Source organism: Lissotriton helveticus, chromosome 3_1 (genome assembly GCF_964261635.1).
Source record: "Lissotriton helveticus chromosome 3_1, aLisHel1.1, whole genome shotgun sequence".
NCBI classification, from domain to species: domain Eukaryota; kingdom Metazoa; phylum Chordata; class Amphibia; order Caudata; family Salamandridae; genus Lissotriton; species Lissotriton helveticus.
In genome coordinates, this window is record NC_136061.1 from 1,967,455,151 (window position 1) to 1,967,527,239 (window position 72,089).

Here is a 72,089-nt window from a genome sequence, read left to right on the forward strand (position 1 = left end):
GCTCAACACAGAGAAGACAGAGGTCCTCTTCCTCTGATCCTGCATCTCCGCCTGGAACAACACCTGGTGGCCCCCCGCCCTCGGGAACCCACCCACCCCTACGGACCACGCACAAAACCTTGGCATCATCCTTGACTTCGCCCTCTCTATGAACCGCCAGATCAATGCTGTGGCCTCCACTAGCTTCAACTGCCTGCACATCCTCTGCAAGACCTTCAAATGGATCCCCCCTGACTGCAGAAGGACTATCACCAATGCGCTCATAACCAGCATATTGGACTACGGCACGCCCTCTATGCCAGAATCAACAAGACTTTTCTACACAAACTCCAAACCATCCAGAACGCCGGAGTCAGACTCGTCCTCGGGACCCTGCGTCACCAACACCTACGAGGCCTCCACTGGCTCCCCGTCGAGAAGAGGGTCACCTTCAAGCTCCTCACCCAAGCCTACAAATCCCTCTACAACATCGGACTCAAATACCTCAACAAGAGAGTATCCTTCCACGTTCCCAAGAGGAACCTCCGCTTCGCCGACCTCGCCCTGGCGGAGGTCCCCCGCATCCGCAGTAGCAAAACGGGCGGGAGAGCCTTCTCCTACATCGCAGCCAAGACCTGGAACGAGCTCCCTGTGAACATCAGACGCTCCCTGACCCTGCACGCATTAAAAAAGGACCTCAAGACCTGGCTCGTGGACTGATCTGGAGCCCCTCCCCCCCCATAGCGCCTTGAGACCCTCACGGTTGAGTAGCATGCTATATAAAACCCTGATTGATTTCCTATGGAATGCTTTACACTGCAATGCAGGAGGGACTATTTTATCATTCTAAAAGTACTCTGAATCTTCATACATTAAATTCATTATCTCGGAGATGCACTGTATGCAGAAAGCAACTGTTCCTGTTTTGTTTTGACATTGCAGCACACTTTTCCAAATAATTTACTGAGGACTCCAAATGTAAGGCAGACCTATCGGGTTTGCCAATGTTTTTTCCTTTGTGTGCTCTTAACATCAGCAGGACCTGCTGACTTAAAACGCTGGAGGTGAGGCGCCTGTTGCAGAGATCTATGTTTAGCATGTGAGTTTTAGGCTATTGGGTTTGCCAATGTGTTTTCCTTTGTGTGCTCCTAACATCAGCAGGACCTAGTGACTTAAAACTATGGGGTTAAGGCACCTGTTGCAGAGATCTATATTTAGCATGTGAGTTTTAGGCTATAGCAAAGACAAGTTAACTCTAGTGGTTTATGCACCTGCTGGAGAAATGTGTGAATTATCTGGAGACAAGTAGAAGCATCTTAAAATAGCACAGATGGTTAATATGTTTACTTCACAGTATGACATGTAGGTCAAATCTTTCTGTTTTATGACAGCCAGCTCAGCTGGTTAATGCTTTTGTTACAGCGATCCTTGTGTTATTTGAAAGTCACAAGGATAAATCTAGTATATAACTCAGCGTATTTTATTTTTATCATTTACAATCTGTTTTTATTCTAAGAGAGTTAAATATATTTTACTTGGGTAGTTGTAAGTGCTAAATAAATGGTTATCCGAACTACGGACAGATGCACCGTACATTGTTACATAGCTTGCAAAGATGTGCACTTTGTCCACACGGAACTTGAGTTGAGTGACAAATACCGCTTATGAATCTTACTTTATCTTTTTACAACTTGTGAGGTGGTGTCTGCTCTTGTGGTGATGGACGGCGGCCTGGGTTTTGAATCAAGGTGCTAGATTCTAGATGTTGAGCCTTTGACATGTACCTGCTCCCTGCCTTGTCAGTGCTCCTTAAGTGCGCCATGCCCAGCCGTAAAGCTGGAGAGCTGTCCCTCATCCCCTGCAGGCCTCGCAGCATGTGACTCGGTGTTTTCACACAACCCCGGGCCCTAGCACAGTAAGGCTCCAGAAAAAGAAGTAAGATTTGCTACGACCCTGCCCCTGGGTCTGACTCAATATTAACTTAAGGGGTAGGATCCCCCTATAGTCCACCCCTGCCTGTTAAACTTGCATTGGAGCGGAGGACGTTGAAAATCACAACTTTCCCATGAGAATACCGTGATTTTCCCGCCTCCATAAGCAGTCTAGGCGTGTGCTCTGGCGTGGCGCCAGAGCCTTCAAGGCTACGAGGCTGGACGGGCACTCCCACGCCCTCTGAAGTCTCGGCTCACTGAGTTTTTATCACCTTAATTACAAGCATATAGTATCAGGAAACCCTCTTTCTCGTGAGATCTGGCACCAGGTCAACCACAAGTATGTCACTGCTTCTTGCAAGAGGTCAAAGTCTCTCTGCTCCTCCTCTGCGGAAGGTTCAGTCACCTCGACGCCAACAAAGCGGAGCCGAGGCCCATGGATGGCGCTGCAGCGGGGATCGATGGGCGCTCTGGGCCAGTGACCTCGGAGGGCGAGGACTTCCCGAGGCCAAAACTACGTCCGGCCTTTACATGAACAGACAGCGACCCGGGAGGACTCGCGAGAGAGGCACCAGAGGGCTCTGGTCACGAGGCGGCGGCGCCCTCCCATTACCCCCTGCATCTCCCGGACGCGTCCATTCTGCTGGGTACCTGGGGTGAGTTCATCTACAAATTCTCGTGTAGTGTGAGGGTAGGCGCGCTAACATCGACAATAGATCTATCTCCCTTAGCAGGAATCAGAGAGAGTGGCCAGAGAGTCTGGAGCCTGGAGTCAGGGTGGTAGAGTCACTAAGCAGGAGTGTTGGGAGAGATGGAGAGTCATGGAACATTGGAAGCAGGAATCAGGGGAGAACGAGAAGAGGAGAACAACGTAGTTAATTGAGAGATTGTGTATAGCTTAATTAAGGAAGAGTTTAGTCAGGGGAGAAAAACAGTCAGAGGAGGTAGGAAACAATAAAGTCTGATTGTGGAATCATGGAATGAAGCAGTCCGGGCCCAGAAGGCTATAGCCAGGAGAGTAGAACCAAGAAACTCTGATTTCTGGAGAATGGAGGCAGGGTGGTAGAGTGATGGAAGTGTGTAGACCGGAATCAGGAGTCAGCAGAGTTTGGAAAGCGAGTCAGAAAGCGAGTCAATAATGGAGGCAGAAGAGAGAAGTTAGGAATCATTGGAGTCAAGAGGCAGTATAGCCAGGAGAATGGGGTCAGGGGAGTGTGAGAGAATGTGGCATTATGCACAGATATGTCGACTTTTGAACAGGGTTTGCATCTCAGCGTCTGCTCAACATCCTGAGATTCTGGACAAATCACTTAATCTCCCCATGCCAAAAAAACTAAAGCAGAAACATGCCTAAAAACAAAACAACAAAGTGACCTTGTGTAATGTATCTGGTGCTCATGTCATGCGCTCCAATACCCCAGGGTCGAGTTTGCACTATGTAAACCAGCAGTCATTTATGCAAGGACCTAGAGGAGTCAGGGGTAAGTAGCTCAGAAAAGAGGGGTAAGTTATCACTGGAGTATGAACTCAATGGAGCCAAGAAAACAGCATCCGATGACGAGCCAGAGAGTGGCCTTAATGGAGTGAAGTCAGTAGAACAAGGGGTAAGAGGAATTGACAAACAGTGGAGGCATGCGAGAAGAGTCAAGATTCATTGGAGTCTGAAAGGCAAGAGAGTGGAGCCAGATAATTGGACTAAGAGGATTTTACTTAGGAAAGCAGGTCCATGATACAGTGGACTCGTGAGAACATAATGGTAGGGAATAGAGGAGTCAGGAAAGAAAAGTCAGGAATCAGTGGAGTCATTCGTGCACAGTGCCAGTGAACTGGCTTGTCAGAACATTTTGTGGAACTCTGAGCACTAACATGAAATGGAGCCCTTTCAGCAGGGCCCTGACTAGAAGGGGGCCTCAGGCAAACAGCCATGGCGGTTCCCCCTTGCGAGGCCCTGCATTGGATGTAGGATGTAGTAGAGTCAAGATTTTGGAATCAGCTGGCAGATACTAAGACAGCACCCTCCCTTTGTGATGCAACCCTCCTGCCTTCTCAAAGTCATTAAAGTGCTGTGTAAAAGTGCAATATTATTACAGCCATTACCAAAAAAGTATCATGTTTGAAAAGATACTGAGAAGGGAGCACGTTAGAGAATCAATTAATTATGAAATTGATTTGGAAGATTGTATAGTAAACATTGCGAATATATTTTTCATCTGTTGTTTTATGTCTGAGTCTCTAGGGAGATGTGGAGGTGGATTAGAACAATTGAGTTTTGGAAAGCTTTCCCAGCCACAGGTAGTTATTTCTTGACTTTAAGTGGTGTGGTGTTGAATTCCGTTCCCTAGGGCTAGCTACTGGCAACCACCACCGCAGTTATACGAGATCAGACTACTTCTATCTTATCTTTCTTCTTTTCAACAGAAGCCCTGACAAGAGCATCTTTCCTGTGGACCGTCACATATCTTTTTCTGCTGTAAAAAACACAGCCTTGAGTTTTACAACTGACTTACATTCTTCTCAAGCGGTGGCCTTTAGAACCTTTTCGTAAACCATCATATTACTGCAGGACAAGTGCTCTGGAGGTATTCTATAGTCTATTATGACCATTCTTTTCCACATGGAAGAGTCTCATCTAATCAATGTCACTGTATCATAGGGAAAATTCTACAAGGATTATTGGGTCGAGCCTGCCTTGCGAAATACATATTGTGGGCTTATTAAGTACATTGAGGGGCTTGCAGCCTACCCATTGAACACCATTGGTTGGCTTTACCGTCACTCTCATTGACCTGTTTCTTATTTAATGGCTTGCCTTGTGCGTTTGTGTATGCACCTCTGCTAGATCATTTCCAATTTACTTGTACCATTCCATTACTCACTTTTAGGGAACACATTTCTTTTTTGGTCTTAAGTGATAGAGGGTCGCATTCTACCATTTAAACAGAGAAAGGGCATTTTTATCGACCTTGGTAGGATGAAGGTCCAATGTGAGCCCTACTTGACAAAATCTGAAAATATGCTAAAATGACCAATTTTCACCATATAAAATCAGCAAATGAAATCCCACGGATCCCCTGAATCCTGGGTTTGTAGGCCCAAGCCAAAGGCCAAAGGCCACCACCTTCTGTTAACAAAATCCACTGGGCCTAAATAGTTTTAAACGTACATTTCTGATGTACTGAACACAGCGAGGCAATTGAGCAAACCTGGAAAGTACAGTAGCCTTTCACAAGCCCCATTGCAAGACACCCCACACACACACACGTACACAGACCCAGCAACTACAAAGTTGGCACATCTTGGACTCTTGCAGAAATATTGTTTTGAAAGATAGCTTTCATGAAATAAAAGCCACAGCACCTCAGCACCTGTCGTAGGTTCCGCTCTCACATATATTTTTGGAAATGTACGTAACAAAATGTTCTTTTGTCAGAAATGTACAAAATGTTCTTTAAAGATGTCCTTCCGGTGTCCTAGAACACATGTGGTTAGACCGCCTGCACTGAATGGGCGTAGGCCAGTGTGTCACCATAGAACCTGGTTCCGCATTTTCAGGTATATTAGATTCAGCCCATTAAATCTGAAGCCAGAGTTCTGCTAATGCGACTTTTGCATGCAAGCTCTCCGGCTAGTCGATTGTCTGACTTGGGATGTCAATTCCTCTCTCTCATGTGGTGGACTTCCTAAGCCAGATAATACTTTTGTCTTTTTAAATGTCTGTCCATGCTCTGTATTCTCCATTCACAACCAATTCCTTGCATTCTTAGGTTCCCTTAAGCTATTAGGGCCTGCTGGGATAGTCTCCATAGCTGAGGTGCTTCTAGGCACTAGACTTTATAGAGTGTTCTGCTTTCCCTAACTAACTTCAATTATGCCTTTTTAAAAGATCCCAGTCCTTTTGCACCTTGGATCTCTTTGGAATGTTAAACTTGCATGGGTAATAAATGCATTTTCTGATGTACTTAAGACTTAACGAATAAAGTGCCACTTCAAATGTGATCTTAGTCATCTCATATCATTGTTCCTTGTTCCTCAGTGAAGTGTTGCGTCGATGACCTGTGACCACGGCTCATGACCACGGCAGAGTGGTTTGTGACTCGTGACCACACCCTAGAGGGCTTTCGTTCTCCCCTCATCATAAGCACGAGAGTAGATGTGTTCGCTAGCTGTCTCCCTAGTGTGCTTTTTTCCCCGCCCATGTTCTGTATTGCTCTCTCTTGCCTGTGTGTTTCTCCCATCCCCTCTGTGATGCATTCTCGCTCCACGTTGCATTCTCACTTGTGTACTTTCCCCTCTACTTTTCTCTACCCCAACCGGTGCGTCTGTGTTGCTTCCGCTCACATATATGTTAAAAATATACTTTCACACATTTTTTCTTTTTACCAATCTAACTCAGATCGGTAAAGAAAAAGAAAATGCCTGTTTCTTTTTATCCGTGTGTACCTGCTGTGTGCACACATCTACAAAATAATGTGGGCAGCCGCGTGCTAGGCTTTTTTTCTTCTTCTTTAGCCACGCTGGCGAATGCTCAACATCATCGCTAAAAACCATTGGCAAAGCCAATATGACACAAACAAGAGACCTATTGGTTTTGCCAATGCTTGTTTTCTATTGAGGCCGGGTTACAGCCTATACAGCAAAAATTGCCCTGGGGCCCAGAGTTTAGGGGGCCTCAGGGTAGTGTCTCCTCCTCTGTCTATCTGAGTCTCATTGGTCCTACTGCTATTCCTATTTGATAATCTCAAATGGTGCGTCAATTATTTTATTGAAATGTCATTTTCATTTTCTCTTTTGTCTGGAACTTAGGAGTGCTGCCGGGTTATTAAAACAAGGCAAGATCAAGAAAATGTATTGTTAACTAGAAATAAGCGATGGCCTGGTGGGCACTGTAATAGAAGTAATATCGGTAGGGCTCCCGGTTTTATGGTATTTAATTTTTTTACCATTTCGGTCGGTATTTATCCATATTTATGTTTTGCTAATTTTATCTGTATTTATCCATATTTATTTTGGATTTTGTGGAAAAATTAAGCTGAAATTTGTATATTTCCACATTTATTTAACCAATAAATATGCACTCATGCTTGAATGTCTGCCAGGTTTCAATGCAGTGAATATCTGCAGAACATAAATCAGTGCACTTATATGAAGATATGCAAATTTCAGTATCAACCTTGCGCATATCTACTGCTGGTAAAGCCTCTTTACTAAAAATCCTTTCTTTTTTAACTCCCTTTCTATCGATCCACACATCTATTCACCTGGCAGTCATGGCAGACATTATTTAAATTACTCAAAAAGCAACCTAATTTCCGTTTTTATCCACATTTAAAAATAAATGCAGACACCGCAATGAATGTTTACTGTCTGTATTTATCTGTACAAATCAGTAAAAACGTAAAACAGGGAGCCTTATTTATGAGTAAGCGAGGGCTGTGCAGTTTATTCATGACAATGACATCTGCGAGCAACAACTTTATCAATGGATAATGAAAACACAATTGTGGTTGAAGAGGTCAGGGGAAGTATGTTTCATTCAGCGCTTCACAACTCTGAATGTCGGTAAAAACGTGCCATTCCAGAGTGCGCAACTCTGGATGATGTGCTAACACCACACCTGGTAAATACAGCACCATTCGCTATTACCACATCAAACTCCCACAATATTATTAGAGAGCCCCATAAGTGTTCTAAATAGGGGACTCCAAAGATCTCTGGGCCCAGAGCCTCAAACAACCTTAAAATGACAATGTATAATCACAAGGATGTTCTTTATGAATCCAATGGTAAGTTAAGTTTCTTTAAAATCACTGAAACAGCAAGCCCAAACATTCTGCCATTTAAACTAGCCAATAACACTTTCTCTCCACTGAAATCTTTGTAATAGGGTGCGTTGTTAGCATTAGCTATGAGAAATATTTTCTTAACAATTTAGGGAACTTGTGTTATGCGCGGGGCCTGGAATAATGGGATAATCTGCTGTAATATTAGCTTGATTTATTTTTATGATACATACATGCATCCTGGATGCTGTGTCGTTCTGCAGGTGTTGCCCCATGCAGTAGACTAGAGTTTACTGAAAGGTATGTACTGTATTTGTACAAAATACAAAACATTACAAAATCTTATAAGTTATAAAATAAATCGAACATTTCACATTATCGGAAATTTAAAAAGCAGCTCATTACAACAGTTACCATTAAATTCTTGTCCTTTGAAATGAATACATAAATCAAAGGTGATCAAGCCCATACAATAGACTTTGCCCTTTAGGTATCATTCCATATCAATGCCAATCACCCCGAACAAATTGGCATTTTTCCATGTTATTACTGTGAGCTTGATATCAATATTGCCACTGACTATCCTTCAATGTTTACATATGCATTTGCTGTTCGATGAATGTGGGACTGTTAGAGGATTTCCAGTAAATAGTTTTAATTGACTGGGAGATTAGTATTAGGATGAAATGCTATTTTATAAGATCAGACACATTTCTTGATGTAGAAGTCATAAATATACTGTCTTCAGGGACGGATAAAGTGTTTACGCTATTTTGTTACTAATTTTTTTTTGAGTTCAAGAAGGTTTTATTGAGAAAGAAAATTATACAAATAGTAAAACCAGATACAATATAAGTGATACAATCAGTCACAAGCTGAAAAAATTCCTACCGGAGCCCAACTTGATAAGTAAGAACAATATTTGCGAATAAGATACAAAAGAAATCGATGAGAAATAAAGGATCTGATCCAATATAGGGCTTCCGTGAACAAAAACAAACCGTATCACTATCTGATTTAGGAATGGGGACAAGGGAGGGAACAGAAGAAAAGAAAAAGAAGTAGAAAGGCAAAGAAAATAGTAGTAAAAAAGATGAAAGGGAAGAGAGGACAGGAAAGCAGAAACAAGAAAAAGAAGGATTCCCACAGGACTAACACAATCTAGAGCAAAGAACAGAGAAGAATTAGACAGACAGAGCAACAGGGAACTGGGGGACTAACCCTTTCGAGGAAAGTTCCATATAATCATCCAAAGCAGTCCAAACCCCCTTAGAAATGGAAGGCGTAAGGTGTGCTAGATCGACCGAGGTGTGGGCACTACGTAAAAAGGATATCCACGCCCACCACGTATGATAAGATACAGAGGCAAAGGATTTCCATTCCATAAGAATGATTTTAACCGCAACAGTCAAAAGAAGATCTAGTAGCTGCAATTCCAAAGGGTCCAAAGGAAGAGGGGTAGGAGCAGCCAAGGGACCTAATAAAACTAAGGGAAAGGAGAGATGAAGCTCAATGTTAAAAATAAGAGATAAGTGTTTCTGTATGAGGTCCCAAAAAGGTTTAAGTAAGGAGCAGTGATAAAACATATGGGGAAAATCCCCAGCCTCCAAACCGCAGCTCCAGCATAGATCATCCTCTTTAAGGTTGAGCGAGTGAAGACGTACAGGCGTCCAGTGGAGAAGATTGATCGAGAAAAACTTGGATTGCATAAGGGAGGGAGCTATTTTATTACGAAGAGATAGTTTACCAATGGATTGCCAAGCTTCTGATGAGATATGGTCCGTGATATTATGATCAAAATGACGTAACCATTTTTGTTGGACAATCATCTGATCAGGAAGCGAAGTAGCAGACAAAAATTTATATATTTTAGAGGTAACATGCCCAGATTTGATCCAGATGTGGAACAGCGAAATGGTGGAGGAAGAGGGATGCAGACGAACTTTAGAGACGGCAACCTTAATTTTAAGAAAGGTATAAAAGTCGAGATTTGTCAAAGAGTGTGTGTGCGCCAAGGAAGAGAACGGTAAGGGGTCCCCAGAGGCACTATACAGATGCTGAACAAGAGAGATACCCTTTGCTGCCCAATATGCCATGAGGGTGGGAGAAATATTTAGTTTGATTTTGGAGTTTCTCCAAATAGAAGACCATCTAGTTTTATGTAGAGGAATGGCCATCTTCCTATCTAATTTCTTGATCGCAGTAATTGTATCAAGAATAATAGACCGTGAAAATAGAATATGCAAAGACGATGTAGTACATAAAGAGGCAAGAGGTAAAGGTGATGCCAAATCTTGTTCGACGAGCAACCAAGAGGAAACATGATGAGATGGAAGAGCAAACCACAACGCTCCTTGAGAAGCCAAGAAAGCTGTTTGGTACTTCTCCCAATCAGGAAAATTACAACCTCCCATATCACAGGGTCGACGCAAATATTTGTATGCTAAACGAGCACGTTTTCCATTCCATAGGAATTTAGATGTTATAGCATCAATGTCCCGAAAGAAGGAAACAGACAATTTAAGCGGGAGCATGGAGGAAACAAAATTAATGATCGGCGTGATCATCATTTTCAGAGTTTGTAGGCGACCCCACCATGAGATATGTTTGGGAGACCATGTATCCAACAGACTACGAACCTTGAGGAGAGTCTGAGATTCATTATAAGCCACAGTGGCCTGAAGAGTGGAGCAGAAATAAATTCCCAGATATTTGAGATGTTTAGATTGCCATTTAAAACCAGCCAAACCCATATGGGCAGGAAAACAATAGGCATTTAAAGGGAACATCTCCGTCTTATCTTTATTTAGGGTGTAGCCCGAGACCTTTGAAAACAAGGAGATGGTGTCAGAGATAGCAGGGATGGCCAAGGCGATATCGTCCGAGAAAATTAGAACATCGTCCGCGTAAGCGGCAGTTTTAAGACAGTGAGGGCCAAAAGAAAAACCTTTTACATCAGGGTGTAAGTCAATGAGCCGGAGAAGAGGATCAATAGATAATAAAAATAAGAGAGGGGACAAGGGACACCCCTGTCTCGTGCCTTGACGAAGATGAAAAAACGAAGACGTAGCACCATTAACTCTAATATTAGCTTTAGGTTGGGAATATAGGGACATTACCATATTAATGAAAGAGTCTCCGAGGTTATGAGCGCATAAAACAGCTCGAAGGAATGGCCAAAACACCTTGTCGAAGGCCTTTTCCGCATCAAGGGCCAAGGCCGCAGCAGGGAGATGCGATCGCTTGGCAGCACCGATAATATGACAAAAAGTGCGTATATTATCCCTTGCCAGACGACCTTTTACAAAACCAGTTTGGGAAGGATGCACCAGATGGGGAATAAAGGATTCTAACCGTTTAGCTAGGATTTTAGCAAAAATCTTTGCTTCCATGTTTAGGAGGGAAATAGGACGAAAGTTTTTAGGATCCGAATGATCTTTCCCCTCTTTTGGGATCACAACAATGGTGGCTTCAGCAGCCGAACCAGAAACAGAACCATTCTGAACAAAAGAATTAAACACCGATTGTAACTTAGGGACAAGCGAAGGAAGGAATGTTTTATAAAATAATATGGGATAACCATCAGGGCCAGGGGCTTTACCAGAACGTGTGGCCTTAATAGCAGACACTATTTCTTCAGGCGAGATAGGGTCATTGAGAATAGAGCGATCTTCCTCAGAGACTGACTGAATCGGAATTGATTTTAAAAAGTCTTGACATTGGGCAAAAGAGGATTGATTAGAAGGAGTATACAATTTATTATAGAAGTCGCGAAAAACTTCAAGTATTTCTTCTGTTTGGAATTTTTTAGAACCGGTGTGGTCCGTAATAGAGGAGATTTGAGAGGACTTAAAGGAATTATCTTGAAATTTTAACGTAGCAGCTAGAAGTTTCCCAGCCCTATTCTTTAATAGCAGTTTCTTGGACTTTTGTGCTTGGACACCAAGATGAGCCCTTTTAGTAACAATTGTATTATATTTGTACTTAAGACATTTTAATTGTTGTAAGCAAGACGGATTCTTAGTATGTCGGAAGGAGGCCTCAAGGGTTTTGATTTGAGAGGATAAGTCTGTAAGTTCATTTTTAATCGACGAGTTACGCTTGGACATACATTTAATAACCTGACCCCGGAACGTACATTTAAAAGAGTCCCATAAAACGATCGGAGAAGAGACAGAACCTTCATTTTCACGGAAAAAAGTATCTATTGCTGTAGAAAATTCAGCAACCTGAGAAGAATCATATAGGACTTCAGTATTTAATCTCCATGAACGAGAACATGGTTTAGGGGCAAAAGATGAAAGCGTAAAACTGACTGCGGCATGATCAGAGACCACAATAGGGTGTATAAGCGGCGCGGAAGAAGATGAGAGAAGAGAAGAATGAACTAGGAGATAATCAATACGAGAGAAGGAAGAGTGAGGCGAAGAGAAGAAAGAAAAATCACTACCAGTGGGATTATGAAGGCGCCAGATATCCTGAAGATGAGAGATGGAACACATGTTAAGCATTTGTTTATGGGATTTTGGAGGCCGAAACTGAAATGAAGAATTCCTATCTAAGAGAGGATCCATTGGTAAATTAAAATCGCCACCAACAATGAGATTACCAGCATGTGGGGTGTTATTCAATGTGGTGGTAATGGATTTCCAAAAAGTGGGGTCATCAGCGTTCGGAGCATAGATATTCATAACATATAAATCGTGCTGGCCATCCGACAATTTAGACAACAACCACCGACCCTTAGAATCATGATTAGAAGAAATTATTGACAAACCAGAGGTCTTCGAGATTAAAGTAACAACCCCATTCCGTTTGCCGGAGGCATCAGAACAAGAAACATCTGAAACCCAATCCTTCTTTAGAAACAAGGCCTCTCTAATAATGATCTTGGACTCTTGAAAAAGAACCAAATCTGCAGAGAGAGACTTACAATAGTCCAAAATTTTTGACCTCTTCACCGGATGATTCAACCCCTTAACATTAAGGGATAACACATTTAAGCCTGGCATGAAGCAAGAGAGGGGTACACAGAAGACGACACTGATATCAGAAAGAGAAAATAAGTCATAAAGACAAGGGACCAATCATGAAACAAACGAAAGACAGTGGGAGCGTGCCTGTGGGAGAACCAGGAGAAACAAAGAGAAAGAAAAGATGAGAAGAGAGTAGAAAGGAGAGCGAAGAGATGTAGAAGGGAAGGTCTAAAAAAGACCCACATCATGCAAGGGAGAACGTGGAAAAAGCGAGCAAAGGCCCCGAACAGGGAGCAATATTGGTTAAAAACAGTAGCCCAATTCTAAAATATAACAGCTGATAGCATGAAAAACAGAGCAGGTAATAAGGAACAAATACTGTCGAAAAAAACATCGTAACAATGTAAAGAATAAAAATTGATAATGAAAAAGTGCTACATTGCAATATAAGGTAAAAGAACCAGCTAGCGAAGGGGCTAGCTAGGGTATGTCACAATAATATATTAATTAGCAACCAAAAACTCATAGGAGAAAAAGCCAAAATAGTATAAACCTTGACGTGAATAAAATACAAATCGTAAAAGCTAACTACATATTGAAAGAGCAAAGTCTAACAACATATGTCATTACTATGAAGTTGAATTATAAAAGAAATAAGAGATGTATGAAAGAGAAACTAGCAAAGACAGTACCGTAATTGAGTAGAGAGAGAAAGAATAGAAATAAAGGAACCAGGGAGAGAAATATCAAACCTAATACTGAAGAGAACTATACCAAATACAATATACTAATATCTTAGCAGTATAAATATGAGTAAAGAATAAGAGTATTAGGAGAAGTAAGAACACAGTAAATATAGAAGATACATCCGAACAATTAGATAAATGCAAGGCATATAATATACTCATATAAAAAAGAAAAAATCACATCATAAATGAGGAAGAGGCATAACTGTATAGGATAAGAGTAAGAACGTCAGATATATAAGGAAGAAAGTAGGACTGTAAGGTAGCAGAGAAGGAAAAAAAAAGAGGAAAAATGATCGATAAAAAGAAAGAGAAAAAAAACACGTACTAGAAAAAGGAAAGAACCGTTAGAGAAGTGGAAAGGAGGGACAGAGAAGGACGACAGCAAGAACCAACCAAGCTAGAATGTGGATATGAGCACAATACAAGATAAGAGAACATTTGAGAGCCAAAAAGTGTTCACATAGAAAAAGAAACATACGACGAAGAGAGAAAATCGAGAATAACATGAAGAAAAAGAAGAACAGAGTAAGCACAAACAAAGCAAGAAGGAGAGACCGACAAAGAAGCCAACTGGAGAGAGATCAGAAGCAGGCTTTCAGACAGAAACAACCAGAAACAAACAAGAAACAGTTCAAGTTCCCGAAGAACCAGGAGACTGCGAGGTTGCTCTTTGGATTTCCATCTCTATCTCCAACTGGTTGTCCAGGAATGTAGCCAAGTCCGCAGGTTCATCGAAGATTCTAGTGCGACCTTTATGAGTGATGCGAAATTTTGAAGGACCAGCAAAAGAAAAAGGAATTCCCATTTCAGACAGACGTTTCCGCAGATTTAGGAAGCCTTTCCTTCTTATAACTGTGTCTCTGGCAAAGTCTTGTGAAATGGAGATGCGATGACCTTCCCAGCTGACTTGTTTGACTTTCCTCATATGAGAGAGAATCAGCTCAGTGTGCTGATGGCGTAGAGGCTTAAAAATAATTGCTCTTGGCTGGGTTGCTGCCTTAGGTCGAAACGTTGGAACACGGTGTGCTCTTTCAATCTCAAACTCTCTGTGGAAGGAGATTTGTAAAGTGTCCGGGATCCACTGAGATAAAAACTCTATCATAGAAGAAGCAGCCTTCTCCGAATCCTCCGGAACACCAAAAATACGCAGATTAGATCTACGATTACGGTCCTCCTGCTCAGTGAGATCTCTGCGCAATGCCGCCATTGAGCGCTCCAAGTGGGTGAGAGATCTGGACTGCTTGTGCATACCATCCTCAGCAGAACTAATTCGTGATTCTGTGGCTGACACACGAAGAGAAAGGGTTTTAAAGTCATTTCTGATAGCAGAGACCTCCACTTGTAACAAGTCTGTGTTAGTTTTAGTTGACTGCGCAATATCATGTACCTCGTTAAGGCGCGCCAAAATGGTATCCAGCGTGGAAGCAGTGTCTGCCTGAGGAGACTCGGGCGACGGAGAGAGTGACTTGAGTCTTTTCAACGACGAGCCCACATCTTTTAAGTCTTTGGCGGTCGTAGACCGATTCATAATTGCAGTTGTGAGGTAAAATACTGCAAGAGTACCACTTGAGAGAAAAAGGTACACAGGAATTGCGCAGAATGACACAGAGAATACTAAATAGGCGCCCACGGTAATGTGTGCCAGGATATGTTAGCAGCGAAGGAATGCGCAAAGCAGGGAAATACAATAATAGAATAGCAGGAAAAAATATCAACACCTTGTATGACAAAATTGCACTGAGAAAAAAAACAGCGCGTCAGCAGCTTAAAAAACCAGCCAAGCAGCAATGAAATAATGAAAAGAAGATACAAATGTTACCAGAAATAAGCCTCATGAAAGGAACACCTTAGGAAGCCAGGCGACACTGCAAAATTGTATCCATAGCGGCGCCTCTGAGGTAAAATGACAGGAACGTCAATAGCGGGAAAATGGCGGCCGCTCGTCAGGAATGCGAGCGCTGTTGAAGAGTGCGGCGGAATTCATATAGCCGGTGATCCAAACCACAGGAAAATAGCCTCAAACAACTCCCCTCATGTTCCGCTGGAGAGGTGTGCCTTTTCCGCGAAGAAGGGCAGCCAGAAGCGGAGAAAAGCTCTCAAAGGGCCGAACTCGCTACGGAGCTCAAGCGCAACCCGCCATGTAGAAGCGGCGCGCAAGCCACGCCCCGCTATTTTGTTACTAATAAAGTCAGATATTGATTGTCAGAATTTTTAAGTTCTACACACAAAACATGTTTCATATTGCCAAGTTGATTACCTATGCAATGGGGAAGAAAGACGCTGCACTCTTGAATATCGAATATAAGAATATCATGGCACACTAATATTGCAGACAAAATATCAAGGGAAACAATATTGAAAGTTAAGTGCATATAGGGAAGTATAGTTTTACTACTGACTCTATATCTATGTACTTTGAAGATACACAGATCATCAAGGTACATGTATCTGGAGCTAGGTATGGAAAATCTATACATACTTACCCATCAATATTTTGCCTCTTGGTATTTCGTCGGTCTGGACTGTTCCCATGAGGCACAGGGTCAAGACTGATTTGCATATGACCATGTCTGAACTGGGGTATCTTGGTGAGCAAAATAACAATGGATTAAACACAGATCTGTGACTGGGGGTGAATGTTTTGCCTTTGTGCAACATTCCGTCCATCATCTTGTGTGTTTTGCTGTTCACCCTATGTGGGAAGGGTATGCCCAGACGTGGGTCCCGTGCTCACTATGCCACTGGAGTCAAGCTATCCTGGCTGATGAAGGCTGATAGCCAGAAACCGGTCCTAGGATGCTTGATTCTGGTCCAGGGAAGACATGGCTTGGCAGTTTGGTCTGGACTGTTACCATGAGGCACAGGGTCAAGACTGATTTGCATATGGCCATGTCTGAACTGGGGTGGCTTGGTGAGCAAAGTAACGATGGATTAAACCCAGATCTGTGACTGGGGTGAATGTTTTGCCATTGTGCAACATTCCGTCGATCATCTTGTGTATTTTGCTTTTCACCCGATGTGGGAAAGGGTATGCCTAGACGTGGGTCCCGTGCTCACTACGCCACTAGAGTCAAGCTATCCTGGCTGATGAAGGCTGATACCCAGAAACCGGTCCTAAGATGCTTGATTCCGGTCCTGGGAAGACATAGCTTGGCAGTTCGGTCTGGACTGTTCCCATGAGGCACAGGGTCAAGACTGATTTGCATATGGCCATGTCTGAACTGGGGTGGCTTGGTGAGCAAAATAACGATGGATTAAACCCAGATCTGTGACTGGGGGTGAATGTTTTGCCATTGTGCAACATTCCGTCCATCATCTTGTGTGTTTTGCTGTTCACCCTATGTGGGAAGGGTATGCCCAGACGTGGGTCCCGTGCTCACTACGCCACTGGAGTCAAGCTATCCTGGCTGATGAAGGCTGATAGCCAGAAACCGGTCCTAGGATGCTTGATTCCGGTCCAGGGAAGACATGGCTTGGCAGTTCGGTCTGCACTGTTCCCATGAGGCATAGGGTCAAGACTGATTTGCATATGGCCATGTCTGAACTGGGGTGGCTTGGTGAGCAAAATAACGATGGATTAAACCCAGATCTGTGACTGGGGGTGAATGTTTTACCATTTTGCAACATTCCGTCCATCATCTTGTGTGTTTTGCGGTTAAATAAAGCTGGCTTCTGTTGAAGAACATAATTTGATGACAATTTCCTGCTCAATGTAGAATACACAAGTCTACTAATTTCACACAACTTGATACTTAACATCCGTCTGATTCTCTAATTTGCTTCTTACTCTACTGACTCATTATGAAATCTTATGCCAAACTCCCAATTTGATATCATATCTCAGTGGAGAAAATAACTTTCTTATCTCTGTATTTGTTCGCACAGTGTCATCTCCTAATGGAGAATTAAATGTATGGCATAACTGCATGAGGGCAAAGTGAATCCTGGCCGCATCACTGCTTTCAAATACCTGAAAACTATCAGCATTTTTATTAGGAGCACTAATGTAGAAATATTCCACTTTCATTACACCTACTTTATTGCATCGTTTAATAAACAGTAAGGTTAAAGAAGGGATATTTGTTTACGATCTTTTACAAAAGTAAAAAAACGTTTCAGCTTAGCTAGACGGGATGTCAAATGTGTAAAAAAGCAACATCCATTATTTATTAGGAGTATATCTCTCACGTCAAGCTGTTTTTGGGGTTCTAGGAAACCTTATCGAATTCAGTAGATCTGATATTTTTAAAGCTTGACACATCTTTCAAAAGAATACTATTATCAAATAGAATCAATTGAGAATTTTCTCGTGTCACAAAGGTGGCAAGATAGTGCAGACGAAAATGGGAGGGCTAGCCTCCCGTCTTCATGTGATAGCTTCCGAAAATTAATATTGCTGGGGAGTTAAACCACACAAATTAAACTGGAAAAATAGAATGCATGTGAAATGTTATTACCATGACAAAAAGAAAGAGAAGTAGTACCCCCATTTTGATTAGTGATATCCACACAACAATTTAAGGAGGCAATGCATTCCATCTTTGAAAAAGTTATTTCACTTTACTAATCAAAGATATTTAATTAATGTTGAATAAAGCATCCAAATAGCCCATAGAATTATGCATTTCAAATAATACTATGTGTTTGTTGCAGCAGTAAAAGCACTGGAGAAGACTTCCTGCCTGGATCCGAATCACCTGCTCAAGCAGAAGTTATTCCTGCAAGATGGAGTCCAGCACCAACCCTGAGTTGGAGGAGCAGATGAAGAACATTCGGTGGTTTTTCCGCACAGAAGATCGTACGTTGGTTTACATTAAAATCTTTGTTGGCCTGTGTAGTAAGGTGTAGCCACAATGTTGATAAACTATGCTTAGCACAGCTGTATAGGAACAGAGCCCGCTGAGCTGTTAAAATAACAACAATGCAGATAGTACCAAATCAGGATATAGTTAAAAGTATCCTGTATGTATTAGTTGTAGACAACATGGAAACCTAGTAGAAGTCGCGGGACAATTAGTTTAACTTATTTATGCCGACTACACAAACATACCATTGAAAGACAGGTGCAGAGTACTTGTGTCACTTGTAATCAGCACCAAGAACATATAGCATAAGTAGAACCATCAAATAACAGTAGAAAGAGCAGAAATGCAATAAAAGATCAAGAACAGATTATGAGTGAACATAAGAAACTACTTGCAAGTCTGGAGGCTGCTACTCCGGTTTGATAACTATATTATTGCAACTCCTCAGCTGCATGCTTATTCACTGATGGTGAGCCTTTTTCAGTTTATATAAAAATTCCTTTGCAGGTGAGATTTAAAGAGCACCTCCATTATCGTCAACCTAACGCGTGCATGGCATTACTCACTGATGATCATCTGACTGCTATTTATGGAAAAGATCGGAATTCATGACTTTCATAATTAGGAGAAGACACTAAGGGCCTTTATAAGTTGGTGCGTAAAGAACAGTGGTCCCATGAACATAGATATCACAATCAATGTACAAAGATATCAAATGATCAATGAATCCAATCATATATAAAAAACATTAAAAACAATGTGACAGCACAGTGGGTGTGTGGTGAGGAACATGCTTGTGCTCTCGTACAAGTGATACACATGTGTGACAATGAGTGATCAAGAGTGTATATCAAGTAAGATGATGTTTTGATCCTTTAGACCGATAGAAGGATCATCATGAGCACTCTAAGTATACATGAGGCCAAGAAAACTAGAGGATGGGCACTAATTAAACATTGCTGAAGGCACCAAATGAAATCAATTCAGCTTTTATAGATCCCCAAAGTCGTCAAAAATTGGCAGTGTAGTACGGATGGGGTCCAGGGGATCCGGTAATGTGGGACAGACTCCTGTTGTCACTCTTGTCCTTAGTCCGCCATCTTGCGAACGTGCTCTGTTCCTCCGTCCCCGCTGGTCTCCAGCTGGGCGACCTATCGATTGTCCTCCTTCTCCACGGAAGTGCTCCCTGTTTGTGACTATTGTTTATACGTCTGGTCCCATCTCCGTTTTCTTTCTCTCTTTTCTGTCCCTATCTGCTTTTCCTACTTGTTACTCGCTGATACTCTTGTAAATGCCATGCTCTGTAAATTTGTAATTTATAATTGTCCAACCCTATTCGTTTATTAAATGTAATCTTGAGTGTTTTGCAACTTGTATATATATATATATATGTAATTCTATCCACTAGAATCTGTAGTAGACGTATTTACTTATTACTGTTCTTATGTAATTTAAGAGTTTCTTTTGTTAGTTTCATCTCCTTGAGTGAATCTTCAATTTGTAGATATGCAACTCTAACCTCTAGTATCTGTAGTAGGCGTATGTACTGACTACTGTTCTTTTGCGATTTTAGAGTTGTTCTGTTTGTATCTTTTATGTAACTCATGTACTCCGAAGTCCTTATGTAATGTAACTGGTCCTTTTGTAAAGTGCTCTAACCACTAGTATATGTAGTAGACCTTTGTACTAACTACCATTCCTATGTGATTTTAGAGTTTATCGGTTTGTATCTCTTCCTTGAGTGACTTTACAACTTGTACGTTTGCAATTTTTCCCTCCTTTTGCTCCACTTGTACATTTTCAATGTTGTTCCTGTTTTATATCTCTTATGTAACTCATTTAATCCAAAGTCCTTATGTAACGCAACTGGTTCTTTTGTAAAGCGCTCTGACACCTTCAGGTAATGTTCGCGCTATATAAAATCGCATTAAATAAAATACTTTTTTTTTTTAAATGTGAGCAGGGGCAGAGCAAGATGCTTCTAGAATGTAAAAGTTTACATGTTTAGGCGTTAATTATCACCTCTAATAAATAACGATACCACAGGGTATGTTATTTGTCAGGTTCTATAAATAACATCTATTATGAGTTTATGGGAAATAACTTGTGGATTTTGGTGTTTAACACACCAAAATCTGCATGATATGGTAAATACCTTATGTTTTCCCCTGTTAACTTTAAGCAGGCTTGAACTGATGAAATTTAACCAATGTTGGATTATTAAACGTGTTAAATATTACCAAACTCGTAATACTGTACCATGCGTAAACAGGAGTTTATGCACGGGACAAAATTAACAGCCTGACTTGGACTCAAGGCCTAAGTGGTGCAGATGGACTCCTGCAGGGATTTCCAAAGATGGAAGGCGTGAAAATGAAAAATTTTCCAGAGCACAAGCACATCAGGAACTACCAGGAAATGTGTTTGCCTTATATATAGGAATCAAATGGAAGACCCTACCAGCTTCATGCACTAGTTAAAGTAATCTGTTGCCCATCCTGAAATGTTTCAAGTCTCTGTCTGAAGTATCGTGTGTATAAGGAACACAATTTTGTGTTTACTATGGCTAAAATTGCACAAACGGGGCTCTAACATTGTCAAAACATCAGACCAGGTTGTTAGTGTGCATTTTATAAATTAGGAGCCAAAAATGCTATGCTCCTGTTATTTTGAAGACAGTGGAAGTTGGGGTAGCTTTAACATTTTTTAGTCACATTCCTCTGTCAAAACACTCACAAACATCACGTTAACTCATGGCAGTTGTGCAAGAAACTGAACACAGAATTAGGAACTGGATGGATAAGAAAACATTTGCCCCATGATTCAAAATCCATAATTCAACCTGGTTTTGAGTGTGAGTCAGATTTAACATGTTTTCTGTTTCTATTTCCTTTGTCAATATTCGTCTATATCTAGGCGTCCGTTTTTTTAGGGGCAATATGAGTTTTAACTATAGTTGAAGTTTCAATCAGAGCACAAAGTGATTTTACCATTATATAAATTAAAGCAACTCTAGAAAACAGACACTCCATACAAGTATGAGCACACAGAAAGGAGAAAATGCACTCATTGCGGTACGCACATAGACACTCCCTTTCCAATTATTTGTCACAGTTCATTTAAAATATACTTATAACGACAAAAAGCTGTATATATACATATATATATATATATATATATATATATATATATATATATATATATATATATATATATATATATATATATATATATATATATATATATATCCAACACAAGAGTCGTCCCTTGCTTAGCAGAGCCCACAAGCAGATAGGTTCGCAGATAGGTTCAAATTTCGGTTTTAATAAGCAGATGTTCATTGCAGGGAATAGAAAACAAAGTCCAGTTTTCATAGTGCAGCCTGACGCGTTTCCTGCTCGACTGAGCACTTCCTCAGAGGCTGTATTCAAGCCTACTTTGCAGATTTCACCTAAAAAGTGTTTGTTACTCAAAGGAATCAAAAGTTGGCACATAAAAAGAGCCGCACATATTTCCTTGTCATCATACAACCTTTGAAAAGTTAACGGGTCGGATTTCAGTTGCTGATCGCTATATCCGGGTGTTAAACTGGTTACTAATGAGGTGTAACTTTGCACAGACAATAATAGTTGTTAAAGTGACAAAATAATACTGTCCTCCAAACGAGAGCCCGCCCAAAGGCTTTAGATGCTATGGCTCCCCTGGAGGAATGAGCACCAAAGATCTCTCCCCACTAAGGACATAACCCATTTAACCCAACGGGCTACTGGTTTATGAGGTCCTCTGGTGGAAATAAGGAGCTGGGTATCTGAGGAACATCTGAGATGGATGGTCTTTTGTTCATACGTTTTTAGACAATTACCTACACACAATTTCAATTGGTTATGGAAATAAGAGTATAAGACACCAGTTAAATTAGTTTTTGTATGTTTCTTATGTTGGAAGACAACACCTGTGGGGTTGAAATGATGTGAGGAAATGTCCAACGCTCTTACATCAGAAAAAACGTTTGATAGAAATTAAACATAACAACATAGTTAACTTGGCAGAGAGCATTTTGAAAGAAAGGGAAATATTTTCTGGCCAAGAAATGAACATTTTTAAAACCACTTTTACATCACTGACTGTACTTTGGAAGTGGTGGATTACAAAATCTTACTCCCTTTAACAGATGACAAGCAAGAGGAAGGTCTCCCACAGGTTTAGCATTGATATGGGGATGATTCGCCAAAATTGCTGACCAGTAAATGTTGACTGTACAGTAGGTCTTTCCTCAACTAGCTTGTGAGGCAAACAAGTTTACTAGGAGGATGACATCTGCTGAAAAGGGATTAATAGAAACCAGCTTGACAAAATGGGCCAGGCTGAGTTATAAGCTTTGGTAGTGCGTGGAGCCCAGGATTTCCTGATATATTCCGCAGCTTCCTTTGAAATGCCTAAATTAGGTTGGTAAGACCTGCTACCTTTTTAGTCGAGAGAGTGAGAGTGTTGTTTAGGAGTAGGCTGTGAAAGAGTCCCTCTGGGACTAAAAGGAGATTGGGAAAGGAAGGTAACAACATGGGATAGTCGACTGGACGTTTTAGGAGAGGGAGATACCATACCTGTGATTGCCAAAAAGGTACTACTATGACCAAAACCACTTTCTGCCGTCTTTCCTGTGCCAGCACTCTGTTGATCATGAGAAAAGGAGGGAATGATTAATTTATTCCCTGAGACCAGTCTTGTAGTAAGCTATCTGTTGTTAAGGCTAACAGGTCCGGACGCCAACTGAAAAACTGAGGAAGATGAGAATTGAATTTGGACGGAAAAAGGTCGATTCAGAAAGGCCCCCATTTGCAACAGAGTGTGTTGAAAACAGAGGGATGGAGTCTCCAGTCGCTGAAATCATTTAGATACCGTGAATGCTAATTGGCTACTGTGTTGAGACTCACCGAAAGGTGTTCTGTTTGAACCGATAACTTGTGAAGAATGCAGAATTCCAAGAAACTTTGTGCCAAATCCATGAGGGGTTTGGATTTTGTACCTCTGAGATGATTGATGTATTTTGCAGCTGTGAGATCGTCCATCAGAAGAAGAATGGAGCATTTGACCCTGTGTTTGGTAAAACTCTGGGCTGCTAAAGGGCCTGCAAGTATCTTTAAACAATTTATATGGAGACCTGACTCCGGAAGAGACCATGTACCCCCAGTCGAGATCAGACCACACCACGCACCCCAACCTGTCAGGCTTGCATTGGATTCTAATACAAGATCCGGGGACAAAGCAAAGATAGTTTGGCATCTAAATGGTCTATCCACCATTGAAGTTCCATCCAGGATTAGTGATCTGGATCTATGATGCCGAAATAAGCGAGCCCGTTGTGAAGATGACACATTTTTAATCTCTCGAGAGCCCAATAATGAAGGGGACCCGGAAAAATGGCATGAATCAATGAGGAAAGAAGACCGAAATACCTTGCACGGGGCCTGAGAGATATGGAAGATATCTGTAGAGTGTGAGCAATTTCTGACTTTTCTGCTTTGAATTTGGATTGGGGTAAATGAAGAGTTGCATTCACTGAATTTATCAGAAATTCCATCTGTTTGGCAGGGGTTAAAATCGATTTCTCTTTGTTTATGAGGAAACCTAGATCTAGTAGGAGAGAACAGGTAATGTGAATCTGAGAACAAAGGGGCTGAATATTTTGACACATTAAAAGAATATCGTCCAAATAGATTATTAATCTGATACCTTGAGACCTGAGATGGCAATTACTGGATTAATGAGCTTTGTAAAGCACCAAGGTGAGGAAGATAGACCGAAAGTGAGAGAGGAAAATGAATATGTTTTCCTTGCCACTGAAATTATAGATATTTCCTATACCTGTAATGAATGGGAATTGTTAGAAATGCATCTTGCAAATCCAAACGCACAATCCAATCATTTTGTAGTAGCGCGTCCTTGAGATGTAGAATAGTTTCCATTTTATAATGTCGCTAAACAACAAATCGATTTATGACAGGTCTCATCTTTTTGTTTTTCTTTTGAACCAAGAAAAGTGTGCTTAAGAAGCCAGTAGGATGGGGACGAGTTTCTTGGATTGCTTGTTTGTGTAGAAGAAAAAGAAGATTAGACCATGGCAGACGTTTTGATTGAAAACTTTAAAGGAGAAGGAAATTTAATCTTTAACGTAATTTCTTAAAGGTCTATACAATAAGCTTGAACTGAGTCCACCACCCAAGGATCTGAGGTGATCACTAGTGGTTTAGGAAAAATCTTAAACAACCCCCTGTAATATATAGGCCTGAAGCATGACTAACCTGGGGGGTTTGCGCCTTTGCAACTTCTTGGACTGTAACCGCGGAAACCTCTGCCTCTTTGTGGATAGAACTGAGGTCTTGGTAGTTGTAGTTGCAGGAGCCTCTGAAACTTTGATTTCTGAAGATGTGGCCAGTAAAGCGGCGCCTGCCTCACGATCCCTGGCAAAAACCTGTTGTCCAAAAACCTATTTGAGAGATTGCTGGGCTTTGTCCAAAGAAGCAAGTGTAGTAACATATTTACTTACTTCCTTGATAGAGGAGTCACCAAACTATGTGCATTCCACTTTACTGCCTGGATCCATTGTTGCTAGATCTGCTAGTTTAGTATCTAACTTTAAAAACAAACTGTTGTGGAGGAAATCACTCACAATACATCAACAGAGTGTATTTCCACATGTGCTTTATTGTAGACACAACCTGGCGTCAGTCCTCACCAAGGTGTCAGCCTCAACTGACCCCAACCATGGCTTCCATTTTACTGAGGAATGCAGTTGTGGCAGTCAGAAATCCATTGTCGCTCTTGAGGGGGTTTGCTGCCATTCCTTCCTCATTCGCTCACTTATCTGCTATTCCACTGAAGGCAAACCAGTCAACTGCTACGTGTTTGCGGCTACCCCATGTCATCTCTCACGTTGCTCCCTGAATGTCTAGGGCACACCATGGCCTACATAGGGTTCCACAGAGGCCTGGACACATCGTGCCTGACTTTAATATGGCGGCTGCCTCTGCCGTCGCTCTCTTGGCAGCCCAAGCTCCCTCTCTGGATTACTCCCCCTCCGCTCCTTTTTACCTCCGCTCCTAGTGGGGACATGTTACTCCGCTACCTGACTATGCAACTGTAGCCCCTGTGTCTACTCTAACCTGCTTTTCCTGAACACTGAGACCTGAGCAACATGGCAAATGCCCGGTGGAGCTGCAAGATAGCTATAGAGGAGATTGGCCCTGGTTTCCCCCTTGACCGTCATCTACCCAGCCGGACATTGGGCACAGTTTCGTCTTTGTCTCCCTGCTCTTGCTCCTTCTCCCCCTCCCTCTTACGAATTCTCACAACTCTGCTTTGGTTTACTGTACCCTACTATGCTTCTGTAACATGTAACTTAACGATCCTGTGGTACAGTGCTATGAATCTGTGAACCTACCTCTGACCGTGGAGACCTAACTTTTTGGCCAATGCCCGGTGGAGCTACTTGATAGCTATAGAGGAGATGGGTTGTGGACTACCCCTTCGGCCGTCACCTACCCAACCAGATATTGGCCAGACCTTACGTCGTCTCTCCATCGTACTCTCCCTCTTACCCCTTTACTCTACCCACTTTCTCCTTTACGCTCCTTTTATTCCTCCTCTTTGCTCTCCAACTTTTTTCTCATTGAGACCTAGCCGCTTGACTGATGCCCGGTGGAGCTACCTGTTAGCTATAGAGGAGATGGGCTGTGGACTTCCCCCTCGGCCGTCACCTACCCAGCCAGACTTTGGGAAGACTCACCTTCATCTCTCCATCCATTCTATCTCCATCCTTTCTCCCTCCTATACCTTTACCCCACCCCCTTACCCTTCCACGGTCCATTTACCTCGTCTTCTGACGCTCTTGAAATGTTTTCTTGGAACTGATGTAACTTGGAACTGATGTAATTTTGTAATTTTGTGGATCCTTATGTAAATTGCTCTGATACCTCCGGGTCTAGCCAGCGCTATATAAAACGCAAATAAATAAAATGTAATTCCCTCCACCATACAATCCAAGGCAGAATCATACAAACAGAACATTTGCAAATATAAGAATGTAACTACATAATAACATATCCCCTTCCCTCCCCGAAGAAGAAAACAAAATAGGAAAAGAAACACAAAAAGGAAACTTAATTAAGAAAGTACAATAAATGCCCCACATATGTATAAAGAACTAACAGAGGTGCCTGACCCCAGACCACTTATCTGGTAAAGTCATCAAGGTAAGCAAGTGTCCTACGAACCCTAGAACTGCTCTTCAAAAGAAGAACCACCATAGTGATTCAATCCACCACCCCTTATTTCCACATCCTTCATAAACATCGCTGCCGAACATCCAGCTTCCTTCACCCTTATACATTCTCCACCTCTTTAATACAATGCAATGTTCCTAAAATTCCACTTCTCACCGTTGTCCAATGTGACAACATATTTTCCCACATCAGCAATGTGGAAAGGACCTTTACATTTAGAATGATCCCTCTCAATTCTTATGGATCTCAGTGCTAAACATTCCATTCCTGCTTCCCACACCACAAGATTTACGTCTCCAACTTCGCCATTCTCAACCCATTCTTTCTACCAAGTAAGAACTAACTTGGCACCTGGCAAAGGGCCACGCATAACCTGGAAGGGAATTTTCTGTGTGGTACTGTGAATGGTTGTGCAGTATGCCAACACCATGCTGGCTTCCATTTCCTCAATGTCACAATGATTCGCAGTGGCAATTTGAATGGTACCTTTTAACCAATTGGTTCTAGAAGCCTAGCCACTAATCTAGCTAGCCTGGCGGATCCTTTGCCTGCCCCCCACCCACCTTCCCCCCAACGACAATATTTTCATCAGAGGTTTGTGATGTGTGCGTATGATAAAACAAGCACCCCACAAACAAACACGAAAGTACTCAGCACCTTATGCAGCTGCTAACGTCTCCTGTTCTATTACCGAATAATTTCTTTCAGCCGTCATGTGAAGCAAAAGCAACAGTTCTCTCCTTTTTCCTATGCACCTGAGAAAAAAAACAACCCATCCTGGTGGCATTTGCATCCACAGTTAGAATAGACTTCAATCTGTTATCATACAGAGCTAATAGTCCAGTATTGCAAATTTTAGCTTTGATATAATCAAAACAGACTCTCTGTTCCTTGCCCCACACAAACTTCTACCCTTTTCGTAGCAGTCTCCTCAAACTCTCCAATTTATCCGCAAACCTGTCAACAAATTTCGCATAATATTCAATGAGTCCAAGAAAAAATCGTAACTGATCCTTCTCTGTAGGAGCAGGTGCCCTCTAAAAGCATCCATTAAGGAGTGTTACGGTCTAACAGCACAACTGGATATGGACTACCCAAGGTATTCTATCTGCTCTGTCAAAACTATACATTTATCCTTATTCAAAGGCAGCCCAAATTCCTCCAGTTTCTTTAGAACCCTCATCAAAGTGACATTATGCTGCTCTATGGTTTCACCCATGACCAAAATGTCATGTTGGAAGTAGATGATGTCCCTTACTCCCGCCAACTCTTTCGTCATCACACGTTGGAGCACGCTAGCAGCTGAGGCTAGGCCGAATGGCATATGAGTGAATTGGTACGTCCCTTCAGTAGTGACAAAGGTTGTGAGTCTCTTAGACTCCTCATGCAATCTGATTTGATGGTAAGCACTCCTCAAATCCAATTTTTAGAAGAACTTACCATCCTTCACCAACACCAACATTTCACTGATATTTGGGAGGGGAAATGTGTTTACAGCAATCTCTTGATTGAGGGATCTCAATTTGACACAGAACCTCAAATGACCAACAGATTTTTGGGTGATAACCACTGGAGAGACTCGTTGCGAACACGTCATAGGTTCAATCACATGTCACTGTCACTGAGCAACTCTTTAGCACCTTCCCTCACAGATAGAGGTACTCTCCGAAGTTTATGTTGCATAGGTACAGCATTTTCTTTTAACTTAATTTTGTACACATATTTTTTCAACCAACCTAGGGATTTCCCAAACATCTTCTCTGCTCCATTCAGTACATCACCCAACTGCACCTCCTGCACAACCGTCATTTTATTTGCTGCTGTGGGATTGATCATTATGTTGATGTCGAATTGATGCATCCTACCCGAAATTGGTGGACCATCCTCCAATACATACACCTTGTCTGTCGTGCATATCGTTCAAAATAGGATATCCCCCTCCATGTACCCCAAGATGTCAATGGGCACCCCTTGGTACCCCGCGTAATCGATATCCTTTGCCAACAATATTAAATCACCCCACACAGTGTTGAACAACTTCTTTGGAACAATGGTGTACATAGATTGCGAATCCACCATCAGTTCCACTACCTTTCCATACTCTGTAAACTTGGCCAAGGGTCTCACTGACCCCCTCTTGTCATCCACACGCGTGCGCTTTTCCGTCTCCGTCACCTTCACACACAACCAATACTCTATCTCCATACACATTGTTTTTCGCTTCCTCCACCACATTAGACTTGCCTTCTTTTCTCCATGCATTGTTGTCCTTACACATTTGCGCATAATGTCCTCTGCGCCCACATTTCCTGCCTTCCTTATTGATTGCAAAACACCTGTTAGAATCCGCAGCATGATAACCACTACCACACTTAGAATATTCCTTGCTTCTACCCATAACCTTAGGCACTGATGTTCCCTTCCCAACTCTTCTCTTTACCGCACATATCACATCTTCCCCATCATCCTGACTGCCTTTATTAACCACAGAAATGTCACCCCTCTCTTTTTTCTGTTGAGTTTCTTCATGCATCTTTGAGAGTTCTCATTGACCTTTGCCATATTGATTGCCTTCTTAAGAGATGGACCCTTCGTTGCCCACAGCCTCTCCTGAATCTTCTTGTCCTTGCACTGTACGATGAGTTGGTCACAAATTATCTCAACAGTCATTGTACCAAATCGACATTTAATTGAGAGCTCCCTTAATCTCGCTACATATTCATCAATAGATTCATGCTCCGCCTGAGGACGTGTGTAAAATGTATACCACGCCATGACTAGATTCAGCTCTTTTGCAAATGTGTTCTCTAGACGTTTAATAGCTTCTTTATACACACTGGTAATGAGTTGACCATTAGGTCCCACAGCCACAAGCAAATACTTTGCCCCTCATTACAGAATCCACTCAAAAGCAATGCTTTTTTCCTTGCAGCTGAAAAATCCTGACCATACAGTGCTATTATGTAGTTTTACATCATCTCTACCCAATCCTCTAAAGGTATTGTTGGAGCCCCTGGTTGACTATAAAAATGGTGGGGTAATGATGTTGTTAGCCATATTCCAATGACAATAACAAACTGCAGACCAAGATGCAAGAAAGATTCCTCCTTACATCTTTCAAAATAAGAAACAATAAGAGAAAGAAACTGAGAAGCTTTTACCCTTGACCAATCCATGAAGTACTCCCCTTAACTGCACAATGGAGAAACTGTGCACTCTACTGTGGTGTTGCCAAATCCACTGCTACCCGGGGTAATCTTTCACCCCCTCACCGCTGCTGCTTGTTCACCACAGGGAAATCTTTTGCTGCTCATTCACCGTCAAATTCACCCACATCGAAATGACTTCCTACAATGCAAACTATGTCGCGTCAGCCTGAAAGGAAGCGTTCCAGCTTCTGCTGAGACGCGGTGGCGCCGATACGTTAATGTGAGGCACAACCTGAAGTTCACTAGCCTTGCATTGCCCTCACACCATGCATAATTCATTGCATTCTAGCTTCCTCTGTGACGTGATTGCTCCAGTGTGTTTGGCGTTCTAGGTGACGTGACTGCTCAATGTGTGTCACTGTTCATGATATAACATGTGCACCAGAGTAGGTCGAGCAGGAATCCAAAGCTCCGGCTTTCAAAATGTCAACAAAACAGTTGTGCTCGTGCGACAACCGTAAGAGGCACGGTAAGAAGTTAAACAAAAAACACAGTACCTTGAACCTTAAGCTTATCGAAACCTCCCGAGCGTCCGAATACAGTAGCCAAAGTTCGTCCCTCTCACCCAGGTTAGTTTTACTGAATGCACCTATTTCAATGAAAACAGGCCCACTCAGGTTTTGCCTAATTCCGCTGCAATCCATCTCCTCCACAGGTCTGAGTCGTCACCAAAATGTTTTGGAGGCAAGCGCTTGCGATACACCAACAGAGTGTATTTCCACATATGGTTTATTGTAGGCACAACTTGGTGTCAGTCTTTACCAAGGTGTCAGCAGCAACTGAACCCAATGGAATTCCTTCTTGCTTACAATCTAAGCCAAAACGATACAAACAGAACATATGCAAATATAAGGATGTAACACAAACCCTTTCTCCTTTCATGAGTAATAGCCGAGTTGGAATTCACCAATAAATAAAAGCCTTTCTGGGTCCACATGGACAAGTCCTCAGCTTCAAAAGAAGTGTTATTCAACCTGGCTGACTCAGCAAGATCTAAAATATGGGAAAGAGGACCTACAATGTCCAATATTCTATCCTGGCACATTAACCAGGCTTTATCTAATCCTTTTCTTAGGTCTTTTCCAAATTTTGGGAAGAACTTAACCATGTTAGGATTGACAAAAGGAGTAGAAGTAGTATTGGATGATTACAAAAGCCTGGGACATTCAGATTTCAGCTTGGCTCTTGTTGGCTTATCTAATGGTAAACAGAGTATATTGGAAAGGTACTTCCCCACACGGTCAGATGGGAATCATTCTGTAGAATTCAGATGGTCGATCAGTATAGGATCAAACATAAGCTTACAATCAACATCTAACACTGATTTAACTGTTTTAAGTTCAAATGGATCATTTTGAGGTGGCACAACTTATCTTTTCTTTTGTTCGGGTCCCAACCAAAATTACGACTCATCCACTGCATCATTTTCGGGTCCCAACCAAAATTACGACTCATCCACTGCATCATTTTCCTCATCATAACCAATGTCATCATCAGTAGCTTGTATATCAAAGATTACAATTTTGGTATTTTTTTAAATTTAAGTTAAAGGTTATTTCCTCCTTACCAGAAAGCATTGGAGGAACATACAGCCTGATTCATATAGCCATTAGCGCTCGCAAAAGGGCCAGATTCTGAGAATCTGGCCCTTTGCGAGTGCGATTTTTGCATTTGGTATTCATGATACCAAATGCAAAAATCGCTATTTAAGAAGTCGCAAGTATGCGAGGAATAGCATTTAAGGAATCTCTATTAGAGATTCCTCAAATGCTATTCATGACACATCAAGAAATTGCGATTTAGCACTTTTGGGGCCGCTATTTACCGAGAGGTCTGACCTCTCGGTAAATAGCAAAAACTCAGAGAAATGCTTTTAAAAGCATTTTTCTAAGTTGCATGTTGCACACACACATGTCCTTTGGACATGTGTGTGCGCAACACCTGTTCAAATGTGCTTTTTAGGGGTGCAACAGGGTGTCCTTTGGACACCCCTGGCACCCTTAAAATCGCTATCTTATTTGCGAGTAGCAAATTGCTACTCGCAAATAAGGGATACTCCCCATTCATTCCTATGGGCCTCTAGGCCCATAGGAATGAATGGGGAGTTTTTGCGAGTAGCAAATTGCTACTCGCAAATAAAGAACATGTAGGAATCGCTATTTCATTAGCAATTCCTACATGAATGCCGTTTTGCGTGTCCTCAATAGCGAGTCGCTATGATTCGCTATTAGGGGCACGCAAAACGGATTGTACATGAATCAGGCTGATAGTCCTCTTACCCATGTTAGGAAACCTCACGAGACAGTTGTGCCTTATTTGATCTTATAAAAGTCATCTCTTCCGACTTGGCAGATGACATCATTGTCATAGCCTTGCACTTTCTGCTTTGCGCTGCAAACTGGGCCAAATATTTTTAGACTTTATATTAATGACAGTATTTTCAATATTTCTGGTAATTTTATTCATGGATGCCTGTGCCACTCAGGATTGAATAAAACATTAATGTTATTGTGGAAATCCTCCCCATCATCATAATTTTTATCAAACAAGGATGAATTGCCCACTTCCATGACAGAAAAGTAAATAAATGTAAGTTTGTGGTTGTAGGAAATAAATAAATCCAGGAATGGGCACGAAAGGGTTAAGGATACTAAGGCTGTGCAGTTAAATCCGCTCCGCTCGCAGAGTTTGCAGAGTTATCTGCACTCCACGTTAAGCGGAGCTCGCGTAGATCCGAGAAACTGCGCGGAGCGGAGTTTTTGTCGCGTTCGTCAACATCAAGTTGGCGAGCGCCAGCGAGGAAACTTAACCTCCCGATGAGATTTCTCAACATGGGGGGTCAGATTTCTCATTGCGAGTGGTCGCGTATGCTCGCATTGAGAAACCGTCCGTTTGCATTAAGAAAGCTGCTGCTTGAGTAAAAATCTACTCGAGCGGCAGAAAGGAAGCAGCACCCACTTGCGCTGTGTATGGTGCCATTCGCGATGATTGCACAGTGCGGACAAGCACCTGACACTGAAAATCACAGCAAGCGGCATTTATCTAACGCATGCCGCTGCTCATACTTGTTGAAATGTACTTGCAAAACTGAGAGTAGTAGATGGACTACCAGTTCGACCACATTAATAACGGTTTCTTATCCTGTCCATACTAATATATAGTACCATAAAAACATTAACTTGGTCCCCGGTACAGAACCGTGCCCAAACAGTTCCTGTCGCCATGGGCTGATAATAGCACAAATAGAATTCCTAGGAACTTCTATTTCTTTCACCCTCAAGCAAAGTGAAGAACATCTAGATCTCTAAATAGATTGAGATTAGGAGGGGAGCACCTTCAAAACCCATCTTTGTTATCAAATCTGCCTCATTCCCTTAATCGCTTATTATGAAGTGTTTGCCTTCTCAAACAGTTATCTCCCTGAAATTATTTACCCACCTCACAGATATTGCTCACAGTTCAAAGTGCACCTAACTAGATCAGGACTATAGCTCCCTTCGTAACTAATTCTTGTATCTCTAGATTTTCCATCTTACTTTCCTCCACACAGAATGCTATACCCTTCAAAAACACTCTCTTCGTTGGCTCTTGTACTAACTTTAAGCAATGACTCACATAGATTGATAACCTTTTCAATATATAATAACTAGCTTGTTTGCTTCTTGGACTTATAGGGAAGTTGGTGATCATTACAGATTCCAGAAAAAAACAGATCCACAATTAAAAGGTAAACATAAAACATCTAATGTGCAGTAAGAATGCCCAATACCACAACTCGAAGATGGGTTTCTGTAGGGTATAGAGCAAGGTATGTGCATATATAACTGGAGTAAAGGCAATATATATATAAGTGCAATTCTCAAATGATAGCGCTTTGGTATTTTTACAGTAGCCCGGACAACAACAGCCTAATGGTCAAAGTGAATTAGTATCTCGTCTAAAAAAATCTTTTCTGTCACACAGTGTGTCAGGAATCTAAACCGTGTAACACTCTGTGGGACTATGTGAATTGGTAGGTATGATATATTGTATAACTTTGGACTTAGTAGCCATTAAACATTCCTTTATTGACTTTTTACTTTTGTGAGTATCAATTAAGTAAGTGCAATCCCTTTGATCTGACATTAAACCAGGAAATTACCTCACTGGTTTGTGACTTTAAAATATGCAGTCAGTTCTGTTTTGAATTGCACTTGAAAATTCGTTTAAGATATTCCAAAGAACTATTTCGAATAAAAGTTCGTTCTAAATAACTTTTCAGGCCTTTATGCATACGTACATTTTGTGGACATTTCCTTGCTTGTTTTCTCAAGATAGATTCAAAAGTCGACCCTTCAAATTAATTGGTATAAGACTGCAGCATCATTCTACCGCATGTGTTATTTGGGGAAATGCAGCAGTTTTCGAACAAAACTGTCATGCAAATCAACAATTGGGTGCAACATTCAAAAGGTTTATTTTTACACCCTCAACAACGCGGAGGAAATACTGCACCAATGATTATCAACGTGGACATTTTCAAAATGAGCCTGTGTTTGGTGAGCATTGGTCCATGATATCACAAGTTAGAGTGAAATGCACAACTGTGTTCCCAGTGAGAAGTTCAGTTTAACGTCAGCTACTTTTAATAGGGAATATTAAAAATATAAAACTGAAGGGGCCTCTGGAATAGGGCTTTTGGAGAGGACTAGATTATGTAGCAAGGATGAATAAATGATGCTGCAAGAAAAAGCAAATTATGTTTCTGCAGCTATATTACTTTATTATTTGTCCCTTTTCCACATGTTAACACTATCTGAGAAAGGTTTAACCTCATTAGTATCAGTTTTACGCCTAAATACTGCAAGCAGCAACTAAAACGTGGATTCTTAAAGTATCTGCACCGAGCTGTATTGTTTGCTCGATCCCTTCGATGATTTGTATTACTTTTTAGGGCTCGCTGGTGTTGGAGCGCGAAGCGCTCCCACCAGCAAAATGTATTGTCACCGTGACGGCTTGCAAGGGAGTACAGACCGGGCCACGCGCAGATTGTGGTCTGTGAACGCGCAGATTGTCAGCGTGCGCGTGCTCCCTTCCTGGCTCCGAATGCGTGCTGCTGCTGCTGGCGCAGGGGCTGCAATTCCACAGCCGGCCACTGGGGACAGGTCCGAGACCGTCAGGGGGAAGCTGCGTCTGAGGTAGGAGCGAGGCATCGCACTGAGCAGTGAAAAACCCCGGAGCAGCAAGGCCCCACCTCCCCCAAACCTCCGGAGTCCGGTTAGTTTCATTCTTGTTTGTTTTTGCTGTGCAGTTCTTCCGTTTTTATTTGGAAGAGTAGTGTCAGCTTTATTTAAGCAGATCGTGCACTGCTATTATTGAATGCAAGCTTTCCCAGTCTGCCTTTTTCACTTTCGATGGTGTTTGGCTCCTGTGTCTCTTTTTTTTGTATACGAGGGTGCGCCGCAGACCTCTTCTCCTTGGTGTTTCTGCCTGTGACATTTCACAGTCTGCATATGCTGTATTGTTTATTTAAGCGTTGCATAATCTTCCATTCTTCAATAGGCTGGTCATCACTACCCGAGCTCCTGTTTGAGGTCTTGAATTACTCTGGATACTATTTATCGTATCATGATTGGGGAGGGTGGATGTTAGAGTAGATCATCTTATCAATGAAGCTTTATATACTTCATGAATATCACTTGGGTGTTAACACATTCCCCTGCTGTATCAAGTGGCGTACGTATGGGTGATAGCAGATCATCTCTTTTAAGGACCCAGGCCAGTAGTATCCTCTCTTTGGTTGATATTGTGTACAGACGAAATTATACACTGTGCATCCCATAATATGCTCTTTTCTGTAGTCCGTCCTATTTTCTGTGGGTTGTCAGGGCCTCCCTTCCCAGATGCACTGGTGCACGATCGTGCTTTCCAATATAAGCCTAACAAAAAACACTTTACTCAGACATGCTCCCTCAGACTATTTTTAGCACCTCCCATTCAGTTACACATGATGCTGTAAATCCCCAATTGTGTTCCAGCTACTTTTCTACCTCTGTTTTATTATCATATTAAAACCCAGCATCTGGCAACTGTGCTCTCAGCCCTCAGGTAGAAACATTATGTCTGCCTACCTACCCCCGGCGAAGTTTGCTTTTAGTGGTGAATGTTCCAACAATATCTTCGTGTAAGTAGACCAGCAAGACTTTACCTGCAAACAGTAAACAAATCTGAGCTAACAAGAGTCACAATTACCGCAATCCCTTCTAGGATCAACGGTAGCCATGTCAGTGGGTAAGGTAATATCTTGTGGTAGGCTAGGTGGTTACCATATTAGAGGCAACACGGAAAAAATTCTGTAACATTCTGCTGAATCATAAACCTCATGGAGAATCCCAGCCCAGCATACTGATGATGAGAGGCCAGCATTGGTACTAAGTAAGGACGCAGAAGACGGTCCTTCCTTCTAAGGCAACAAGGGACCGTGAATCAAGGCAGAATGGAAGACGCCATAGGACTTGGATTGCACGAAGGATGGGCAAGATAATATCTTTTATGGGGTTGGATCAAGAGAATGTTTTGGCCAAAGATTGGGACAAGATCAGTTTATGGGCAGGGCCAACCATGTCGACAACCAAAGAACTCCACCAAAGAGACAGAGTAAAGGAAGAGCTTCAAGGGTCCTCGTCATTTCCAATGGGCACATTAGCTGGAATCTGGAAGCATTTGCCTGAAACCTTTGCTTCTTTCTTGTAGGCAGCAGTCTAGGTGGAACATGGAGGGCTATACCACTGGACATTGGGAGCATTCGACTAAAATCTTCTCCACTGCTTTGCAGGAGTCCGAATCCAGACAAGCCTCTGGGTCACAGGACCTCCCAGAAAACAGAAATTGACAATTTTTGATTGCTTAGAGACTTATGCCAAGGTTGCCAGTCAGAAGTGAAGACCAGTGGCTTTGGATTTACTGGATTTTGGGTTGTGAAGTCAACCACAATGGAGAAAGCATCCTTTAATGGACAAAAGGGACACTATTGTGCAAATCTTTTATGAAGAAAGTAATACATTTTCTACTGTATAGGTCAAAGGTTCGTGTCCTCTACAGTAAAAGTTCACATTTTTTTAAATGTCAAACGGATCAGAAAAACAAACAAAACAAGCATTTGCAATGCATTAGGTCTCGCATTTGCAAGAGTTTGAGCTATTCGCATTGTAAATGACAATGCTTTCTATTTATGCGTTTTGAAAATGTGCAAGCGGTGTTCATAGTCCTTGCTTACGAGAAGCAAGGCTGGCAGTAACTGTGCCTCTTACTGCCAGGCTTGCTTTTATAGGTACAAAGTGCTCACACCGTTTGCAAGTTTACAAAACACATAAATAAAAGGAGTTGTCATTTACAATGCCAATAGCTCAAACTCTCACAAATGCGAGACCTATTGCATTGCAAATGCTTGTTTTATTTACTCACCTGACTGTCTATGCTCACACTTATGTATTATTTGCATTATAATGTACCTGCTTTACCATGCTCCCTCATATACCTACTTATTATCTACAATTGCGCTATACCGAATGGCCTGTTTGCACCCTCATGTTTGTATTCCCCGCTTTGTAAAGCGCTCTGATATCTGCATAGATCTTGTTTGCGCTATATAAAACTTTCAAAATAAATGAATAAATAAAATAAATAAAAGGTGACGAATGAAAGCTTTGCAAAGGGTATTCCACTAAGCAGCAACATGTGTGGTAGGACGTTAAGTAAATTTTGATCCTTTTGAACTAGAAACAATTTTTGTTAAACTGTGCAAATTGTGAAGTTGATGGATTATGTGGCTAGTGCGGCATATCGAGAAGCATACAGAAGATGCTGCGGCTGCACATTTGTGTGATTCTAGTAGGTCTGATCATAGTTAATGTGTTATCGTGGTATAGTGTCAACTGGTATGTTCCATGGATGGATCTGGTTTCAGCCATTGTGAAGAGCTTATGCTTTTTTGAGGCAATGCAGGGGTGCATATGCCTGGTGTTAGCCAGGTGAGGGTTTTGCTGATTCACACTGGGCACATTCTTAAGGTTTTGTCATGTGGCAAGGTGGGTTTCGACCTGGAAACTAGTCAATTGGTTGTGTTATAAATTCACGAACAAATGATTAATTTGCAAAAACGTTCTTTGCGTCTCTGCTAAAATATTGTGTGACTGTGTCACTAATTCCGACGGAGGGCAGCACTGCTCAATCAAGGGCCAGGCAGGACCCGTTCACCAGTGGCCAACTCCCCCAGAGGCGGAAATAAATGGATAAATCCAACACTATGAAATGAAGACACCTTATGAAGAGGTTGAAGTGGTATAGGACTGGTTAGAGGGGGTTGGGGCTAGCCTTGTGGCGGTCTAGAACTTCTAGCTCGATCCTTGGGTTGCTATAGATTGACTGGTTCATATGGGCATGGTCGGGTGTGGTCAAAGTTGCCCCTAGCTGGGGTGGTACTTTCAGAAGTTCTTTAAAGAACGGTACAACAGCATTATTTTGGCCATCTGAGCCCGCCCCAGCGGATTTAAATATAAATCTGATGTATAATGATATTCAATCATAAAGATTAAAGCAAATAAATCATATGTAATCTGCAACTTGGTTGCGGCTGAAAAGTAAATAAAGTGTCACCCTGCTATGAATCACAACAACCTGTGTCCTGCTTCATCCTTAATTGTCTGATGGCGAGTGGAAGGAGCCAGATCAACTTTATTACTTGAAATAATGGTGGCACTTTCAAATGACCTGGTTATGGACTCACAGTTTAGTGTCTTGTTCCTTGAAACTCTGTATTGCATTACATGATCATGATGATAATACATTCCTATTTATTCCCACTAACCTTGCAATGTTCTTCTCTCTCCAGCCTCTGCCTGGAATTATTCCATCCTTGGACTGTCAATTGTGGCATTATTGATCGGCGCCATGATTCTTGCCAGGAACATGGTAACCAACAGGTGAGACCCTCTTTTTGTGTGATTGCAGAGTAGCAGACCTGTAGTGCGACTAATTTTGCGCATACAGTGTAATGGATGCACCAGCCAAAAGAAGATACAAGGACAATAGACATCAACTGTAAAATAGATGTGTGGCCAGAACTTTTGTTTCATTACATTAAAGTAAACGTGCTGGTTCCAAGGGCCAGGCCACAGTAATTCAGAGTCTTCACACAGACCACAGTTGTCTAAGAGGAGTTACGGCAAGTTGACCTTATTTGCAACACACAGTACAGAACTAAACTACTAGAGTATGAGGTGCATGGACGAGGGGCTTCCAGGGAGCAGAGCACAGTCCTGGCATAAGATAGTTCCTGAAGACTAGGTAGAGCAGCCCTTGGAGCCAGAGGGGGTCAAAGATGGGATGTTTTTTGTCAGAAGTGATGTTGGCATCTGTGGTTCGAGGCCACAGAGGGGGTTTTCAGAAGGGTTACAAAGTATTCCCGAAGGAAAGCACTATGAATTAGGCACTCCAGAATCTGTCCTTGAAAATGAAAATTTCTTCTACCACCTCAGTTTTTTGATCACTGTGACAAAGAGGTGGAAGGGACATAGGCTTCTGGCTGAGACATGATCCTATACCTTCCATGTTGGATGGCAGTGCATGTCAGATAATTCTGATCCAAGTGTAGGATGCCCAAACTGAAGTTTCACTGGAAGCCAGTTACCCCTATGAAAGGCAGGTGTTTTACAGTTTTTGGCAAAGAGAGGAGTATGCCTGTCCTGACAAGTGCCACCTGGAGTGTTCTGGAAGGCAGGCAGAGAGGGCATTGACACAATATTATAGATATGTCCACTGTGCTGACTGCAGTGGTGTGGAACTTCGAGGCAGGATATGGGAACTCCTTTCTGTGATTCCTCCTCTGGTAGACCGCACTAATCATGACAACGCTGACTTGGACATCCAAGGGGTAAAGGGACAGAAGGAGAGGAAGTGCTAGAAGGATGGGGCTGGAGATGAGAAGCATGAAAGTTGAGGGTGCAGGGTAAAAGGATCACTGTTTTTGCTCAGGTTGAGGTTGCTTTTTCCCAACGTTTCTGCCATGTTGTAAAGACCTCGGGCGTCATTCTAGGCTTTATGAGGCTACGTGACTCCAGATGAATGTCAGTGCCAAAGGTGTGGTCAAAGACCATCAGAATGACATTGAGGAGGGACATTATGGAATCCTGCAGGTGACCAGTTTTAGATCTGAGAAAAGGAGCCGAACTTATCTTACTTGCAGGGGTCGAGGTATGGAACAAACAGCAGTGAGGGCCCATACAATTTGTTGATCACCAAAGAAGGTTTGTGATATCAATTTAATCCACATTTTTCTGTGAAAATGACTGCAGAAAGTCTAGACATTTTATACGGCCACGTATGGAGAAACATTACAAAAAAACACTAGGAAAGTCATGCAGGATCAGAAGAAAGACGACTTTTTAAGTATTGCACCCACAAGTCACCGGTTATTGCTCAGTGCCAAATTCGCAGTATGAATTTCTGGAGCTGTTTAGCTCCTAACATTGTCATTGAAAATAATTTTGAAGTGAGAAAGGCCCACGAAGAAGTGAGAAATGGCTAAATCTTTAAGCTGTTTTCGTGGGGCAAGAAAGTCTTTTCCCCTTTAGATTGATTCTTTTGTGCGGTCCTGTGCAATGCCAATAGTTGGTCCCTGCCAGAGTATGCTTTGGTGTTTCTTCATGTAGTTGAGAATCGCCTCTGAGTGATTATATCTCAGTGTCTGAAAAACCTTAGCTTGATGTTAATTTGGTAGTTGAGATGTAGCCATCGGTGGTTTGCCTGAAGGAACTCTGTGAGCGCTATTGATTTCAAAATCCCTACTGCAAGATATATTCAGTGTGCGCGGTATCTATGATCCAAGAAATTCTACACATGATTTGGCCGAGTCCTCCACTCCTTCCGGAAGGCCAAAGATCTATAAGTTACCCCTGCGGTTTTAATTTTCCAAAGAGAGAAGCAACATCAGAACATAGGACATCAGTACATTTCTGTGATGTTGTCTTCTCATTCTCCAAGTTCCTAATCCGTGATTCAGTTTAGATCATTCTGCTTGCCAAATCTCTGAAGTCCTTCCTCAGCCCTTGAATATTCGCCTGCTTAAGATCAGTGTTAGTTTTGGTGCTTTGGTCTAGGACCTAGGTCATGAAGAGAAGAAAGTCATTGTTGTATAAGATCCAGGTTGGTGGCTTTTTCAGGTTTAGGTATTAACAGTGATTTTGGAAGTGGCGGGTGGATGTGGGATGTTTTTGCCAAGTTTTGACTTCTTTGGAGTAGTTCATTTCCTTCCCTCTGTTGTCCGCTATCCCTCAAAATTGGGTTCGGACAACTTAATAAGGTGTGGATTACAAAGATAGGGCTATCGTGCCATATATAGCAAGAGTGAGACCTCCACAAGCACAATATGTAGAATCCACTTCGAGGATCTGACTAATTGAATATAGCAGAGCAGCTACTGTGTCATAATGTAAGGAGATTTACTAAGAGAAAATAATGACTCCTTCCAGCATACACTAGTTTAGAAATATATCCAGCAAATGATCAGTATAAAACCCACAGAGCAGTAATCTTTCAGTAGGCAGACAAGTAAAGTGGAGAGTGAGGCCAGCAGATTCCTTTATTAAATTGGTCTTGAGCTCCAAGGGCTGATGTATAACACAAGTCTATGAGCGTCGGCCATTTTGTCTGAGCCAAAACTGCCTGACCTTCGTGGAGATTCATTATTTCAAAACCCTTTCCATCTCTTCATTCGAGCCATTCATTAATGTGGTATTCCTGACAGCCATATAGCTGTTGTTGGCTTTGAAATAAAGGGTTTGGCCAAGCATCAAATTAAAGGTGAATAACTCAAAGAGGTTGTGATTTTAGGTTGCCTGGCTTTGCCGATCTGAACTCACATGAAATCAGGGATGTAGAGGTGTCCCGTGGAGAGTTTATGTCTTCTTATGTGCTGCTTGGAAGGGGAGTCACAGGGCATTCACTGGGAACTCGAAATAACAGCATCGAGGTCCAAAAATTGTTGGAGAACCTCCCATGCGCACGGAGCTGCCTCGTCAGGCGGCCATCATGATTTGGTGCAGCCATGCCCCCAATGTATTCCATCCATTTTCTGTGCTACCATGATCACTTCTTTGCAGAGTGTTTCTGTTATGTGCCATAACTTTCAGTCAAGAATCGCTCATGCCTAATCACAAGGTCTTTCAAATTGCTGGGACTGAATAAAATAAATCCTTCTTATTGCACTTAGCACCTCTTTCGAATATAGTTAATTTAGAGCAAAACAATGATGTGCAATGTGTCACCAGTACTATTGCATTCCCTCCAGGAACATTGCTGTGGTTGGCAAAAATATATTTATCGATCGTTGTTTTGGAATACAGCATTAATTGCATTCTATATTTTATTGGACTTCTTTTTTCAACATTGAACAATGTCTAGCCATAGATTTTCCCAATCGCCAACCTTTGGTTGCTTGCCTAGTTTTTGTTCTCATTTACTAACGAAAGGCCACCCTTCACCCTTTTGTGAGATGTTTACTTTATCACTGTTCTCTTCTAAGGGAACATTGCTCCATGCATTTTCACTGATTCCAAAGTCCATCGTTTATTGATCAAAGCATTTATTGTTACCTTTGTAAAAATGGTCCCTGGGATCAAGCAATTACTTTTCCTTCATTTTCACCTCTTTTGAGAGCTGGCAAAAATTGTTCTTAATGTCGATGGGTGCAAACAGCAATGAACTAGTTGTCAGCCTTTTTAAGTACTGGATATTTAAAACGTTATAGAAGTGTTTTGTACTTTTTCAAGCAGGTGTTTTGAGGTCTGTGTTTGAGGTCAGGTCCAAGGAAATGCTTCCAACAATTGCTTCATCCAAATGTGCCTAAATCTTTACATAGTCTCTTCATGGCCATTCAGAAACTGTTCTCAAGTGTGAGTTTTGATAATGTGTGGCTGTGCCCAAAGAAGACGAAACTCCGCTCTGTGAAGTCCTCTCTTTATTATCAATGTCTCTGTAACTTTGTTGATAAGGTTACTTTCTCCTCTTTCCGATATGTAACTTAGACGGCATGGCTGTACTATCTCAATCTGCGTCAGTAAGGCATAGAAAACCTATAGCTGTCTCTGCAATATGTTCCATGCGACGTCCTTAAATCTGCTGAGCAAAAATATAAAAGTATGTCAGCATTTTCACTAATGTATTAGTTACCTCTTTGAGAACTATGTTAAGGGAGATGGGTATTTTGATAACTGGGCATTTAATGCTTTTACTCGTCAATGTGAATGGGGCAAAGCCTTGCAGTGTTGCAGTTTCCTTGCTTGTGATAATGAACTCAGAGGTCCAGTTGATTTTAAAAACGTAAAACTTGTCTATTATCAGTGTGTTCCTTACCTTACTCTGTCCTGGTCTCCACAATAATGGGAATATTGCTACCCAGAAGTGAGCCAAAGTGCTGAAAATCCTCTGGCACACTCATCGGAGGACTACTGCTAATGAACTCAGTCGTTGCAGTGATCAGTGGTGATTAAGCAAAGCCACGCCGGAAGCTGCGAAGGAGCCTTGGAAGTTCGATGGTGCCTGTGATCAAAGGGGAAGATGTGCCCTGCAGTAACGAGGCCACCAATTGGTGACTCCAGCTTTATATCGAGACTTCGAGCATGTGCCGATGTGACCGCTCCTGCTGGTCCTGGGCGGAGCCTCCTGGCACGAGGGGAAGGAGAATGAGGGCCGCAAAGACACGGTGGTGGCGATCTGCCCTGATCGCTTTCTCCCCATCGTGACAGGGCACAACCATAGGCAGAGCAAGTGCAGAGGGGAACAGCGTCATCCCACTTAATTCCTGGACACAGCAGTGAGCGATGCCAGGGCGGTGGTGCAACCCTGCTCTTTGGAGCTCAGCAGCGGCGAGGCCCCGGTGAGTGGGCCACCTGGAGTGACTTTTCAGAGGCTTGTGCAGCCCCACACCCCTGGGCAACCTGGTGGAGATCAGCTTTTTAGAGATGCATGTCTAGAGCCTGCGCACTGATCGGTATGGATACAGCAAAAGTGGCCTACTCCACATGGGAGCGCACAAGGCAAACATCACATCCTGCTTATAAAACTGCCTGGCAAAGCCCCTCACCATTCCGAACACTGACCACTCTGAATAGGCCCAGGCACCTAGGTCACCAGGTAACTAGGCTGCAAAAGCAACAACTGCTGGTCGGAACTCAAGCATTGAATGCCAGGATAAACAGCAGCCTCAGCAGTTCAGAACCCCTGCCTGGTCAGGAGAGAAACTATGGGAAAGTAGATCAAAAAGTCAAAATCTCCAGTTTGACAAATGGCAAGGGGCCAACCTGGCTGATGACAAGGCCCCATGTAGTCTGCGGATGCAGAATTCACTGGACATCTCAGGGAGCTGAAGGACAGCCTGAAAACCATTGACTTCAAGATAGACTACCTCACTATATGAATGAACCACTTTAAGGTCCACTTCAATAAGCAAGACACTAGATTACGGAGATTCAAACTACAATATCGGAAGTGAAGGACACCACCTGAGAAAACACTTGCAAGCTGGCCATGATATCCAAAGACCATCCACGCTTGAGCTTAAAAACTAAGACCTGGAAGGCTGCTCGCGGAGGAATAATGTGTGGCTTATGGAAGTGACAGAAACAGAATAGGCCCCAAACATGGTAACCTTTGTGGAGCAAATTACTCTATCTTTCTTCGGCAGGGAGGCCTTTGACCCAGTTTTCATTGTAGAGCGCGCCCACAGGTCACTAGCACCCAAACCGGGACAGCCTCCATGACCTAATACTGCATGTTTACTAAACTGTAGGAACAGAGATGAAATACTATGACTTAATAGGTCCCAACCAAATTTACAGCATGGTAACTCTCAGGTGGCATTCTACCCGAATTTCACACTTCCAGTCCAGGAGGCACAGTGATCATTCCTCGAAGTGAAGAAGCAGCTACTTAAGCACTCAATCAAATTCCCAATTTTATATGCATATGTCATCAGGAATACACCCGACGTTTGCAGCCCCCTTGGAGACTGTGTAAGCTTTTCACTACTTACTCTTTCTATTCCCAGGAAGTGGTGATCCTTACCTGCAATACAGTATCCTTTACTGTCCAGAAATGGCATGCAGACACTCAGGTCCTCCTCAACATATACAGTCTGAACACGGATAGTCCAAACTTTTTTGATGAGCTGATGACCAATGACATAAATAAGCTCACCTACCTATGACCTGGTTGGTATTTTAATGTGGAAATATCTAGACAGCAGGATCGTTCTACACGACACATCACTCTAACCTGCAAGCAGCAGCAGCTCTTGGCAAAATTATGGATCTATATGAAATGAAAGACGCATGGAGAACACTATACCAACAACGGACAGACTTCACATTTTACTCCACAGGGTATGACACTAGCTCTCATAGAGATATCTGTCTGATGACACTTCCAGTTATGGGACCGGCGCAAGATTCCAACATCCTAATGAGAATTTTATTGGACCATTCCCCAATTTAATTGACACTCGAGGTCCCTTGCACTCTACATCTAAACAGGCAATGGCAATTGAAGGGCAGTGAACTGAGCGACTCCATCTTGAAATCGGAAGTCAGGGAAAGAATCCTAGGCTACTTTAAATGCAGTGAAGGCTCCATGTACAAAGTGGGCATGGTAAGGGATGCCTTTAAGGCATACATATGGGCAGTTTGAATTTCTAAAAACTCTGGCAATCTTAAATCACTGAGAGTGCGACTGGGTCAAATCAAGAGATTGCAAACTGACTATGCCAAGAATCATGACCCCTGCCTGCTGACCTCCATACAGGAAACCCTGGGAAAATTTTGCAAAGCTGTGAACCACGAGATCCTGTACCTAGGGAAGCAGACCCTTTGCAGAGGGGGACTGACAAGGCACTATCATGGGTGTTGAATGTACAGAGGACACACACACACACACACATAGATAGGCGGTATACAGGGACCTGACGGCCTAATGAAAACGTCCACCAAATATAACTCACCATCAGTGAATATTACAAAGTCTTGTATTTCTCTAGAGCACAATATACACAATGGGAAATCACTCAGTACCTCGACAATGTGACACTGGCATGGGTGGACGGGGACATCCAAGAGGTGCTAAAGTCCCCCATAACATCAGAGGAAGTAAAACTGCCCACAGCAGCTTTAGCCAGTGGTAAGACACTAGAATGTAACGGCATCTGCGTGGAATTTTATAAAGAGTACGTGGACCAACTCGCACTACACATTTTGGGGGTATATAATGTGGCGATAGCTCAGGCTATATAACCACAGCTTATGGTAGAGGCAGTCATAAAAGTACTTCTGAAGCCAGGTATGGATCCAGAACCCTGCCCCTCATACCGTCCCGTAACTATTGAATGTTGACAATAAAACGTTGGCCATAATTCTAGCTCAGAGGTTTCAACCGCTAATGCTGCAACTGGTGCAGGCAGACCAGGCAGGTTTCATAGCTCAGAGGTCCACAGCACTACATTTGCGCACATTGGTGGCCCTGCTACATTGAATTTATCAGGAGTTGCTGGCAGTTGATCCTACTTGATGGTTAAAAAACATTTGCCTTGGTGTGGAATATCATGCTAGAAGTTTTGCGGTGCCTGGGGCTTGGGTCATATTTTCTGAAAATGACTGAGCTGCTATACACAGGCCCGACCACACGGGCGTGAGTTAATGGTGAACTTTGAGTCATTTCAAGATCGCCAGGGGAACATGGTAGGGATATCTGTTATCGACCTTGAGTTTTTCCCTAGCGGTGGAGTCCTTAGCATGATGGTTTTTCAAGAGTTCCACTACCACAGGGGGATGCGGGTGGGGACCGGCCCAGTGCTGTTGTTCTTATAAGCAGAGAACGTGATCTTATTCCTCCAACTCCCAGAGAACAACACAAGGCCAATCAATAGAGACGGCACACTATTTGGGGGATACCTGGGTCTAAACACCAATTGGGATAAGTCAGAAATATTCCCATTAACAGAAAATGTCACTGCCTAGCATGGGGAATCCCCACCACGCTGGATGGCAGACGGGGTAAAAAATATTTAGGAATCCATGTCACAAGAGATATGAGAGAACTAGAGAGTCAAAATTTCGGGATGGCACTCAAATTGCAAGTGAACAGATGGAGTGACTCACCTATATCGATTCTTATATCTATTTGCCAACGTTCCAATAGATCTGCCTGTTTTTTTTATACATCATCTACAGCAGTTACTCACCAGACTAGTTTGAGGGGAGGGAAGCAACCACTAATCCACTGGTCGGTGCTGACACACCCACTATACGGGGGTGGACTGGTGGTTCCTGATCCATATTATTACTAGCTGGTAGCGCAGGCCCACTATGCACAACATTGGTATCACGGGACTGCTAAACTCACGCATATTAAAGAAGAGAGAACCTGGGTAAGACCAGACGCATTACCAAATAGTCCGTAAACCCCACCACACCGGGTAGGTTGAACATTTAATAGCCACCATCGTTATGGGTGGTGGAACATCGCAAAATATCTGGAAATAGACAGGCTAAACTCCCCAATGCTATCAATTGATAATAACCCCTTCCTCCCGCTGTTGACGGAGTAATCTGTAAATATGTTATTAAAACAATTAGGGGTGGAGGTACTGGGAGATTTGTTCTCCAGTGGACAGTTTATTACGTCACAGACATTTCAGGAACGCGAGGGAAATAATGCCCTGGTTGTGCTATTGTACCACAGACTGCAACATGTGGTGAGATCTACACTTGATGACTTTCTAAGGCCCCAATAGAATTGACAGTGCTCTCTCTAAATCAGAGAGCAGACATAGATAAAACAGTTTCCTTTTTACCCACAGAGGGCGTAAATGCTGCAGTACCACAGACATACACCAACCAAGAGGGAGAGGGAATCTGATTTGAGGAGAGTGATCTTAGACAAGGCACTGAAGTCTTGCTGCGCCCAGGGAAAGGACACCCCCTTCACGCACCGGTACAGTTTGATCCGATTTAAATCCTTACATGGTCTATAATAAAAACACGATCGTATTGCCCGGTTCACACCGGGGGGGTGTTATACGATGTAAAAAATGTAAAGCAAATATAAAGCAATCAACGCAGCCTTCCTTCACATAGCCTGGGACTTTTTGGGGAAAGATGTTCTGACCCTTAACAGATGCTAGAAATCCCTCTGGATCCAACACCAGAAATAGCTGCCCTATGACTAAATATGAACTTACTCCAGTCACTACATCAGTTCACATCAATGGTGATGCTATTGGCCAAGCGACAGCTGACCGTGTGATTGTTGTCACCCGTGGTCCCCACAGAACCAGCATTGTTAAACATGCATTTGCCATGCAATAGGTTTTGCATTTGCGAGAGTTTAAGCTATTGGCATTGTAAATGAGAATACCTTTTATGTATCTGTTTTGATAATTAACACATAAATAAAAGGCATTCTCATTTACAATGCCAATAGCTCAAACTCTTGTAAATGCTAGACCTATTTAATTTCAAAGAAGCGGCCGACATTGTCCCTGGCTGCTTGGAAAGTGAAAGGAATCATGGCACAAGGAATGTCGCAGAAAAGCATGTCGTGCCTGCTCGTTAAAGAAAATAGTGCTTACAGACATACAATGTAACAACAGAAGTAAAAGGACCAGTTCTCAAGGGAGGTTACAAATGAAGACAAGGCGGTACTAAGGAGGGACTAACAAGCCTACTAACTAATCAGAAGCCAGAATTTACATAGGACAATGACACAAGTCAATGACAAATATGGGCGGGGCTTCAAGCCCATTCTCTAATACAGCATGCTTTGAAGAGCAGCACATGCGCTGCCCAGGCTCAACCTAAAAATATGGCCTATTGCCACACGGCTATTGAGAAATACAGTGACCTCAAGCATCCCAAGGTGCAGCATAGAGTTTTCTTAGAACCCTACAGGCATATTTACACTTGCGCTTGCAGGAAATGAAATGTACTTGTTTTTTGCTAAAATCAATAAAACAAATTTAAACAAAAAGAATCTAACACACCATCAAAGGCTCAGAATCTGAGGAAGAAATGTGATTAAAAACGAATATTCATGAGGGGGATATCGCCCGGAAAATACACTCTGGACTAAAAGTAGATATGTATTTTGGTTTTGAGTCAAAGAAATCGAATGTGCCTGAAGATGTGTGTTGTGCAGATGTAACTCTGATATAGCACTTCATATTCGCTATGACTATGTCAAATGTCAGTGAGAATAATTCCTGTTTCCTGTTATTTGCAAAACAAATAAAAACTTTTAAAAAAGATCACTAAAACATCATCGTTAATGAGTGTTCATACCTCTAAAGTTAATAATCTTTGATTTGTCATTTGTCTTTGATTTGTCATTATTCCATATTTTTGTGTGTTAGTATTTCAGTTGTTAATGTAATGAAGAGTGTGGATAAGGGACATCCCTTTCTGGTGGCTGCTATAAAATGACCTTAAATGAAGTATTCCACTCCTTGTTGTATATACATGCTGATTCGCTAGTGCCAATATACAACAGCTCTCCCAAACCATTTCTTCCCATCACGTTGGTTATAAATGAACAGTTCAGCTTGTGGAAAGCCTTCCCTGCAGCTAGGGAGGTCAGCACTGCAACTTCTGTTATTTCCATTCTTTTGCCAAGGCGATCCATCTTTGGAACAGTATCAAAAGTATCCCAGTTTTGAATGAATCAATATTGATGAGGATTGATTAGCTGTTGAAGTATGTTCTTTATTGTTTTGTCAATCATTTCTTGGTGCATTAGTCGAGTAAGATATTCACGGTTTGGGGTATTTCCTGGGCTTTGAAATTACAGCAAGGTCAGCTTTGACCTTAAATCTGTGACTTGTACTGTTTGGTTGAATGACCTGGATACTTTCAAGAAATATATATTTTTTACACACTTTCATTACTTGCACTATTTTTTTAGGAGTGGGCTCTCTAATTTGCAGCATTTCTTGAGCACTTTCACCAAAGCATTGTTTGTTATACTAAAATTCAGGTTATACATGTGCCTGACTCTTTTTCATACCAACCTCTTTGCATTGCTATCCTAGGAAGCGGAAGCACGACGTGCTGTATGGCCCAGCTTCCATGGACATGAAATCGACAGGGTTGGAGCCCAAGCAGGCCACTGTATTGCTAACAGAGGACGACAGCGCTTTGAGACAAGACCTGGCATTGGATAAAAGCCGCGAAGCCGGAGATATTGTAGTCGAATGGAAAGATGGAAACGTCACATCCTTGTATAGAGAAGTGGCCACATCTGAAGTAAACAGATGGGAACATCGCATAGTTGTACAGAAAAGTGGTGACGTCTGAAGTTGAATTCTGTAAACCCACACCCAAAGAGCTGCCCGATCTGACCAAAATCTTCGCATTACAAGGCCCCGTAGGAGAGGATGAACAGAGACCAGTGGAGCTTTCGGAAGAAATGGACTACCATATGACTGACTGTATACCTGTGCATGTCATGGGACTCTACAGATGGGTACATTCAGGCCAAACGATGGGGGTTCCACTTTATTATTGCAGCAGCCAGAATCCCAGTGCCTATCTAACAGATTCCACAACCTACAGTTGTCTGCTTTGCAACTCTAGGGAAGATTTACAAGCCCCTTGCGCCACTTTTGCGTCATTTTTAACATGGGAAAAATGACGCAAAAGTGGCGCAAGGAGCTTGTAAATAAGCCCCTCTGTATTTATCATACTGCCTCATGTACGCCAAATAGACTGTTCAGTGTTTATCTAATAGAGTAGCCCATGTGTATTTATCAATTCATCCGTTGCATGCTTGCCAGCATTCCCACAGCATCTATTAGTATCTCCTATGCATACATATTAGCATATATGTATCTAGCACAACCCTCAACCAGCATCAAAAATGTATGTCTACCAACACTCACACTGCCATATCTACCAGCATCAGTCCTGTATGTCTACCAGCATTGCCATTGCTTCTCTACCACCATCAACAACAATTTCTACTAGCCCTTTATTGCAAATCGAACATCATCCCCACTGGATGGCTACCAACATTAACACTGCATGCCAACCAGCACCCAACCCACTATCTACCAGCAGCCAAGCGACTTCTAACAGCCTAGTCACTACCTATACCAGAATCCACGCTGCTATATATTCATGAGCATCAGCCCTGCATGATAACCAGCGTTGACGTTGCACCTACCAATATCTTCCACATTCTTCACTGAGTTTGTACCTGCATGTGACCTCTCAGAATGCTTGCAGTGGATAGGACGGTTATAGCCCTAGCACCGTAGAACTGTTTTATAGTCAAATGTTTTCTCCAAGTGGGTGGACATTATTTCAGAGGAGCCAAGGGTATTAATGTCACTGTGTAGCAAAGCACGTTTTGCAACAAAATGGCTCAACTACTTAAAAGCCAAAATCTCAAATAATGTCTTGATACTATGGAGGGGTTTGATAGCCCAGTGCGTCAGTTTCTGTAAAACAAGTCATTAGCAGACGTGGTTCACGATAGCTTAGGCATGAATACAAATTAACCTAGAAAAACAGGAGTGCTGCACGCCATCAGAGAATTGGGGTAGAGGGGTCAAACAATGTCTATGTCATATATTGAGCAATGGCTGACACCATAACTTAGGAGTTGACCAGATTCAAACCCACTTGACAGCTGGATAAAGGAGCCACAAAGGAAAAACAGGGTAGAGTCTCCAGCTCCATCAAATGTGTCCACAACAGTAGCCTAAAATTGATTCAATTCACCTCTCTACAAAATACTTTTTAACTTCAAATGTCCTTTATAACATGAAATGTTGTTCCCTGTTTGCACCAGATTTACCCATGGGGTGACTTATTTCTTTCAGTTGCTGTGGGAATGCACTATGGCACACACATTCCACTCATGGGACACTGGCAAGATCCATTGGTTACCTCGAAAGACAACTCTCAGCACAACACAAATAGTAGTACTACCTATGAATAAAGGGGAAACACGTATGGACAAAAAGCTATCTGGCTTTTGAACTGACAAATAGGATTGCAATGTTGTGAATGTCCCAGAATGGTCCAGAATTGCCCAGCTTGATTTCTGTCCTCCATCTTTAGAGCTCTTGGGTAAGACCACATGGAAACAACTTCAAACCCACCAACCACAGCCAACGTCTACGGGATGCCATCAGAGGCACTGTGGCACCCTCCAGGTCTGCACCCACTGTGCATACCAGGTGAGTGGTTGGTTAGTAATGTGAATTGGATGGACTTGATGAACTCTGTTTGAGTTGGATACACATTGATATCATTCTTCATTGTTTCACCAACTTTGTGTTCTGATGCAACTCTTTGAATTGTTTCTTGGGCTCTATGTACATGTTGGTATGCCATCTCGGGATTCTCTCAGGGTGCAACCCGGTATCCTTTATGCTTAGTACCTTACAGTTATGTTTGTTTGTATTTCTGTCTAACAATAATAAAAACTTGCATGCCAATAAATATCTATCAGCAACCACATTGCATATGTATGGCTAGCCACTTTCCGCAATGCATGGCTTTCAGCATCACTACTGCATATCTAAAGATTCACACTGCGGATGTACCAGCAACTCCTTGTTGTGTGTACTAGCATCCGCAATCTATGCCTTCAAATTCCCCCATATCATATTTACCACATCCCAGCGGCACATTTACCAGCCTCACCATTGCGTAGGTATCAGTCTCCACCTTGAGTCTGCCAGCCTCTCCACTGTATATTTACCAGTCTTTGCACTGCAAATCTGCCCTCTTCACTCTACATTCACACTGCATAGCTAGCACCACCTAAACTACATGTCAAGTACCACTCACTCAGTAATGTCTGGTGTCCCATTCTGTATCCATTATCAGCACCACTACTACATGTCCATCATTGTGTCAACTGTGTACCTAGTGTCATCCCTAAAGCAGTTTTAACAGCATTTCCACTTAAAATGTAATATTTTGACCTTGTTTCGGACAGCATTGACGCTGTCCTCCTATATCCACACTGCACAGCACACGGCATATAATACATGTATAATACATGTGCTACAGTTCAATTACGTGTTTCATTCGCTTATGAAGCATAAGTATTTGTTCATGTTTATTTCTTTATATAGCACTTGAACCCTAAAAGGGCACCAATTATTCTGCCGGTTCAGATATTATCTTTTATTAAAGATGGACGATAACACTTGAAAGTAACATTGAAGAGCTGAGTTTTGCATTGTTTTGTGATTCTTTGATCCTTTCTATATTTTAAATAAAATGGTGTGTGATAGCACAAGATAGGGTTCTGTCACTCCGAAGCAATGTACTGCTGTGAAAATACTCCTGTATTTAGGAATGACTGCTGTGTGGCATTATTGACTGAATGCAGGGGGTTAGAGTCTGGGCAAACTGAATCATTTAATGATTTTCATGCTGATCAGTGTATTACTTCCTGCTTTGCCGCCAGGATCTTGGAGTGACCCTTTGCATGGAGGTGAACAATGCAACTTTCACAAGGTCCCAAACGTTGAGGGTCTTCTTTTTTGCATTGGTTAAGTTTTCCTGAAGCATGATTCTTTATATTCTGGTGCTGCTCAATGTTCCCTTTAGCTAGACCAATCAATCCATAATCATGATAATCTGGTTGTAACTAAAGGCTGTCCCAAGCTGCAATGGCTGGATATTTTTGTTCTGGAAATGATCGAAGTAGCTGCGACCATCTAAGTCGTTTAAGCTAATCATTACTTGACACTGAGAACTCAATGATCATGACTTCTATGACTGAAGTTGGATAAAAAAATCTAGTGTAGACTTTCCTCTTTCTTTTGGGTTTTTATAAATTATCATGGTGACAACCTGTAGTCAAGGTAAGTCAGAGCATGCTTAGTTCATGTCAACGGCATGTCCGTCTTAAGATCATCAAGAACAATCCAGTGTATGATCATCAATTAATGACAAGTTCAAAAATAGTGTTGATCATTTTCACTTGTTGACTGTAATACTAGCTGATTTGATATAAGTCTGTTTAGCATTTTTCTGGTGTCTGTGTCTCTAAGTCACATTTTTATACATAGGTATCATTGAATCATCACTGTTAGTTGTGCAGAAGGATCATGCAGTGCCTGGTTTACCATAATCACTGTAGTGTGCAGTATTGTGGTGTACTTGCAGGTGCCTGGTAAAATGGGATCAAGGGAAGATAAACGGTCATTGAATGAGACAGGAGGGTACCTTATTATCTCCCATATTTTGCTTTGCATCAATGTAGCACTGAGAAATATGCAGTCGGTGTGCTCCAGTTTCTTTAATGAGCTGCTCACATATTTGCATGTCATTGATTATTAAGGTATAGAGGCCTGCCCATTACCGCTTAAGATCTTAAGATGTCATAGAGTGGAAAGACATATAAGCTATAAAGGAATCAGTTTGCCTTATATTAGGTTGGATTAAGAATACTTATAAAGCATTCATAATGCGGATCTCTGCAGACCACTGCAGTCGATTTGGGAGGGATGGGCTTTTAATTCTCCATTTGAAAGTCACGATAATTTGCTGTTTACTTACAAAATAAAGGAGTCTAGGGATTTTCTAAACGTTTCAGTGAATTCTTTCAGACTTTTCATGATGGCGCGCTGGTCATGAGCATTAACAGCAGCAAAATCCATAAAGATACTTGACTATTGTCAGACTAATTCAGAAACCTTATCAAGGCATCTGTTAAGGCTTTGGAGACAGCTTATCTGCCAGGTCAAAACCTTTTACCAAAAGATGGACAGATTACATTTGCTCGATGATTTAAATGGTGGCAACCAACCAAGTAGTATATTTTGCAAGCTCCTTAGTCAAGGAAGAAATATTCGATACAAATGGATTGGTTTGCTTTTGTATACTCAGTATCTTATACAGGCAACTTGGCTTGCATACAGCATACAATGCAGTTTATTAAGATGTCGTAGGTTTGCTCAGAGAATACTATAAGTTATATATGAGTACTTTGGCTTGCTCACATGATATTAACTTATGCATATTCCTTTGTTTTTTGTTACAATGGAATTTCATGCATAAGACTCATATATTTCTATTTTTGATGGGCTATCTGAGAAAAGATGGTGAATGTACTATCCCTACTGTTCTCCACCTGCGCCTCACTTAGAGAGTGTCAGTGAGCTATACTCGCGATGGAGGAAGCCATTACCGGCCTCGTCATCGGGAAATTCCATTAAGTGGACCTGATGCTACTGGAAGTGGAATTTAATATCCCTCCAAGCCCAAGTTTAGGACTGCCTGATTCCCTGTTCCATTGTGTCTCTTCTCTAATGGGCTCACCGCCCTCAGAACCCGGGAGTAGCCACTCCTACCTCCCCCCCAGTAGACTGCTTGTGAATATTGGTAAGCATCTCATGGCAGTAAGTGCAACTGGGCTGCAGGCCACCAATTGCCCACATTTGGAGAATTAACCTTTTCAGAACTGTATTGCAAAAACATGGAAAATTGCGCACATACGAAGAATGGGACAATTTCAATAGAAATTATTTACATTCATAACTAAACATAGGTTAACATAAGAATCGCTCGCATTGGAGACTTGGACATTGTGCTTGTATTGCCTGCTTGGAGCCCCGGTATCAGAAGCCGCGCTGGGAGAGAGACCTGCCGCCACAGGAGGACGGGACTGCGAGGCCCACCAGGCTGTGCGTGAATCATCCAGCACACCTGCCGCCTCTTCCCGTGTCTCCGCCCACTAATTAATGTCCCGTATAAGACCAGGAGTCATAACGCGTTAGCGGGACGCGTGTGCGGGACGAATCCCGGGACGAAGCCCGGACTAAGGGCGGACCCTCTGAGACCCTCCGAGAACCAAGGAGACCGGACAGGGCACATCCATTTGCCTTCAGGTACCGACTGTTTTTGAAAATTCCTCATTACCACTGCCGATTACTTTGCCATTTCCTCCTATCGCCTATAGATGGCCACTACAAATACTGAGCAACCCATGCAGGATAAACAGGGCTTGCTGCTAAATGGGACTTTGGATAATTACTTTCCAAAATCTTCACCTGATATTGCTAGGGAGATTGTTTTGGCGGAGCGGCGGGCGGATCGACGCCGTTCCGTGGAAAGTATAAAGAACGGGTCTGTTTTACTGCCACTAACTTCTGTGATTGGAACTCTTGATACTGTTACTGGCATAACAGCCAATGAGTCGATTAATATATCGGATTGCCAACTCCCGGAAGCGAACATGGTTGTACACTCACCAGATACTTTATCTAGGACAGATATGATTGGCTTGCCTTCAATATTACATGCAAGTAGTTCAATTACATCAAAGGGAGATGTTCTGCCACAATTGCATACAGTTCGTAATAAGGCCAAAAAATTGCCACTCACGCAAAAAAATTATGGTCCGCCACCGATTAAAAAACGGCGGAAAAGATGGGATCCGCTACAACCTAAATTGAGCTGCTCTGATTTTGGCAAAAAAGCGGCCATTGCTGTCAAAAATCCCTGTGTTTTACAATCAGATATAGAGGGGTTCCATACCATATCTACATCTTTAGTCTTGCCTAATACACCTGTAGACAAGGAGGACAGTATGGACACTAGTGCGATTGTCAATGTACATACTGAGTATAAGGGTCCTGTGTCCTTACTTGATATCGAGAACTTGATTAAATCTTACTCTGCATCTATTTTAGAGAGGCTATTGGAAGTGGAGTTTAGACTGTCCAAAATTGAGGATGCATTGGTCAAAAAAGATTTTGTAACTCATACAGGTACTATCAATGTATCCAGTCTAGCATCTAACAATGCACCACAAATTATGTCATCTACAGTCCAACCACTTTCAACCATTTCCCCCTGTATTGTTTCTATCCCTACCTCAACTACATCCACCTCTAAACCTATGGGGAATACAGTGTCAGCTATTGTCCATCACCATGCATCCCCCAAGCCCCCTCAACAAAAAACTGCTGATCAATTGTTGGGTAATGTTAGAAATAAAACTACTGATAATACATCCAAAACTATCGGTAACACATCCAACTTACTTTTGGCAAAACCAACAAGGGAGGTGGGGGAAACCAGACACACCTGGGGGAAACCCAGAAGGGTTCCGTTGCCCGAACTGCCACCAGAGGCAGTACCCTACGTGGTAGTCCTAACAGGTGTGCCTGTGCTTGAACAAAATAAGAGGGAGGGTTTTTTCCAATTAAAAAATAAGATAATGCATTGGCTGAGAATGCATAGGCCAATTGCAAACCATATCAATGGGGAAATTGTTCATGTTCGTCGTCTTGAATGGTTGGGGGGCAGATCTAAAGACATTGATGGTGATGTGGTGGTGGTGAATTTTAGGGACCCCAATGCGGTACAATTTTATTGAACTGGCAGACAGGCAGCTCCAATAATATTATAATTCCAAGACCCTTAACGTATTTTTATCCAAGGTCAGTGGTGTTTCCATCTCAGTATCCCCCTCCACACTATATAACCCAAACTCAGCCACTTAATTACCCTATTGTACAGCACGTTGGGAGTAATCAATATGTTCAGTATCCTCCGACCCAACAGGGTACAAGAAGTACGTATTATGCCCCCTGCTCTGTGACAGCCCCAGACCCCATGGGATGGAACTATGTTCCAGTTAGAAATCAAAATTTTTCAAAACAGAAGGATGGATCATCTAAAACCCTTCACACCACTTGAAACGTCAAATAGATTTGATATTTTTAGTGGCCTTGATAATTGCGATTGATGTTTCCAGAACGGGGGGGATGAGGGAAGAGACATAAGGAATCACACTGTTCTGGTGCTGTAAATGAGCGCGATGTATTGGCAACTCTTGTATCCCTGTCTCCGGTTAAAACTGTAACTCATAACATAAATATTCCCGAAGAATTGGTAGAACCAATACGCATTTTGAGTCACTTACCTTCCAAGGGAATACCCTCGGCAACTCAACTGGTGACAAACACTAGTGAAAAGATACTAAGGGCCAATACTGCCATGCCATCTGTACTTGGGGTGCCGGTTAACTTGGTTTGCTGGAATATAGCCGGGGTCGTAAACAACCTGAGGGATCCTGAGTGGGCTAATTTCATAGAATCTTTTGATTTTTGCTTACTCCAGGAAACATGGGCAGTTGATGCTCCCCACAGGGTAGGCTACAAGACCTATGGTATTGGGGCAATCCCTTCCAGAAGTGGAAGGTCGTCAGGGGGACTTCTGATTTGGGTAAAAATAAATCTAAAGGTTAATATTGAGGTGATAGATGTAAATTCTGTAGATATTTTAGTACTAAAAATTACAACCTCCAATGGGAATAAATTATTCCTAATAAATATCTACAATAGGCCAGCTTCATCTTCAAAAGAATCTCCAACCGTTTCTAAATTAGATTGTTTTTTGAGAGGGCTGGACCCTAGGGAGGACTTTGTTATTTTGGCTGGGGATTTGAATTGCAACTACGAACCTGTTTTGGGCCTAAGTGAGATCTTTGAGGAAGAAGATCAGGCGAATAAAATCCCCTTCCTCGAGAATATCAAATCGGTCAAATGTTCCACTTTGGCTCTCCAGTTGATCAGACTATGCACAGAGTATTTCCTTAGGGCCTGTAACGGTCGGTTACCGTCCGACACCTTAAAGAAACCAACCTTTAGTAGGAACACCTATAAGAGTAATTTGGATTTTGTGATAGTTTCCATCCCCCTTTGGTCGTATCTTGTAGATCTTGAAATAATGGAGAGGGTCGAAAGCGATCATTTTCCCTTAAAATTGACCTTAGATGTTGCACTATTTATTGATCCATCTTTACCACTCCCATCTGAGGAAGGTGTTGGCGATAACAACGAGATCCATATTAGCAATAATAGGAGATCGCTAAAATGGCCATTTATTTTGGATCATAGTGATATTCTTAGTGAAATATACTTACTCTTTGCTGGGACCTTTGCTTCATATTTAGGTTTAACTCCTGAGGAGGAAGTAAAAACTCCCCTCTTGACTATACATCAGGAGTTCTTTCTCAAACTAAAATTATTGGTAACCAAAATGCCCAAAAAAAAACAGCAAAAGATCCAGAATCTGTCTCATAGTAAGCCTTGGTATGACAGATCCTGCAGAGAGTCAAAGAGGGAACTATTAATTGCGATTAAATCCAAGTCCCAATTGGATGTACAAAAAGCAAGAAACAACTACAAGTCTGTCCAAAGGACATCGAAAATAGCGTGGGAGGAAGAGAAATGGGCCGAATTGCTGTTAGCCGCAAGATTACGCGATAATGTAGCTTTTTGGTGGCTAGTAGCAAATGGGAACCATGTAGGTAGGGTGGTCAAGGACACCTTTTTAGATGAGCAAACTTGGGTAACTCATTTTACAAATTTGTATAAAAAATATGATGATTCCCATATAGCATCAAATACAGTAAGTTATGAAATTCCAGCAGATCCGCTTGTTTTTAGTTTAAGGGAAACAGAGTTGGCAATAAGCCAAATAAAATCTGGGAAAGCTTCAGGGTTGGGTAAAATCCCTGGGGATCTTTATAAGCATGACTCAAAAATATGGGCACCTTATATTAACTATCTGTGCAATAAATTATTTAAGTTTAAGTTTAAAGTATTTGTAAAGCGCGACATACACCAGAACGGTTTCTTGGCGCTAAGATAGCAGACAGCCTACATGGCGGAGTCAACCGCTAGGACATAAGCTGAGGCAGGGGACGAAGAGTTTAAGACAGAAAGGCCTGGGTGAACAAAAATGTTTTGAGGGATTTGCGAAAAATGGAGTACTGGGTGAGGGACCTGAGGTGGAAGGGAAGGGAGTTCCAGAACACAGGGGCGAGGGTAGAGAATTTAGAACCGCCCTGTTTTTTTTTCCTGTAACGAGGGACTACTAAGAGATGTTGGGCCGAGGAACGAAGGTCTCTGCCGGGAACGTAGGTTTTGATGACTGAAGATTTAAAGATAGGGGCCAGGCCAGTCCTGGCCTGAAAAGCCATGCAGCCTAGTTTGAACAAGGCGCGTTCCCGGACAGGGAGCCAGTGGAGGGTCTTCAACAGGGGAGAGGTATGGTGGAATTTGGGGAGACCGAAAGCAAGGCGGGCCGCCTGGTTCTGAACCAGTTGTAGCTTGCGCAAACTGTACTGAGGGATGCCATTGAACAGGACATTCCCGTAGTCCAGGCGGGACAGGACCAGTGCGGACATAATCAATTTGAGTGCAGAGAAAGAAAAAAAGCGAGAAATAGAGCGGATAGTACGGAGAGTGAGAAAGCAAGAAGAAACCACCGAACCTATCTGGGAGTGAATAGTGAGTTTGTCATTGAGCTTGATGCCTAAGGTCTTGACAGAGGGGACTGGGGTGGGGGGAGAGCCAAAGGAAGGGGGCCAAAATAAAGAGTTCCAGGGACTGGAGCAACCACCCGTAACCACAAGTTCCGTCTTGTCGGGATTGAGCTTCAGGTGGTTGAAGTTCATCCAGTCCCTGATGAAAGATAGAATAGATTGAAAATTAGAAATAGAGTCAGAGGAAGAGGACAGATTGAAGATGAGCTGGAGGTCGTCGGCATAGTTATATACCGTGACCTCCAGCTGCTGGAGAGCAAAGATGAGAGGAGAGATGTAGAGGTTAAATAATAAAGGAGACAGAGAAGAACCCTGAGGCACCCCGCACTGGACCTGACAGGGGGTAGCTGAAAACTCCCCAAGACGAACCGCCTGGGTCCGGTCCCTCAGGAAGGATGAGAGCCAGATGAGGGCCGAGCCTCCAATGCCCGCCGCCCTGACACGGGAAAGTAAGATGGAATGGTCCACCGTGTCAAAAGCGGCGGACAAGTCAAGGAGGACCAGCGCCTGAGGTTGACCGACGTCCATACCTTCTCTGAGGGTATCATATAGTTTAGAATTCCCTGAAAGTTGGAAGGGAGCTGAAATTGTTTTAATATATAAAAAAGGAGATAGGAAGGACCCCTGCAACTATCGTCCAATTAGCTTAATGGACATCCTTCAGAAAATCTACTCACGTCATATTTTATTACGTGTGAGTAATTGGTTGGAGGAAAATTTATTTTTGACCAAATTTCAAGCCGGGTTTAGAACAAAAGTTAGCACTATAGATCAGATCTTTAGATTCTGCTGCCTCTATTGGAAGTACGTAAAGATAAAAAAGGCCCATTTATATGTTGCCTTTGTTGATTTAAGGGCAGCATTTGATTTAGTGCCACGTGATCTTCTGTGGAAAACGTTGAGTGCAGCGGGTATGCCAAATAATATAGTAGTTCAGATTATAAAATTACATGAAGGGAACTTTGCGAGAATTAGATGGGGTCCAAACGGCGAATTAACACGAAAAATTCCAATTGAACGTGGAGTTCGTCAAGGATGCGTCCTGGCCCCCACGCTTTTTTCGATTTTCGTGAATGATATTCCCTCATATTTAGAGAGATGTAAAAATGACTCTCCTAAACTGAACGGCGAAAGGGTAGCATCTCTATTATTTGCTGACGATACCATCTTGATATCCCAAACAAAAAATGGCTTGCAGACTTTATTGAACACTTTTAATGATTATTGTAGTCAAAAGGGGCTGGAGATTAATGGAAAGAAAACAAAATATATGGCCCTAAATCCAACCAAACCTGACAAGGGTTGCCTAACTTTAAAAGGAATAAAGCTGGAATCAGTGCCACATTTTTCATATCTAGGGGTGACACTAGATTCCAACTTCACCTGGAAAGCTCAATTGGAAAAAAGCAAACTGCTATTTGCTCAGAATGTCAAACCAATACTTAGGGAGCAAAGCCTAAGCACTAGTAAAGCGGTGTCTCCAGTAATGGAACTATTTAAATTCAAAGTTCAATCATCAGTTCTTTATGGTGCGGAATTATGGGGGTCTGGGTCCAAGGAGACCTTTAGTGTCCAAGATAATAATTTTATGCAAAGCTTGGTAAGGGTTCCGAGAGGTACACCATTAGTACCCTTGCAACTGGACCTCAACTTCAAAAGAACTGACCATCATGTTCTTATCAGACCGCTAATGCTATGGGTTAGATTGTGGCATGTCCCTGAACTTCAAGCTTATAGAGATGGGCTGATAGAGATCATGGCGTTGGACAGCCAGAAAACTATTCCATGGCTCAGACATGTTAGTACTTGGTTCAATAACATAGGTCTGAAACATTTTTGGGAGAACCCTGAGCTGTTACCACCTAACCCCAAATTAGTCCTGAAAAGAGCCTTTTGGTCCTTCGTAGCAAATATGACTGTAAACTCCACAACCAGTGGCTCACTAGTCTCAAAATTCTTAAACTTTAAGGTTGAACCCCTTTATGAGACCTTTATGGACGAAATAGAGCCTCCACTTGCCAAAACATTATTTTTAAAATTTAGATATGGTAATCTTTTAATAAAATCAACTTTGGCTCGTTGGGCAAGGAACCGTGATCCATCTTCTCAAGCATTGGACGAAGTTTGCTCATTTTGTGAAAACAATCAGATAGAGAATGAGCAGCATATTCTTTTTTTCTGCCCTTTGTATGGTCAAGCAAGAAAAAGATGGATTAAACCAATATGCCTATTATTAGGCTTGAGCTCCTGCCTTCAGGCTCTGAGAATCTTAACTACTAACACATCGCAACAGATAACATTTAGTGTTAGTAGATTTTTACTCTCTATTTGCTACCAGAGGAAAAAAATGGGGCATCAGCTGTAACTGAGTTTTTATCATTTTTATGGACCTGAATTTGTTTTTCAATAGTACCACTTAACTGAATTTGCTCTTAGAATTATTGTGGTGTCCTCCAGTGTTCATATGATTTTATTGCCATGCTCCGAGTGTCTTTCAACATGTATTGCACAGTTTCAAAGAATGAGTTTAATATTTTAATTGAATGTTTAATTATCCATTGAACTGTAATGTATAAACTGTTCTTTTATGGCGTGAAGCCGAAATAAAGATTTGAAATGAAATGAAATAAGAATCAAAATACATTTAACAAAATTATCATATTAAATTAGGACAGGTATCCTCAATTAATGTTTTAGCGACTCTAGCAGAGAAGCAACAAGACGTGATAAGATGGAGGAAGCGGAAACAAGCGTGCCAGGTAAAGCTGTGGCGAGGAAATAATCAGCGGGCCCTTCAACTGATTGCCTTTCCATGTGTAACCTCCTTCAAGACTTCTCCCTCTGTTTCCAAGCACCCGGACAAGCATGTGTGAGAAATGAACATAAGTGCATTGAAAAGCAAGGAGGAGTGAACCTGTCATGGTGATGGTTGCAGCCACCCACTTTCCCAAAGGGCCTCAACAGTCAGAGAACCACCAGGGAGCACTCACTCGCCTCTGTGGCCTTGTCACACACAAATCACGTGTTGAAGAAAGGTGTTTGTGACAGCATGTGCCCAGCAATGGTCAATAGCACCCGGGACAGAGAGTGAAAACGATATGACACTTAATGAGTTAGGGCTCAGGCTTTGCCCAAGGCTTTCCTCCAGAGGCCCCTCCCTCACCTCTGAATTTCCTGCCTGTCTTACATCAGCCAGTATTAGGGCGGACTGGCAGGACGGACTGGGGTTGGGGGGGAGACAGATGACGACAGTAAAAAAAACACAACTTACCTGCTCTCACTGCAGCACAGGCTCCCAGTCTCCCCTGCGGGCAATCCTCACGCTGCTCACATTCACGAGAGCAGCGTCACTAGACAGAACGTGCAACATTTTGGAGTTCAGAAAACAATGCAAAACTAGTGATTTCCAAATACCCCAGACATTTTGAAATTCAGCTCTGATAAGCCAGTATTATATTTTTTTATTCAGCAAAAATAGTTTGTTAGATACAAATACTTGCCTTTTAATTATGTTGTCAAACTCATTGATTGAAACAGTTATACAAAAACGAGGTGGTAAGATATGTTAAAAAACACATTGATAAGCAGCCACCTGTGTGTTTGCATGCTTGCTCATGAACCTATTACTTACCACTACTCTTCATTACCCTAACCAGGTCGTCCTAGTCCCCATCATTGAGGCCTGTCCCTCTGCCTGTGCCTTCTACGGCTGCATCAGCTTAAATAATCATAGTCCTACTTGGACAATATCCATAAACCCCTCCCTGCACTCGCGCTTCTTTTTTCCCAAGCCATATTCAGCGTTAACTTGTTGGGACGATGCATGGGATCGGACTGGGATGAGGAGGTCCTGATTCAGAGTAATGAAGATTACCAGTAAGTAATAGTTTAATTACTGCCTCATCGTCGCTCCTCTTCGCAACCCTTATTACAGAGGGGCATCTAGGCAGTGCAGCTCCTCCGCTAAGGCGGAGGAGTATCGCCCCACTGCTCAAAAGGAAAAATAAAATGTTAATAACGTATTGTTATCATTTTATTTTTCCTATTGCAGTCAGTGGCGGGGAAGGGCTGGCCAGAGCAGAGGGAGGAGTGGTTTGCACTCCCTAAGTGTGCATGACAGTTAGGACAAACCTCTTGGGCCGGCCAAACAGTCATGTGCACTTTGTATGTTTCCCACCAGGCTGCATTACACAGCCTGGTGAGGACCATGCACAGGCTCCCTGTCCTTGTCTGAGCACCGAACAACGGCGCTCAGACCAATCACTACACTGCATTGCTGCATTGTGATTCGCTGCCCGTTTGCCGGGTGCTTCCTGCTGCCAACCGGGACTGGAGCCAGGAAGAAGGAAGGGGACGGAGGAGAGGTGGCGGCCGGCCGTTCCAGGTAAGTCCTTTTTGTTTTATTCCAGCACCCCTGTCCAGTAGCAGCCGCTACTGGCTCTAGGGTACCGATAACATTCCAAACCAAACTTCATTTACACAGATCCTTTCCAACTCTAAACAATTATGCACATTTTGCATACAATTACTTTATTGCAGCTTTTAACACTACTACAGCAAAGTCCTATGGCTCCTCATTATTCACATCTATTCTATTTAGTCATGAAAGTGTTTGGAGTCAGTGGCATAAAAATAGCCCCCCACCCCGAGCTCCAGGGGACCCCTCCGGGGGCAGGCCTGAGATCTCCTGCAGTGGGGGTCCCCAAGTTATATTACGCCACTGTTTGGAGTGGACCAAGTGGCTGATCTACATACCTTGTGTACTGATATCCTAGCAGATATTTCACCTATGAAGTGGAAACTGTCATTGTAGAGCGACCCTGCTAATAATGTATTTCCAACACATTAATACATGTTACATTGTCACAATTCCAGTTTATTTGTCAATCACATTTTACAATACACAGAAATCTCCTTGTGCATATCCCCACCTATCCTTATCCTGCATTATTTAATGAGTATCCTGCAATTACATTTCTTTGTGGCATTAAGCTCATCTAGGTTTGCTGGTAAGTATTTCCACATTGGTTACAGTCCTCTGTGTGCAGCCCACCTGCCCCAAACTTTATCCCATTTCCGGGGGCAGCCTCTGCTCTTGTACACCACCTTCTCTGTCAAGCATCACCATTCAAGGTCTTGTTCCTATTCTCTCACTGTTGGTGGCTGCGGCTTGCCCTATGCCCTGACTATATTCCGCTTCACGACTATGTCTGCTAGCATTAACCATGATTTTATATATTTTGTCCAGTTGTCTTCTCCCGTGATGCTTAGTGACTTTTACCTATCTACTCAGGGACGCTGTCATAGTTTACTTCCCTCTATTTGCTTCTCCCTAAACCACACACAAAGCATTAGAAGTATGAAATTCCGTAGTTCTACTTAAATACACCAACAGTGCTCTTCTAGTGTCCAAGGATTCTGGAATATTCAACCCTAAACCCTCACCAATCACAGGTTGTACGATTCCTTGAGGAAACTGCTTCTGAACCTTAGGCCTGAACTTAGGACCTGCCCTAAAAAACAGGTAGGAGCAATTGACTACCAATGGACCTAACTCACCCAATCTCTCTGCCAAAGTTTTTATCCAACAGAAAAGATCATTTTCCAACTCCCTGAGATGTCTGGTGTATCAAGAGGCAGAAAGGGCTTCTCTTCCAACCCCTTAAGAGTCACAGATAAGTTCTAAGAAATTGCAGGAGTAGGTCCTACTGGCATTCTTAATCTAAAACTTTTTAGCAACCTGAAAAGCCAATAAAATGAGTTTAAACATATCCTCAATGGTTCTCTGAAAACCTAACTGCTGCCCAGTGGAATGAAAGTGTAGTGGAGGACAACCCCAATAAGAAGCCATCCCTCAAGAAATCTAAGATCCTAAGATCATGAATTAATCACAAAAACTTCCCTCTAGCCACTTAACTGGACACATACAGGTAGATGCATCAAGCATTTTTGCGAGCGCAAACGGTGCAAATCGCAAAATATTGGCGGCGGACGCCCGCAAAAGTGGCATTTGAGATGCATCAAGGGTTCATGCACTCGCAATTTAAGAATTCGCAAATAATTGCGAGTTCTCAAATTGCGATTGCATTTAAGGAATCGCAATTTGCGATTCCTTAAATGCAATGCATGAACCATTCCAAGATTGCGAATTCGCAATCTGGGGCCGCTATTTACCGCTAAGTCATACTACGTCGTAAATAGCAAAAACTTAGAAATATGGACTTTAGTGCATTTTTCTAAGTTGTATGTTACACACACACATGTCCTTGGGACATGTGTGTGCGCAACACCAGTGAACATTACCATTTCAGGGGTGCAACAGGGTGTCCTTTGGACACCCTGGCATCCTTGAAATTGCGGCACATTGCGATTCGCTAATTGCTCATCGCAAATAAGGAACGACTCCCCATTCATTCCTATGAGCCTTTAGGCCCATAGGAATGAATGGGAAAGCCATTCCTTATTTGCGATTTGCAATTAGCGAATCGCAAATAAGGAATCAGTAGAAATCGCAAATACTATTGCGATTCCTACATGCATCCTGTTTTGCGAGTCTTTAATAGCGAATCCTTAAAATTCGCTATTAAGGACTCGCAAAACATAACTTTGATGCATCTGGGGGTAAATCTCATAATGTCTCCAGTACCTTAGGGAACTGCCAGAACTGACAGTTTCCTGTTGGCTTGAATGTCAAATACCACCTCCTTTTGACAACCTAAACCAAGTAGGGCAAGCCATTCAATTTCCATGCCATGAGGTGAAAGGTCTCCAACTGACTTTGAGTTAGACTTGGAAATTGAAGAGGTGCAGGGTGCAGGGGGTACCCAAAGAAACCGGCCCTTCGCTAATATGCTCAACAGTAGAGACCACTGGTGATGGGGACAATATGGGCCCACCAAAATTACCTGTACCTGCTCATTCTGAATCTCCTGTAAAACAATTTGAAGGAGGGGTATCAGTGGGAATGCAATGGATTCCCTGAGTGCCACAGGATTAGCATCACATCAACCACCCACACACCCTGATGCCACGTCTCTGAACAGAATAGTGGCTACAGAGCATTGTCCAAGAACACAAACAAGTCCAGCCATGGACCCCCTTGAACTTGTCCACTATCAATTAAAATGTTTGTGCATGCAGATGATAGGGGACTGATGATGGAAGGTTGGGGCTCAATTCATCTGTCTGAATGATCTCCAACCACGGAATATAAGCTGTTCTCAGCGCCAGGGGGTGATCTTCCGGCCAGTGAGAATATTTCTGTGGCCACCTTTGACAGTTCCTACTGTGTGTCTCCGTGCCTGGTCAAGAAAGCTTTCAGCTACTTGACCAGGCCATCCAGACCATTACTGAGGCATTCTCTAGATGTAGAGCGAACCTCTGAAGGGCGGATCACACTACCCTTAGCTCTTTTTAACTGAAGGAGGGCACCACTTTTCATTTTCCTCTAGATCCTAGAGAGGCATCCCAATCCCATGCACTTGTGTCCGATGTTACACTGCGAGGGCGTCGGATACTGGGAGTAAAGTCTCTTCCACAGATTCAACCCTTCTAACCACCACTGCATATGGATTCTCATCTCCGCTCACACTGAAATAAGTTTTTCGTACTCCTGTGTCAGTGGAGACCAAAGATCTAACGTAGTAAATGACTGGTTTCAATGATTAATCTTACGAGGAGGGACGGGGCTTGAGAGGTCCAGCATACAGGCCCCGGGCAGTTACGAAGAAAGAAAGGGTATGCTGTTCCTATGTTGAATGGGGGGAGAAAAGGGAGGGCAAATGTGATATCATAGTAGGAACCAGATGCTTTCCAAAGTGTTTGGAGAGGAATAGCTCCAATAAGGAGCATGGACCATCACAGACCCGAAGGAGGTCATGCTTCATCATAGGGCAGCTCCTCGTTGGGCCAGCGCTGAAATGCCCAATGGGCCCAGCGAGGGGGCTCTTTGTCGGAGGTCTTCTCAGGTTGCCAACATGAAGCTAAAAGTAAATGTGGGGGCATATGTGAGGTGAGTAGAAATGGGATAGTGTGACTGTGGTTTAAAAATAGCTACAGGATTCTCCAAAAATAGCTTATTCGCTGGGTTCCGATGCCATAAGTAAAAACACAGACTATGAAGTCGTAGACTGGAAAGGGGGGATTATACCCGCTTCAGTTCAGAAAGATGTGTAAGGTGTGCAGGGGTCAACATGTTTCATGCCCTATATAGTCCAAACGGATCTAGGCATTTCATCAGGACCATGGTATCCTCATCTACTCTAAAGGGACGGCATAAGTTTGTGTGAAAGAAGGTCACATCCCCTGTAGTCTGAACTTGAGCTGTAGTCCTGTTTGGTGGTGAAAACAAGAGGTAAGAAAATCTATACCTGCTGAAAAAGGCACTTAGTAGGGTCTTGGCTCTGTTCCCGGCACCCGATGGGCGCACTCCACCGAGAAATATTTTGACAAACTTTTGGGTTGGAGATGTTGAAGGATCAAATCTTCCACGAATAGATCGACTGCCGGGCCCTTTAATCTTTCTGGGACACCAAGAATGTGGAAGTTGTTGTAGCTAGAGCGGCCCACGGCGTCTTCCATTCTGTTTTCCAATACATGTGTCAGTTTGTGGAAAAGTAAATTTTGCCATGTTCTGTGTCCCTACGTGTCATCCATCATATGTTATCTGTGCATGATTAATATGCATATGTTATTCCCCATGTTCGATTAATGACGCAATTACAGTTGTGTCCACCTCTAGTATGTCAGTTCCCAGTTCTCGTGAATACTACGAATATTAGGCCTATGTAAAGCTACGTTGCCATGTTTCTCAGTGTGCACGTTATTCCATTGTAAAGTCCCCGTTTCTAGGCCTCAAAAGGGCCTGGACACCAGATTCAGCTCCTGTCTCCTGAAGCCCTCGCTGAGGAGCGATACAGCCCCCACCTGTATCCTCGACCCTTCACTTACTTCCTGCCTCGCAGTGCCCGGCTCAGCTTGGCTCTGCCTCTGAGTCTGCCAAGAGTATGTTATGATTCTAGCTATCAGTCCAGCCCTCCTTCTCTGCATTCCTAAAGCTACTGAATCGCATCAATAGTTTCCGTCATTGTCTAGCCTTCACGTCTCCACGTTAGAGAAATACTGCATTTAATGGTCATTTAATATTCTTCATCACGCACTACATGTAGAAAACTGCATGCTCCAGTCTTAGAATCAAGTTAGCCTTTCCCCTCCTGACTTCTAGTTTATATCAACATGTTCTCTAAACATCAGATACTAGATACTGCTTAGGTACATGTCGCCCTGACTCTCCAGACTTCAGTCTCTGCTCCTAGCACAGAGTTCGAAGCCCCCAGCTTCTCCTAGTAACACGTCATTACCAGCTTGCGCGCACCATCAGGTCAGAGGTCCCGGCTCCTTAGGTAGCCCCCTCCATGTTTCCGCCCCATTCATGACATATTCTGTTACGTCTGCATCACATGTCTATGTATACGCCTCTGTTACACCTCTTTTCACCCTTATCTTTCGCGACTGCTACGCGTCACGCCTATTGCTCCTCCCACTGCTACGCCTATTGCGATGTAATGCTATGTGTTTGCGTTATGTATATATGCTCATGTACTGTTATTAAAAAAGTTATCCTTCCTAGCGCGCTCATCCCAGATCCAGCCCCAGCAGCTGCTGGGCCCTGCCATTCTATTCCTATGCAGGTTGTCCTGTTCCTGTCCTTTATGCTGTAATAAACCTGCAAAACTCCTACTACCTCGAATCTTGACTCTTATTTATTGAGCTATCTGTTATTCATTTATTCATTCAAAAATAGATCCGGTATTATTTATTTATATACCACAAGTTCTCGCAATTCCCCTACTTGTATTTGGAGAGCTTTAGTCTCTGTTTGGGGCATAGTGATAGAGTCTTCGTTTTCTTTAACCCATGCCCCCATAGTTCACAGATCCGTGCATATCAAGGTCACCTCCACTTAGACCGTGTCTATCTTAATCTCCAGGGTGGTTTGCACCTTTTGTATAGCAGCCATTATATCATGAAGGATTGGAGAGTCATCCTTTTTCGTGCTTTGCTTTTGGCTGAGGGAAATGCTGGTAACTTTTTCCCCCATGTGGGCCTCCGCTCTCGGTTGGGCGTACTGGTCCATTTTTATTTGGAGGGCCGTACGGTGTCCCTTTGTAGTTATTCTGGGGCGCCTTCGCAAATTGTTAGCACGAGGGGGGAAAGCGGGTGCTAGGGCATGTGGGCAGTCCGCCACCTACCAGATGCGAAACAACCACTTGTGACCTGTCGGGACCCCTCAATGCTCACCGTGCCTCACCCGGCATCCGCTGTGGTGCAAGGCACCCAATCCCCAGCAGTGTACAACTTGTTCACTGCAATGGCGATTGTAATGCCACACCTCGTGTCACCAGCTACTTGTACGAGGGTGGCCAGGCAACCCAGTACTCTCCAGAAGTCCAGCAATCACTCACAATACGTTGGACCCTCACGCCCACCTTTTGCTTGCACCCCCTCCCGCCTGAGAACTGCTGCTATGTGGGGTTTTATTCCTCCCAACTCTCTGTGTAACGCAGTGCCACATCCCAGCTTCAGGCACTGCTTAAGTATCGTCGGATCAGTCCGCTGGCAGCCCTTGTATTAATGCCTGGCCAATTTCAGTGTTCCATTGGGTGTCCCGAGTGGTGGGGGAGCCCCTCGTGTCTCCCAGTTGTTTAGGGGATGGTCTGGGGTGGGGCGAGCGGATGTAAACTATGCGGCGCCTCTCCTACCCCTCCACCCGCCAGCCCAATGTCTTTTGGCTATATCTTCTGGGCTCCTCCTTTCCCCCTGCACTAGTCCCCTCTGCTGTTCTCAGGCCTTTGCGCTTGTTTCAGGCCCTGACAAACTCCTCACCTCTCCGGGGCCCCCACCGCACCAACCATGGGCATCCGCGGTGGGGTGACAAGGAGGGGCGCTTGCCCCCCCCCTGGAGCGCCCCTCCTTGCCCTCCCTGCAGACGCCCATGACCATCACCATACGGCGTCTTCAATCCCTTGTTCACCCCTCTTTTAAACTTCACGCCAACTCATCTCCCTCCTACCTCGACTTTAAACAGAGGCACAACTAGAGTCACATTTCGGGGGAGGGCTAATTCATCCAGCCATATGCAGAGTGGAGATGCAGGGGCTCTAAGAAGGGGTGAAAACACAGCAAAGCCTAATTAACAAGTAAATTGTCTTTTAAAGACCTGTGTGAAGTACTCAGGTGCGGCTGTGTGTGTGCCCGGAAGCTGTCTCAGCCGGGCCGACACACAGGGGGGGGCTGCAATGGGCGTTGCGCACCTGACTTTAAACACTCTTGGTGCTAAAATCTGTGAATTTGTTTGTTGCTACTTTAGTCTCCGATGGCAGCTTTGCTGGTGATAACAATTCAGGCACAAACCCCCATTTGCACCAGATACAGCATTATTATTTGGGTACCAGCAATGTGGTATGTATTTGCACCCAATTACATGTGCCCTGAAAAAAGGAATAACATGAGTAAGCGTTTCCTGTGGCAAGTTTTGAATGTTCTTACTCCTAGGGTACAGATTTGTACATCAAATATCCTCCAGGTAGGACCCTTTTTCACAATTGCATGAGCAAACACAAGAGCAAACGGCATGTATGATCAGCTCATACCAGGAGTAAGAACAAAAAATATAACCTTTTGCCTTTGTTCTCTCCACCCACTTCAGAATTAGGCCTGTAAGGTGCTGTTTCCTCTTAAACCCTCGGCATAAGCACCAGACCAAACTAATGTAAATGTTTGTGTAATTTCAAATTTTGTGGGCAGCATGTCCTGGCACACATTGTTAATAAAGGGTAGAAAGCATTTACCACCAGCTTGTGAGCGTTATTATTTATTTGAGGTAAACCCATGCCTGTCAGAGATTGGTGCACTTTAAAACGGGTGTTTTACCACACACTTTTACAGTATATTGAGAATGACCTCATGTGGGGTGGTAATACATGTGGACACTGC

General features: G+C 42.8%; 1 protein-coding gene across 3 annotated transcripts; it reads left to right on the forward strand.

Moving 5' to 3' along the window:
• The first annotated feature begins 2,260 nt into the window (after nucleotides 1-2,260).
• SLC51B (SLC51 subunit beta) lies at nucleotides 2,261-51,780 on the forward strand. Of its 3 annotated transcripts, none has more exons than XM_078683081.1 (4): nucleotides 2,261-2,566; nucleotides 18,069-18,213; nucleotides 38,578-38,668; nucleotides 49,819-51,780. In XM_078683081.1, exons 2-4 carry the CDS (start codon nucleotides 18,141-18,143, stop codon nucleotides 50,081-50,083), a joined length of 429 nt encoding a protein of 142 aa, XP_078539207.1. In that variant the 5' UTR covers nucleotides 2,261-2,566; nucleotides 18,069-18,140; the 3' UTR covers nucleotides 50,084-51,780. The 3 variants fall into 3 exon arrangements, with proteins under 3 accessions (XP_078539207.1, XP_078539208.1, XP_078539209.1); XM_078683082.1 differs by having other exon boundaries at nucleotides 2,272-2,566; nucleotides 18,072-18,213; XM_078683083.1 differs by lacking the exon at nucleotides 2,261-2,566 and adding an exon at nucleotides 4,329-4,489.
• Nucleotides 51,781-72,089: the final 20,309 nt, after the last annotated feature.

Bases quoted from the DNA above. Each gene is read 5' to 3' on its own strand.
- SLC51B (XM_078683081.1), top strand. From the start codon at position 18,141: ATGGAGTCCAGCACCAACCCTGAGTTGGAGGAGCAGATGAAGAACATT. The intron at 18,214-38,577 runs GTACGTTGGTTT...TTCTCTCTCCAG, and splicing joins GTTTTTCCGCACAGAAGATC to CCTCTGCCTGGAATTATTCC. The intron at 38,669-49,818 runs GTGAGACCCTCT...TTGCTATCCTAG, and splicing joins AGGAACATGGTAACCAACAG to GAAGCGGAAGCACGACGTGC.